At 39.9% G+C, this 72,089-nt stretch overlaps 1 protein-coding gene and 1 long non-coding RNA gene across 3 annotated transcripts in view; both read right to left on the bottom strand.

The window, feature by feature from the left end:
• Positions 1–21,771, bottom strand: part of LOC308081304 (NLR family CARD domain-containing protein 3-like) — a gene marked incomplete at its 3' end in the record, with an annotated part of 43,505 nt that extends 21,734 nt beyond the window's left edge. The window contains exons 1-4 of the mRNA XM_080457687.1: positions 21,734–21,771; positions 10,802–10,884; positions 7,003–7,338; positions 3,672–3,947 (exon numbers count right to left, since the gene is read on the bottom strand). Coding sequence (XP_080313813.1) covers positions 3,672–3,947; positions 7,003–7,309 — 583 coding nt within the window. The remainder of the gene's footprint in view (positions 1–3,671; positions 3,948–7,002; positions 7,339–10,801; positions 10,885–21,733) is intronic.
• A 24,459-nt stretch (positions 21,772–46,230) lies between these two features.
• Positions 46,231–64,886, bottom strand: LOC308081305. Of its 2 annotated transcripts, XR_013932822.1 has the most exons (4): positions 64,775–64,886; positions 56,515–56,651; positions 56,131–56,228; positions 46,231–46,454 (listed from the first exon to the last, which is right to left on the bottom strand). It is a non-coding gene; the product is annotated as an uncharacterized lncRNA (long non-coding RNA). The 2 variants fall into 2 exon arrangements; XR_013932823.1 differs by lacking the exon at positions 46,231–46,454 and having other exon boundaries at positions 56,027–56,228.
• Positions 64,887–72,089: the final 7,203 nt, after the last annotated feature.

Raw genomic sequence — 72,089 nt, 5'->3', positions numbered from 1 at the left:
CTCCAATAACACTGTCTAAAACCTCTTTGAGAAACGGGGTGGGTACTACATCCAGTGAGCAAGATGATGATGTCATCTGTGATATAGTTTTACGGAGTTCCTCTTCATTAATTGCGCAGAATGATATTAGGCTTCCTCTGGAGGGATCTACATTTTTGCACCATGCACCATTTGCCGCATTTGCAGTGCTAGCAGCAGCATTTATAATACCAGCTCGAATGCTAAAAATTTTGTTTTCAAAAAAGGATGCGAACTCATCACACTTAGCTTTAGAAGCAGGGAGCGACTCCTTGTAAGCCTGGGGGGGGTTTAAGAGATGTTCAATGGTAGAGAATAAGACTCTGGCATTTTGCTTGTTGTCATTGATAATGCGTGAAAAATATGCCTGCCTTGCCAAGCGCAGTGCTTTGTTATAGGCCACTGTTGACTTCTTAAAGATCTCTAGGTGGACAGTGAGTTTGTTTTTTCTCCAAATTCGCTCAGCTTAGAGTTAAAGGTAGAGTCTCCTCTGGCTCTGAGGCGTCTGTATCTCCGGCGCCATTTTGGAGAAGGCAAGCTTCCTGACTACTGGCCAATCACAGCGCGTCTTTTCCGGGACTTCCGGGTCAGAATCTAGTTATATCTAGATATTTTTTATACAACTAGATGTATGTTTCTATATCTATGAATGCACTGTGCAGTATCTAGGTTTCTATATCTATGAATGCACTGTGCAGTATCTAGGTTTCTATATCTATGAATGCACTGTGCAGTATCTAGGTTTCTATATCTATGAATTCATTGAGCAGTATCTAGGTTTCTATATCTATGAATGCACTGTGCAGTATCTAGGTTTCTATATCTATGAATGCACTGTGCAGTATCTAGGTTTCTATATCTATGAATGCACTGAGCAGTATCTAGGTTTCTATATCTATGAATGCAGCTTGTTGTCTACAATTACTAAAGAGACGTTTATGTTTTGTTCGCTTAAATGAGCCGTTGATCATAGAGGCTTGATCAGTGAATATTTCAAGTCAAACGCTCTCCCTCTAAAACACACCAGAACAGAGGAGAGGCTCTACTCGTTAATAATAGATGAGTCATCAACAAAATGTAAATTCACTGAACAATCACCATGTCCATACATTCACACATTGAGCTAGGACATTACCTCGACTTCACACAAGGGAGCCACACACACACACACACACACACACACACACACACACACACACACACACACACACACACACACACACACACACACACACACACACACACACACACACACACACACACACACACACACACACACGGGCTGTACCCAAACGTTCGGACCTTCGTTCGTTATGTCGGCATTCGAATCTTAATTAATGAGTTCGAACCTCCGCTTTTTATATATATATATATATATATATATATATATATTTCTTTTTAAATCTTAAAATATATATCAGAATGTGAAATATATCAGAATATCACAGTACTATGTTGTGTTTACAATAATTTGAAAGTCACGAAAGTCACGCACGCACGCACGCACGCACGCACGCACAGTAGAGATGCACGGATGGCCTCTCACGTCACCCGAATGCGCATGTACAAATTAATTATCTGCCCGTTATCCAACCGCAATAATTATATTATCCAATTTAAATATCCGCACCAACCTTTTTTCCCGTATGTCAAAATATTATTATTTTCTGGTATTCCCCGTTAGTTTTATTATTAGTTGTGCGATGCGATCACAAAATGCATTGATTTAGCCTATGGAATGTCGGTGCGTCTTTTTTCTTTTTTTTAAAACCGGTGCTGCGCTGAACATACAGAGCTCACTGCTCTGCTGCGCTGAACATATATGACTCTGTGCGGCATCCAACATACAGGCATCCAACATACATGCGGCATCCAACATACAGAGCGCACTGCTCTGCTGCCAGCGGCACCGGTTAAAAAAAAAAGAAAAAAGACGCACCGACATTCCATAGGCTAAATCAATGCATTTTTTGATCGCATCGCACAGAGGCTGCTCTACACACTCACACAGACACAAGCACGCAGAGATTTAGCTATTTTATGGATAGATATATTAGATGTCATTAATTTATTTACCGCAATATTTCACCCGCGGTTTATCCGATATTAATTAATAATGATATTTGATTGACCCGAATCCACCCTAACTGCGGCAAGCCGGCAACCGCGGCTAAAACTAGTGTTCTTGGCACACAACATGAAGAGAGTACAGCAGAGGTGAGGGCCGACTCGGTCGGCAAGACTTTTTTTTTTGGTTCGTCACGAGACGAGAGTGACGAGAGTGAGACATTTTATTTTAAAAGTCGTTGTTTGTTAACTGTTTCAAGCTGCCACGCCCTGCCATACTTATGTTTTATAGTTGTTGTTTAATGTAACTAACAGCCCTGTGCAGAATATTGTCTGTCGTATTGTTAGATATTGGCCAAAAAGAGAGCGAGTTGTCTCGAGAGAAAAAAAAAGACACTGTGACAATTAATGCGCCTGTTTTATTTTTCTGTTACATGAATGAAGGCTTTTAAGGGAGGCTATTGATCTGCATTGCTTGTACTGTCTGGTAACGAACGACTTCAGCAATAAATCCTAAACTTTAGGAAATATCTTGTCTTGTTTGATCCTTAAATCCTTTCAATACATTATGGGCATTATGAAACAACTTTTTTTTAAAACCAATAGACTATGCAATGTCGGCTCTATAATGAATTGCAGCTTGGTTAAAGGCACGTTCTTTTAATTAATTAAATAAACACGATCGTTCGAACGAACGTCCTTCGATGGTTCAAAAGTCGAACCATCGTTGTATTCATTAATTAATAAATAAAACAATGGTTCGACTTTCGAACCATCGTTTTGTTAATGAATTGATTAAAAACTATGGTTCGATGTTCGAACCACCGTTTCATTAATTAAATAATTAAATACGATGGTTCGAACGTCCGTTCGAAATTCCTCGCCGAAGTTCAAATCCTAAAAACAGGGTTTGGGTACAGCCCTAACACACACACACACACACACACACACACACACACACACACACACACACACACACACAAACACATACACACACACACACACACACACACACACACACACGCACACGCACGCGCACAAACACAGCAAAATGTGTTAATAGCATCAAGATCAGCTACTTAAAATCTATGTAAATGGACTTTTTGAAAATAGCCAATAAGCAGACTTGGCAACACTGTGGTTCACAAGCAGGGGGCGGGGCTACCCTTTTCTACCATTTCCCGAACAAGAGGGAAGTATGGACTTTTGATTATATTTTATAAACCTTATAGTTATTATTTTATCATACAACACAACAAGTGTGTGTGTGTGTGTGTGTGTGTGTGTGTGTGTGTGTGTGTGTGTGTGTGTGTGTGTGTGTGTGTGTGCTAAATGCCTGAATAGGACAAAATAATACAAAAATGGGTGAAGAAATACAGAAATAAATACATTAAAACGTTTTTTCTATTTCTGTGCATATTTATTATTTTCTAATTAACCTGCACTTTTATTTCTACTATTTCTTTCTTTAGTATTTCATTTATTCATGTATTTATTTTTAAATATGTCAGCTCTGGCCCTCCATACTGACAGAGGTGTTTACAGAGGTTCTTCAAGGTGTTAAACAGAGATTAAACATTCATTACCTGAGATGTAATGGTGTGTGTCAGCAGTGTGGTTGATGTGTGGCAGGTGAACTCTACAGGTCACATGACCTGGTGGTGTCACTGTCACATTCCTCTGGACATCATAACAGTGTGGAGAAGGTTTGTCTGTCACTGAGGGTCCAGCAGGGAGGAGGGTTCCATCACCGTCCAGCCAAGACATCTCAGGTTGTGGATACCAGCACCCAGAGTCACATGACAAAGATACACCACCGTCTGTTGGTCCATTTGAAGAGATCACTGGATGAGACCCTGACCCTGTAAAAACACATTTATAGAGATCACTGACCCTGTAAAAACACATTTATAGAGATCACTGACCCTGTAAAAACACATTTATAGAGATCACTGACCCTGGAAAAACACATTTATAGAGATCACTGAGCCTGTAAAAACACATTTATAGAGATCACTGACCCTGTAAAAACACATTTATAGAGATCACTGAGCCTGTAAAAACACATTTATAGAGATCACTGAGCCTGTAAAAACACATTTATAGAGATCACTGACCCTGTAAAAACACATTTATAGAGATCACTGAGCCTGTAAAAACACATTTATAGAGATCACTGAGCCTGTAAAAACACATTTATAGAGATCACTGACCCTGTAAAAACACATTAACATGATTAAGTGTATTCTGTGAATGCTGGCACTACACACTGTTCTCTGTTATTATCTACTGACAGTATGGACTGAATTAGATACTGCACACTGTGCTCTTTGTACTAACAGTATACACTACATCTAACCATAAACACTGTTTATGGTTAAGCTCTGCACCATGGGAGCCTTCAGCTCAGCTGCTCCTGGGCTGTGGAACAGCGCCCTCTCTGACCATCTGAGAGAACCACAGTCTGTTGACTCTTTTTAAAGGAGACAAAAGCCTTTCTTTTTAACAAGGCATTTTCCTAGATGGACTTATTGATGCCTTTGGGCGCGCTCCCACCGCACTTTTATTTTACCTCTGGGGCGGAATCTGCCAATGCTTTGTCAATGCAAATGCGTGGATTCCTGTTCTTGCAGATTTTTTCCAAGAATCCACGCATTTGCTGCTGCTATAAATCCTGCTAATTCTGTGGGCACCACCATCGTACAGCGAGGCATGACTGCATAACAGTGTTTTAATGGCAATTTAAAATTTCGTCGGCTTCAAATAAATCAACAGAACCCACTGATGCACCCAGACTCATAGTTCTACTCAGGCATACAGACAGAGCCGTAGGAAGCCATTCCCAGTTGGGGGGGATATATTTGTACCGGCCCACGTTCGGGACATGCGCGCGCGTAGCGCGCAAAAAAATTGGCTCGGGGTCGCGGCCCACGCGAGGCCCCCCCCGTCCCCCACGGCCCTGCATACAGAACACATTGTCCACACAGTAACTTAAAGTTTTAGCTTGCAGGTTTACTTATCCCAGAAATGTGCATAGAAACAGATTATTCCATGGCATGGCATTGCTTTCTGGCGTGTGGCTCTGGCACTAAAGTGTCTGTCCACCCAGGTGCAGCCCTTTACCAATCACCAGGCCTACATATGCCCTTTCTGTCAATCAATTAGTTAGGCCTGGAGAGGCGTGCCCTTGGTGATCACAAATCATCTACATAACCAATAATCTAACTAATAATGCCAAATAATAACTACTGTCATGATAATAATAATAATAATAATAATAATAATAATAATAATAATAATAATAATAATAATAATAATAAACTAGAACAGTGAAATGTCTTCTACAAGTGTGACTAATCCTTTACCATGGAAGTCTTTCCTTGTCTATATACCATTATTTTTATTTGACATGGCATAAGGTATAAAATTATTGTTCAAACAAATCAAACACATGTTCAATAGAGTTACTGTATGATTTGGTTGTTAGAATGACATTTCTACAGTAAAGCTCTGAATAACCTATGAATAACCTATGATAACCTATGATAACCTATGATGATTACTTTTATTTGTACTTGAAATAAAATATCAACTTTGAATATAACTATTGAAACTAGACAAGATTGTCAATAGTCACAAATGTCCTTATGTGTACTTATTTAATTGATGTTAAATTAATACAGTATATAAAGTTTATCATCATGGTGTTCTTTAGTGTTTTTGATATTTCAGAAAGCAGAATGATCAGGTCTAGGTTTGGACCCGTTCCCAGGGATGAGAATACTTTTTTTGACAGATTTTCTTTTTTTTTATAATAATAATGTGTCAGTCCTTGTCCCTTTATGCCCATATATGGAGATCCCTGATGTCATCAGTGTGCCCATGTATGGGCATGCTGATATGCCCATATATGTAGATCTCTGTCAGTCCTTGTCCCTTTAAGCTCATATACTGTATGGAGATCCCTGATGTCATCAGTATATGTCCATATATGGGCATGCCCCCTTTAGGGCCCATATATGGAGGTGAGTGATTTGTTAGGGCCTGATGCCATGATGACGCATTGAGGTTAGACACACTCCATATTTGGGCGTAGCTGCCTTGGGAACTCCTTATATGGTTATGGCTGTCATGGTGACATGAGCATGATGCCAGAGGTCTGTAACTCGGTGCCGCGTTATGAGCTTGTATATCTGCAATTTTTGAATAGCCAAATAAATCTTAAAATGACAGATGCGTTCACGGTCGTAATGGATTAAGCCAATTGTAATATAGGAAGGATACATATCATTTATTGTATTTAAATATATATACGTATATATGTTACAGTACATGTGAGAAAAACAGAACGGGGAGCGCCCGTTTTTCCGGCGCGGGAGGCCGGGCCGCGGCCCTTTGAGGTCGCCCCCCCCCCGAGGGAAACAAAACGGCACCCAGCCGCCGGGGCAAAACGCATCCTCAGGACCGGGGCAGTGATTGCCGGGCCCGGTCGGTCCCTCTGCCTCCCGTCCTCTCGTCCGGTGCCACGGCCTTTTGCCCCCCCTCCCCCCCCCCCTCCCCCGGCCTGAGGCCAAAAACGGGCGCTCCCCGCTCCGTTTTTCTCACATGTACTGTATCACAAGGGTTCCCAAACCTTTCAGGCCGCGACCCCCCACAATAATCATATTTGAACTGGGGACCCCCAAAATAATCATATTTGAACTAGGGACCCCCAAAATAATCATATTTGAACTAGGGACCCCCAAAATAATCATATTTGAACTAGGGACCTCCCAATATATATATATATATATTATACATATATATATATATATATATATATATATATATATATATATATATATATATATAATCGTATTTATATAATTAAAATTTATTTTAATGAGCCCAACAATGGTTTTGACCATTAAATCTTACCAACAAGGAGCTGGATCAAACTGCTGCTTCTCAGTGTTGGAGCAGAACACGTGTAGGTTCCCTCATCTGAGAGGTTCACCCTGGTCAGCTTCAGTGAGATGTTACCATGCTGCAGCTCCTGAGCAAACAGGGACGTCCTCCGTTGGTACGAGGGGTTCACAGCTTCAGTGATGTGACGTCCATCTTGGAGGAGATACACATACTGTGGCTTCAGGTCAGCTCTGGTCCACTCCACTGTACTTCTCTCCATGTTGACAGCAGGTTTAATGTGACATGGAAGGATCACATCATCTCCCTCTCTGACCATCACAGGCTGAGACCCAATCACCTGTTGTCCTTAAAACAAAAACAAATAAAACTGCTTTAGTGGTGATAATAATCTTAAAATATTCATCTTTATTTAGATAGATTTAGATAGATGTATGTATGCTGTTAAAATGTCATCAATACTATCTTAGTATGTTGTTCACACCAGTGATGCTCAACCTTTTCAGGCCGTGACCCCCAAAATAATCATATTTGAACTGGGGACCCCTCAACCTGAAAAGAACTTGGAATTGTAAGAGTTGAGGCATTACATTTAGTTAGACTCTGTTCCACAAATGCAAATAGTGGAAATAGCAGATCTACAAGCCCACAACGCCTCGCGGCATGTAGATCGGCTATTTTCAAAATGTTTACCTTTTTCTTAGGTCATATTTGACAATTTGGCAACATTTTATACAATAGTTTGTATTTTTGATGCAGTAATGGTCTTATTTTCTTTTTTTCATTATTATTATTTTAGCGCTATTAAAAAGGTCTTTGAAAGTAATTACATTGTCACTTTATAAATGTGCAGATACCCTGTATATACACTTATACTGTATGTTGGTTTGTTTACTGATTAAAGTAAGAAAACAAAGCTAATCTTCTGGGGACCCCCAAAATAATTTGGGGAGACTGGTTTAGACAGATTGAAGGTTTAATGTTACCTGCTATCCTACTTTGTAGCACTTAAATGTTTTCTTAGAACTACCTGACCGCCTGCCTTGTTATTTCAATAGAGTTTATGTTGTTTACTCTGTTCTTGTAAGCCACAGTAGATAAGATCACCTAATGCATCTAAACAACAACTAAATAAAATCCAGCTAATACCCACAATAGAGCTGTGAGACTAGCTCTGCATTGCTCATTTAGGACCGGTATTAAAATAATGCTTAATTAATTGTCATCGATGAGAGTTGGTGATAGACTTGCTTGTAGCTTCATTCTGTTTTTTTAAAACATCTATACATAACATAAACCTGCTAATCTCTCTTTTAGCCTCAGTTATTTTGGCAAATAAACTCTTATATTGTACTTTGTCTTTTTTTGTGTTTGGGGCTTTAAAGAACAGTTGGTTAAATATCACCAACAACAAAGCAGCATGCTATGTTAAGTAAAAAAAAACACTTGCGGACACGAATCCTAATTCAGGTGCCCACATGTTCCTAGTGCCCACTCGTCCAGGTGCCCATATGTGCCTAGTGCCCACTCTTCCAGGTGCCCACATGTGCCTAGTGCCACTCTTCCTAGTGCCCAGTCATCACAAAAATATGGTTCCCAGATGTCCCTAGTGCCCACCTATCCTGCCGATCGGTTATTCTAGGGACTATACAGCCCGGAGCGGAGTCTGACTGAAGTTTTTATTGTCTTTGAGCCTAGTTTACCAAAACAAACTTTAATTTTCCTTGTCTTACTTCAGCATCAAATACACATTACATTTAATGAGGGGAAAAAAAACATGTATAAACAATAGGGTTGCCAACTTTCAGAAATGGAAAAACGGGACACATGCATGCGCGCGCAGCGCGCGTGCATGCGGACCCCTTGCGCGCGCGCGAATTTTTTTTGCGGTTCTGGGCGGATTGGGTTCGTTTTTTCCGCGGTTCTGGGCGGTTTCAAGTTTTTGGTTTCTTTATTTTGGTTTTAGGGTTAGGATTAGGAGTTAGGTTAGGGTTATGTTATTTAATTCATATTTTTGCCTGATTTTACCAATTTATTATCACAAAAAACAATTTCTGCCTAATAAAATTTTCAAACAAAACGGGTTTATACTAATGTATTTTGTGGATTATATTAGACAACAACTAACAACTACATAAGAGTTATTCTTTAAATGTGCACACTATTTAATTATATTGATTAATATATATAAGAGTTATTCTTTAAATGGGTACACTATTTAATTATATTGATTAATATATATAAGAGTTATTCTTTAAATGGGCACACTATTTAATTATATTGATTAATATATATAAGAGTTATTCTTTAAATGGGCACACTATTTAATTATATTGATTAATTTATATAAGAGTTATTCTTTAAATGGGCACACTATTTAATTATATTGATTAATATATATAAGAGTTATTCTTTAAATGGGCACACTATTTAATTATATTGATTAATATATATAAGAGTTATTCTTTAAATGGGCACACTATTTAATTATATTGATTAATTTATATAAGAGTTATTCTTTAAATGGGCACACTATTTAATTATATTGATTAATATATATTAAATAAATGTTTATTTATTAGACTTGAAAAACTCAACATTAATAAACAATCAACCATATTAGTCTACTGAAATAGCCTAGACTATGCCCACATCAGCCGCCAATATGTAGGCTGCCAGGGCAGGTAAATAGAAATACTGAAATCTTGCTAAAAAACGTTCTCCTGAGGCATGCTGTCTGTTGTCAGCCAGTCCACCGTGCGCGCCGCTGAACCATGTTGTCACAGGCAGGTAGCGCAGGGCAGAACGTATCCTAGCAACGTGAAAGCGCTAACTCTCATTGGGCTTGTTATGAGTAATGAGCCAATGAGCTGCTGATCACACTCCCAGACAATGGCTTCATAGCCAGCGTTGCCAAGTCTGCTTATTTCCAAGCCCCCAGAGTTGCTGAGAAACATTGAAGCTGCCACCCCAGTGGCCAAAGCTGGAACTGCAGGCGGGGAGAAATACATGCACGCGCAAAACATGCTGAGAGATATTTATATATATAGATATAAATATGTAAACATATTATACATAAACACATATGCATTTAGTTATACATAGGCATCTCGAGTGTATTTAATAAATATATCGCGTTCAAACCTTGACACACGGGCTGCCGTAGAACGCAAAAAGGACACTAGTGCGCATGCTCATAACTCTATGGGGGTACAAAATCAAACCAATAATTCTACTTCCGGCAGGTTTCCGGGTGCTTCAAAACGCCACTGAGCACATTCATTGAAATGATAGCTGGGGGCGGGGCAATCCACCCTCTAGTTATATTATACCTCTATGCTTATTTCCCACAACTTCCCTGGAACAAAATTTGGCTTGTTTTTGCCTTGTTTTTGTGGGTCGGCCTGGCTCATTTCTCTCACTATACTTGGCAACACTGAGCTCTCAGTCACACAGAGAAGAGACAGGACGCAGCTCCGCTGCTCCGTCTCGTTTGTGTGTGGGTGTGAGTGAGAAATACTCTCTCTCATATAAAAATCGCGCCGTCATTCCACGACCCCAAAATACGGAACATAGTGCGTCCCGTAACAGTTCAATACGGAACACGTCTTTTAGTTTCCAAATACGGAACGATTCCGTATTTTACGGGACGGTTGGAAACCCTAAAACAATGAAGGAAGAAAAGGAGAAGTGGAGAACAGTTAGTAGGCCTACCGTAGTTTAACACAACTTCTACAACCCCGCCCTTGTTGTTATCCTATAAAATATAGTATAACTCCATAACTCACTCTGTAAATAACCATAAAGTTACCTGTGACAGATGTGTTGTAACAGCTGCTCCATATGATCAGGATCAGTTTGACATAAATCCCTGTCCATGGTTTAACACAAACACTGAGTAGAGAGAAAACAAAGGACTTCAAGTGAGACGCCATTTTATTAAAGAATAAAATACTTTCGGTTTCAATGATAAAGCACTATATATCATATTATATACCAATGTGTACCAGTAGAGGCAGTGGTGAGCTGTGGATTTTTTAACTAAGGGGGCTATATTTTATGACGTCACGTGCGCGCGCACGTGCACGCGCGCGGGCACATGCGCGCGCAGCCATGTGCACATAGCAACATGCCTGCATATCCAACATAGCAACATTATTTTCCTTTTTTTTAAATATAAAAGCCCTTTACATATATTCACCCACACATAAGTACTTAAAATAATCAATCAACTTGTCTTTACTTGAATAACTTTTTTTTTAAGACTTACATTGCTTTTAAAACAGTGTTTTTTAAAACAAGTAAAAAATACCCTTTTGCTACTCACCAAAACAAAGACGGTTTTGTGGAGTTGAAAGCCTACTTTACTAAATGGGAACACTGTGAGTCCCCACCTCACGTCTAAAATACACTTTTTGGCCAGAAAAGAAAATATTTCACCGGAATTAAAACCTTTTTCGTTACTCCACAGTGCCCTCTACAGATATGGTCAATGGAATTTTCCTATTGACCAGATTCTTCCTTCCGGTGAAATATTTTCTTTTCTGGCCAAAAAGTGTATTTTAGACGTGAGGTGGGGGCTCACAGTGTTCCCACTTAGTAGAATAGGCTTTCAACTCCATTAAACCGTCTTTGTTTTGGTGAGTACCAAAAGTGTATTTTTTATTTTTACTACAGACGAGAGGCTGCGCTACCGCGGTGCGAGGGGAAAGAATCGAAAGTACCATAACGTTAAGGAGAACTCCTTCTAACGCCATGGACCAGAGCTAGACAGGGATAAGTTTGTGAGTGTCTGGCAGGCTACTAGCTCTTGTCCTCTGCTAAGCGATTAACCCTTTCAATTCAATTCAATTTCAATTCAAAGGGCTTTATTGGCATGAGAAAACATACGTTTACATTGCCAAAGCAGAAAGCATAATACAACAATACAGCAATACAATCAAAACAAAAAATATGTACATTTGAAAGTCAGAATCTTCAATAGATCAATTTCTATGTACCAAGATCACTGGGTGCAGTTATAGTGCCGGAATATACCCAATGATTAGTCTTTAGGGTGGTTGTGTTCCGTTTGATATCCTTTTCCTATCACAGCAACTCACGAATCTTGCTGCTGTGTTTGCACATTGTTGTACTTCGCCCAGCAGATATGGGAGTTTTTTGTCATTGGTCATGTTTTCAAAATCTCCGCGTGTGGTTGTAATCTGTGGGAAGTATGTGTCTCTGATGTCTTGGTACAATGGACAGACGGTTAGGAAGTGTAGCTCGGTTTCCACTTCATTTTGTGTGCAGTGGGTGCATAGTCTGTCTTCTCTCGGGATACAGGTCTGCCTGTGACGACCTTTCTCGATCGCAAGACTGTGCTCACTGAGTCTGTACCTAGTTAAGATTTTTCTTTGTTTTGGGTCAGTCACGGTGCTCAGGTATTCTGCCACTGCGTATTCTCTGTTTATATTCACACTCCATGGCTTTAATGTTATGCAAAGCAGCCAGGTTGAGGCCATTGTTAAAGGTGTTAAAGACGGCTCGCCCCTGACGGTGCGTTGTTGTGTTAATGATTGACGGCTCGCGGGCGGCTGACGGTGAGGGCTCGCGCGTGCATGTGGAGCACGCGCGAGCCCCCAGCCTGGGAACTAAGGGGTCGACGACCCCCCGTAGCACCCCCTTCAGCTCAACCCTGAGTAGAGGTCATTGTTGCTCTAATGTTTATTGTGCACATATGGGCCCAGGAGAAAACTGGGCACTAAAATAACACTGGGCACTAAAACAAAGTGGACACGGTAAACCTGGCACGTGAAGTCATATAATAAACCATTCAATTCAATGAAGTCATTCAATAAACATCTTTGCTGTCACAGCCTGGTAGTGAATTTTGTTAAAAAGTAATAATAAATTATAATGGGCTCAGTGAAAAGAAAAGAGAAAACAGCTGATTATTACAGCTAAATAATAATTAATAATATTATTATTATTCAACTGTCTGTCTGTCTGTCTGTCTGTCTGTCTGTCTGTCTGTCTGTCTGTCTGTCTGTCTGTCTGTCTGTCTGTCTGTCTGTCTGTCTGTCCAATGTACTGTACCTCATTTGGTCAGTCTGTCCAAAACTAAAAAAAAAAAAAAAACAGTGCCCACATAAATTGATTGATTGATTGATTGATTGATTGATTGATTGAATACTTTATTTAGAAGTTTGCAGAAAAAAAGCACATGAAAGTACAGTTTAAATACAAGGTCAACTAGGATTGAAAAGCCCATGAAAGCCTAATTATCACTCACTATTATCAATTATCACACACTCACAATTAAATAGTGAGTGAGTGTGAGTGTGAGTGTGAGTGTGTGTGTGTGTGTGTGTGTGTGTGTGTGTGTGTGTGTGTGCGCGTGCGTGCGTGCGTACGTACGTGCGTGCGTGCGCCAGGGGCGTCAATTGGGTATGGCAAGGTATGGCAGGTGCCATAAGTTTGTACGGCTTCGCCGCGCGCCCAGGATAGGTGTCCATTATTTTAATCTCTGGGAGTTGGCAACCCTAACCTTGCCATACCTAGCTTTGCTGAACTGACGCCACTGGCGTGCGCACGTGTAGAGCATCTTCCACAAAGGAAATGGACTGTTCATCCATAGAGACACACAGGGACTACAAAATTCACACCCACAATTGAGACAGTGCACCCAGGCAAGGTCCGTTAGAACAATGTACTGCAGCTGTCAATGCAATCCCTATGAGAGGCATCGTAAAATACCGTAATTTCACTGGTTGACTACTGAGGCTGTAGCGATTTGTTTTGTGTTCTAATAAAGTGTCCCATTTGTTTGATTTTTCCTTTTTAATGTGACATACCGGCCACCTCAATATACAACCCACAATATACTATAATATACTCCATCAGTGTGTCAAAAGTTCTAGCATCTGAAATCTAAAGTTTAAGTGGTCGCATGGTATACGTCACGGACGCATCCCTTGAGGTTTTCAATACCCATATACGTTTGTGTCTCTCATGTATAGTTTTTATAGGCTATTTATTTTTGGACAATTATCCAAACAGCATCTTGCACGACTATTTGTATTTTAATACTATCCTGGAGAATTCACTAAGGGATATGTCACTCCTCCATTTAATTGGGTTATTTCCCCAACTTACATTCAGGCAAGTTCATACAACAACGGTAAACCCACACGTTTTAATTTTTCATTTAGGCCTACCGTCGGAGCACGGTAGGTAGAAAATGTGTATAAGCCTCATAATATAGACATGAACAAAGTCAGTCGGGATTGGGATGAGAATTCTCCTTTTCAAAGTCGGTGCTCGATCGTAAAGACAGTGATGTCACTGAAATGCGACTAGGCCTACTTGTCTGTCTGCCGTCTCCCCTCTGCTGTGTTAACATTATGGGTAACCCATTCAAGCGGCAAATTAAATGTGAAACACAACAACTATTGAGAAAACAAGAAGATATGTTGATAAAGACACTCTATACATTTGGAGACATATTTTTATTCAACTTTATATCGTCTCCAGTTCATGTAGGATCATTTTAAAAGTAGGCTAACTCTCATATCCTCTCATAGGGAATGCAGTGACAGCTGCAGTACATTGTTCTAACGGACCTCGAGTAGGGGCGCTGTCTCAATTGTGGTCGTGAATTTTGTAGTCCCCGTGTCTCTCTATCCAGCAGCAGAGTCTATAAACCACACTGCTCTGCTCTCACTCACTGTCAGTCAGTCAGTTTGACAAGATGACATTTACATCATCCTACATAACATCATGTAAGTACTTTATTTATCTTATTTCAGTTCACTTCAACTATTAAACTTTATTTAACCGAGGCAGAGCATCAGAGAACTTTACTTTGCACTCAGATATATTTAAATGTATTTAATGAAACACAAATCAGTTATTTATTTATTTATTTAGTTATGCTTTTGTTATTAAAGTGCTGGAGTGAGTGTGGAGCAAATGGAAGCTCAGGCTGATGTTCTGAGGTAGATTAATTAACTTGAATTAACCTGAGATTCTCAAACTTCTCTTTATCAGGAGTTTATGTTCCAGTTACATAAAATGTGCTTTAAGTGTTTGGGTCTGTGTGATAGATCAGTGGAACTAGATGGTAGATGTGTATGATAGACAGAGCAGTGGATCTCAAAGTGGGGACCCCCAGGGGTCGAATATAGCATCAAAATCAGTTTAACCCTTTAAGAACGGGAACGCATCTGTGTGTCATTTTAAGATTTCTTTGGCTATTCAAACGCGGCACAGAGTGCCGCGTTATGAGCTTGTAGATCTGCTATTTTTGAAAAATGTTGAACATTTGTGCAAATATTTTTTTAAGCGAAATGTGTAAAATATATTGTTCCATGGACCCCCAAGCAAATATTTGAGTTACCAATGTTCCCTTAAAAATACATATATAAAAAAATGTGCACAAATGTTCACGATTAAAAAAGAATAGCAGATCTACCAGCTCATAGTGCAGCACTCTGTGCCGCGCTATGAGCTTGTAGCCAAAGAAATCTAAAATGACAGAGATGCGTTCCCGGAGTGAATGGGTTAACCACTTTAACCCTATTTTATACTCTGGCTAGTTTAGAATATTCTGGAAGAATCTTGAAAATGTTGACGTTTTTAAACATTTTAACAACAAATATTCTCTCATGTGGTCCCTGGCACAAAAGCTTTTCAGATGGGGGTCCGTGGCCAAATACTGATGTATCAATTTGCGGTCCTTGACATGAAATAGTTTGAGAAGTAGTCTGTCATAGAAGGTCCTCACAGCTAACATGTCCTCTCATCCTTCTGGGGAGAGATCACATTTATACCAGCCTGTCAGGACAGGAGTTTAAAGGTTGACATGATTGAGGGTTAATAACATTAGGATAGCCTACATGTTGAAGGACAGATTATAGATAAAACAAGACATGACTCGGTCATGTATACCAGCTTGCTTTCTGTTTTCTCTGATTTGTCTCGCAGAATCTGGCCACACTGCTAGTGGCTCCCCATTGGCTTAGACCTGTTGCTTATTTCTCTCGCAGAATCAGGCAACACTGCCGTAGAGGCGAAAAAACAGCTTAGACCAGCCTAAGCTGGACCAGCTGGTTTTAGCTGGTCTTAGCTGGTGGCGAAAACTCACCTTAAAGGGATATTTCACTTTTGGTCATTTTATCATCTACTCAGGCCTTTGTGAACCCCCCAGACAGTTTTTAAGTTGCTTGATTAATTATTTAGATATTTGATATTCATTTTATCAGACACGCCCCCTTCCTATACAAACCCATTGTAACTTCAAACTTCATTTGAACCATGTTAGATTCATCAAAAACACCCGTCCTTGGTTCTGGTGACTCATCCTGCCCTCCTAATGCGTGAGGGGGCCGTGTTTTTTCAATTACTTTTTTCATTTATTTTTAATATTTTTTTGGGAAAATGAAAAAAATAAAATACAATAAAAAATTTAAATAAAATAAATGAAAAAAGTAATCGGAAAAACACGGCCCCCTCACGCATTAGGAGGGCAGGGTGAGTCACCAGAACCAAGGACGGGTGTTTTTGATGAATCTAACATGGTTAAAATGGAGTTTGAAGTTACAATGGGTTTGTATAGGAAGGGGGCGTGTCTGATAAAAATGAATATCAAATATCTAAATAATTAATCAAGCAACTTAAAAACTGTCTGGGGGGTTCACAAAGGCCTGAGTAGATGATAAAATGACCAAAAGTTTTTTTGAAAGTGAAATATCCCTTTAAGGTGTGTTTTCGCCACTTTTTAGCTGGTCTTAGCTGGTGACCACCTTAAGGTGTGTTTTTGCCATTTTTTTTGCTGGTCTTGGTGGTTGACCAGCTTATGCTTGTAGGTTTTGCTGGTTTAAGGTGGTAGCTGGTATTTATGATGATTTTGCTGGTCTAGGCTGGTTTAAGCTGGTAGCTGGTTTTCATGATGGTTTAGCTGGTTTAAGCTGCTATCTGGTATTTATGTGTATTCAGGTGTATTCTGGTATGCAGTGAACAGCTTTGCTGGAGAGGATGCATTATCATGATGAATTTCAGCCAGGTGCCCAGTACAGAACATGGTATATTAACTCATTCACTGCCTGAATTATTTCTGGCCCCGTTTGCCCACTGCCAGAGATTTTTCATTGAAAAAAAAAAAGTACTCAATTTGAAAAAAATAAAATTATGTTTTTTACGTCCTTGGCAGAATTGGTAATTGGAAATAATTACGTTTTTTACGTCCTAGGCAGGGAATGAGTTAAAAAAAACAGTAGTCTACAGTAGCCTATATAGAAGTGAGCAAAATCCACAAAGGAATAAATAATCATGTATCAATTTCATACATAACAATAATTTATTAAACACTTATAAAAACCTAAAAAAGTGTTCAAATGACTGGAAAATAGTGAGAATATGAAAAATCGGACAGATCCGTCTTGATCACATGACTATGGAGATACTGTATACCGATTTGTGTGATGTTTGGAAAACATCTGCAAGAGTTGTAGCCAAAAATGTTTTTGCAAAAATCGGCCTGCTGGTGGCGCTATAACACATTACCCCCCCATACACAGACACACAATTTCTTGTCCTTTCTATTAGAGATGCACCGATTAATCGGCCGCCGATTAAAAAAGCCGGTTTTAGGTCACACCGGCTGGATCGGTGCTCGGCCGGTTACTGTCATAAATTCCGATTTTATGCCGGTCAAATGTAAACTGCGTTGGCACTGCGCAGCAACAGCATGATGATCAAAGTCGTGTGAGTCGACTCAGTAAACATTAGCAAGAGAAGCCCACAGAATGATGGTGCTGATTACCATTGAAATATAAGGATACATATATTGAATATCTATACAATATGGAATATATTATATTCCATAATGTTGTGCGCAGTTCTAGCCTAGTCAATGTAGTGACTGTCGGTTCGTCAATCACGGGGAATTTAAAGGCAGTAAGTGCGTCACCAGGCTTCTCATACAGTCCATGCAAAAAATAGCCTTTAAACATCCCTTTTATTGTAGCCAGTTGCAAAGAAAAATCACCCCCTGACTCTCGTTGCATATGCTGTTGAAAAGACAACTTTGGCACGGACGGGTGGTGGTGTGTGTGTGTGTGTGTGTGTGTGTGTGTGTGTGTGTGTGTGTGTGGCCCGGGGGTGCATGCGATGCGATGCGTGTGCGCGCACTTCTCTCATACAGACAGTGGCTGGCTGCTCCTCCTACCTGCAGGGTTGCCTCTTATTCCAAATAAATTACTAGGCGCCATCTGAAAAGTCCTTAATGCTGTAAACAGCTTCCAACAACAACTCTAAAAGACGTTGTGATGTGATCATGATATCAGCCATCGACACCGCTGGTTTAATTGTGTGCCTACTACAGACGTCTTCTCATCTATCCAGCTATTAAAGCTCGTTAAGACTCGTCTGAAAGTTTAACAAAGTCCACTGAGCAACAGAGTAGTGTCACATTTTTAGTCAGAGGTTAAAACAAGCCAAAACAGTGACATAAGGTGAGCTGAGAGAGATGAAGCAGGGACCCCCTTCTATATTGTATGAAATGTTTACTTGGTCTGCTCTTTTTTCCCCTCTACACCTATATACCTCTCTGCCAAAAATAGCAGATCTACAAGCTTGTGAGCTTGTAGATCTGCTACTTTTGGCTTTAGTCCTCCTCAGAAATGGGATGCTAGTGGTTAATGTAAAAAATATCATATCACACAAAGATTTGGCGGCCCCCCCTGTAGTAACTCTGGGGACCCCCTAGGGGTCCCGGACCCCCTGTTGAAGACCCCTGGACTTCAACAGGGGAATTTCTTTCACCTTGAAAACAATTAAATGCAGACATGTCCTGCTATGTGTCTGAATGGGAAAACCTTATTTCTTTATCTTAGCTTTTAGTTCAAATAAGAAAATAATTTTGCATTAAGATAAGATTTTGTTAGTTAAAAAAGATTACCATTTTAATAAATAATAATTTCAATAACTGATCTCAATATGGACCCATAATAAGTTTTGCCAAAATCATGCAGCTCTATAACAGTGACAGCCATAACAGCAATGGTACAAATAAAAATGATGATATGGCATAAGTGCTCTTTTCCTGGTTTATTATTGGTACTCTGTATTGGCAAATACACAAAATTAAGTACTTGTACTTAGCCTGAAAAAAATCTAGTTAGAAAATAGAATATCGGTATCGGTAAAACCGGTATCGGCAGGTCAGACTTTTAAAAAAACGGTAATCGGTATCGGCCAAGGATTTTGCAATCGGTGCATCTCTACTTTCTATTGATGTCCTGGATTTTTTCTGAAATGTATCTCCCCGTGGCCTTCTTCCTCTTTGTGAGATCTTCCCCATTAATGTTCTGCCCCTCCAGCCACCAATGGAAACAGTCTGAAAGAAAACAAACAAGAACCCCCCACCAATAAAATAAATATAATTAGCTTAGACATGCATGGGGTGAGTTGTAGGAATTGTGATGTTTTGAGAATAACTTAAAGTAACTTAAACTTCACCTTTTTTCAACCTCATCTTCATATAACTGGTCCTCGCTAATGTTCATTATACAATGGCACCATTTCTGTCTACTCGTTCTGCCACTCATTGGTGGAATGTGGACAGTTCAGAAACCTGCCTACCAGTGACATCACAAATGGAAATTCCAAGCTAATAGATTCAGGAAACACTACCCTTCCTCTTTGCCTGGCCTACTTGTTGTTAACTAGTTGTACGAACTCGTTTTATTGTTGTATTGTTTTATTGGATCTTGTTTTAGCTCGTGCTCGTTTGATTTTGCTATTTTGTCTCATCTGTTTGAAGAAAGTAGGTAGCTGATATCAGAGGCGTTCCCAGGAATTACATTTAAGGCAGGCGAGATTTTTTTTTGCCGAATTTAGTTTTGAGCAGCACATAGGCAAGCAGTAGGCTAGTAGCCTATATTATAAATTATATTGTGCTAGCCAACACTTGCTAGCCGACATGCTAGCCAACACTTGTTATCAATAGTCTACAGTAACAGTAGTAGGCTAAAAAGCCTACATAAATAGTATTTCTGTGTGTCAACACTCACCTAAAATGTCTGCTTCTTCTTCTTTCTTTTATCTTCTCTGAAAACGGTTTATATAAGTATTTTAATGAAACCAAAGTAACGCAATTGGTCTAACTTTATTTAGAAGTGAGAGCGCAGCTCGAGTCGCTCAAGCGTTTCATTCTCCCCGCTCTCAGTCACTGTTGCCAGATTCTGTGAGATAAATAAGCAGCCAGGTCTATGAAAATAAGCCTTAAACCTACATTGGCTATTTGAAAATAGCCGATCTACAAGCTCACAGTGCGTCGCATTTGCGACACGTTGTGAGCTTGTAGGTCTGCTATTTTCAAAAAGAAACGGTGAAATGTATTTTTAATATTATTTGAAACAGATGGGGGTCTGCGGAAAAATGCATTCATTTGGGCATCCTTGACATGCAAATGTTTGAGAACGGGTTTAAACAATAAATAAAAAATGGAAGCAAGCCCAAATAACTACACTTTAGAAACAAGGCCCCAAAAAGCAACCCACAACTACCAATATTTACAAGCAACTTTACAGAGAAACAAGCCCAAAGTCGATTATAATAAGCAGATATGGCAACACTATTCACGACCCAGAATGCATTACTTGTAAAAAAAAAGAAAAAAGATCTACAAGCTCACAATGCGTAGAATTGCTACCAGATGTAGATCTGTTCATTTTGGTAACCCTGTGGCCGATAGTTGTGAGTTTCGTTTCTTAGCCGTTGGCATAGCCCTCTACCATATTGCCGAGTTTCGTAAAAAGCGACCACGCGGTTGGGCCAGAACTGAAATATCTCTCTCTCTCTCTCTCTCTCTCTCTCTCTCTCTCTCTCCTCTCTCTCTCTCTCTCTCTCTCTCTCTCTCTCTCTCTCTCTCTCTCTCTCTCTCTCTCTCTCTCTCTCTCTCTCTCTCTCTCTCTCTCTCTCTCTCTCTCTACACAGTGGTGTATCTCATCATCAGTTGTGGACCTGCTCAACCAGATGGTGAGACAATTTCAAGCATTCGCTCTCCATAGCGTCCAATTTCTGTGAAACATTGGACACACATTCCCTCTACAGCTACGCCAAGGAATAAATGCCACCCTAGATTTAAACCGGCCTCATGGTGGCCTTCTAACAGGCCAATACACGTTTTGGCCCATAACTCTTGAACCGTAGGTCATACAATACAGATTTTGTCCAAACCTCACCCAAATTGGTACGCCATATCTCTAGTCATGTGATCAAGACGTATCTGACACATTTCTCATATTCAATTCTGATTTTTTTTTACATACACACAGTATACTGTAACTATACCCACCTCTGAATATCAATGTTGTTATTTATAGTATCAGATAGCACCATAGATCTGATGAACAGAAGTTTACAGGTAGAATGTACTGTATCTCTCCCTCATTCCTGTGCCCCCCCCCCCCCTCCCTCTTTTCCAGTGTTTCTCAGAGTCAGTCCTAAGAAATCTCAGTTCTTTCAACGTGAGTCCATCTCACTGAGCTGTGAGGAACAAGAGAAGACGGGCTGGTCTGTGAGAAGACAGAGCAGTATGAGGAATGGAACCTGTGGCAGTGAATGGGGAGAAACTAAAGGTATGTATGTATGTACGTACGTACATACAGACAGACAGACAGACAGACAGACAGACTGAACTTTTAACTGATATCACTTTTTCTTTTCATTGTGATTCTGTATAGGGAGCATCCTGTACTTTAACAATCCCGCTTCTTCATGACACTGGAGTTTACTGGTGTCCAGTCCACATCAGGAGGACAAAGCCAGTCCATCAACATCACCATCTCTGGTACAATCAACATAATTAGATCAATGTTATCTATACATTGTAGAAGGTAGACACGCAACATTCACATTCTATCATTCTTAACACAGATTTAGGTTCATTTTCATTCATTATTGTGTTAACCGACGTCAGTTCTCTTGATAAACAATAACGTTTTAAGTTTGAAACATGGATTATCTCTCCCAGGTTATCTAACCTCAGACTGATATGACAGGCAATCATTATTTACTTACTTATTCACAAAGTCAAAGATAATAGAGTTTGATCAACACTAACAACTTCCTCCCATTATATATTATCATGTGACAAAGAGTGAAAATAGCTGATCAATCACTTGTAGATCAGCTATTTCTGTATTGAAAACATTTAAATGTTTTGAATTGCTATGGAGAGCGAATGCATACAAATTTTCTGCCACCATCCCATTTCCTCCTTGATAAAGATCCTTTTTAGATTATATTTTTAAGTGTACATTTATGTATTAAAAACCTGCATTTCTGTGGAAACATCCAACAATGTATTAAAAATGAATATCTACATATGAACAATGTAGATGTTCATAACTCAACGTGTTGGTTCTATAGATGTTCATAACTCAACGTGTTGGTTCTATAGATGTTCATAACTCAACATGTTGGTTCTATAATGTTCATAACTCAACATGTTGGTTCTATAGATGTTCATAACTCAACATGTTGGTTCTATAGATGTTCATAACTCAACATGTTGGTTCTATAGATGTTCATAACTCAACATGTTGGTTCTATAGATGTTCATAACTCAACCTGATGTTGGTTCTAGATGTGATCCTAGAGAGTCCTGTACTTCCTGTACCAGAGGGAGGAAACGCCACATTCCGCTGCCTGTACAAAGACAAGACAACTGGTAAACCATCCTCTGACCTCCCAGCTGGTTTCTATCTAAACGGATCCCTCATCAGAGCAGAGTCTACAGGACAGATGACCATCCACCATGTTAACAAGTCTGATGAAGGATTCTACAAGTGTAACATCAACAACAACACTGACCTTGGAGAGTCCCCAGAGAGCTGGATGGAAGTGACAAGTGAGTCTTTGTCTTGAATCTTTGATAATGTCACAATTATCACCAGGAGAAGATAAACCAGTGTTTGGAAACTTAAAGCCATTGTTCTCTTTACAGATTCATCTTCCTCCTCCAGCCCCCCTGAACCCCCCCCTCATCACTCGTAACCAACTGATCATTAAGATACTGGTGGCCACGCCTTATGTGATTTCAACCTTCCTCTACTTCTCTATACTGAGAGACAGAGCTAGAGCTAGAGGTGAGTTATATAAACACACCTTATATAAACACTTTAACATGTGTCCATCATATGATACTCATATAGAGACATATTAACATGTGTCCATCATATGATACTCATATAGACATATTAACATGTGTCCATCATACTGATACTCATATAGAGACATATTAACATGTGTCCATCATAATGATACTCATATAGAGACATATTAACATGTGTCCATCATATGATACTCATATAGAGACATATTAACATGTGTCCATCATATGATACTCATATAGACATATTAACATGTGTCCATCATACTGATACTCATATAGAGACATATTAACATGTGTCCATCATAATGATACTCATATAGAGACATATTAACATGTGTCCATCATATGATACTCATATAGAGACATATTAACATGTGTCCATCATATGATACTCATATAGAGACATATTAACATGTGTCCATCATATGATACTCATATAGAGACATATTAACATGTGTCCATCATATGATACTCATATAGCGACATATTAACATGTGTCCATCATATGATACTCATATAGAGACATATTAACATGTGTCCATCATATGATACTCATATAGAGACATATTAACATGTGTCCATCATATGATACTCATATAGAGACATATTAACATGTGTCCATCATATGATACTCATATAGAGACATATTAACATGTGTCCATCATACTGATACTCATATAGAGACATATTAACATGTGTCCATCATACTGATACTCATATAGAGACATATTAACATGTGTCCATCATATGATACTCATATAGAGACATATTAACATGTGTCCATCATACTGATACTCATATAGAGACATATTAACATGTGTCCATCATACTGATACTCATATAGAGACATATTAACATGTGTCCGTCATACTGATACTCATATAGAGACATATTAACATGTGTCCATCATACTGATACTCATATAGAGACATATTAACATCATAATGATACTTATGTACAGAAACACACAGAGGTGAGACTGAGACAAACATGTTATAAAACACACCTTAGCGTGTGGCCTTCTTAACAGGCCTTTTATGGCCACAGGACCAGAGGACAGGCTGAGGCAGAGCAGGTCAAGTGTCAAAGGAATTATTCACCCAATAAACTAGGAACCCAAGGAGCATGAGGAAGATACACTGAGGACTGTAGGAATGGACTAGGAAATAATAACCCCATAATAATAATATAAGTCTAACAGAACACTGTAGCAACATCTACAGACAGTCAGAGAACACAAGGGACTGAGGGTTTATAACCAAAGAGTTCAATGGATAATGAACACAGGATAGAACAATACAGTCACAGGACAGGTGAGACAGGACAGGTAACGTAAGAGCAACTAAGGAGAACAGGAAACACTACGACATCACTACAAAATAAAGGTAAACAATTATAACGTAAAAACCTAATTCAAACTAAGAAACAAGACACATTTCTTCACAATTAAAGGAACACAACTGTAACATAAAACGTTAACTATGACTAATATAAGAAACATGAACACAACAAGAAAACACAGCAGGGAGACACAACATGACACAGATTGTGACACACTGTCCCTCTGAGGATCTCTAACTGTTATAATCTTGTTTATAATCTTTTGTTTATAATCTACATACTTGGTGAATAAATTGACTTTAACTCTGAAAATAATGCATACAAATAATAAAGTGTTCCATATGAACTTTACTGTCTGTCTGTCTGTCTGTGTCTCTCTCTCTCAGAGGCAGCAGCCAATGCGAGGAGGAGAAGAGCCAATGATGTCATCATGCAGGTAGCTGAGTAGCCAATCAGAAGTATTGAAGGTGATGGCTCAGCAAAGCACTGCCTGTCAGTCACGTGGATCGATCTCGATCTCGATCTCTCTCTCTCTCTCTCTCTCTCTCTCTCTCTCTCTCTCTCTCTCTCTCTCTCTCTCTCCTCTCTCTCTCTCTCTCTCTCTCTCTCTCTCTCTCTCTCTCTCTCTCTCTCTCTCTCTCTCTCTCTCTGCTTACATTAGCAGCAGTGTGTTAAGTCAGTGATACTGTACAGTATGTGGTTTGTCTTTTTTTTTTGGTCTCATTCCTAAGCCAATAGTTTGATGACAGGCAGCGGTTCCAGTAGGAGAGACAAAGAGTCTCCTTTGTGTCTCCTACCGGAACCGCTGCCTATACCGGTCCGCAGGTCATCAAATAATTGTTTTAGGAATGAGACAAAAACTAAAAAATATCCATTAATTCAAGTCTCCATGGGGTGAGTGATACATAGAAAAAAAGGAATTTCATTAGGTGAACTATCCCTTTAAGTGTAAAGTCAGGGATTCATGTAAATAGTGTAAATAATTTGGGCCTGATTCACTAAGCTGTTTACGCCCATATTTTGAACATACCGGCATTTACAAAATATCTTACCTTAGATGTCTGATTCATCAATCTATTATTGTCTGTGATTTTTTACGGGAGGGCCGCTCTTTCTCACGTCTGCTCAGAGGCATGACTTATGGGACCAAAGCTTATGTACAGTATATGTCATTAGAATGTATTATTATTCATACAAAATCAATTACAATCTTGCCAAACCTCAAATAAAATATTTATGTGCCCAACATTTGTCACGTATTAAAAAGAAAGAAAACACGTCAAACGGTCTTTGTTTGCATATTATAGACATGATGCAAAATCTCAAATTCAACCGATTTTTTTTTCTTTTCAGTTGACGCATTTAGAGCTGAATTAATTTAGAGCTGAATTATTAGGCGTGTTTGCAAATGTTATTAGGAACCTTAACCCTCCACCCTGAACCTCTTCCAAATAAAATGTAATGTCATGTAAATATCATATATTATGTATATACTATACATCCTTGACGATAACATGTCTACAGGTCAGGTGTTTTCTTGATTTTATTTTTCTTTTTGATTAGGTAAGTTTAGGTTGTTCATATTTGGTTTATTTTTGTTCATTGTTTTGTCTGTTAGCCCACCCTGAAGCGTGCGTGCGTGCGTGCATGCGTGCGTGTAAAGCTGTACAGGCAATCTTAAAAGTTTAAATTTTCCGTCTATTTTCAATTCTTTAATTTTTATGTCTGTACATCTGGAAATATTAATCATTATTAATCATTATAAACTATTGTAATTGTTCTATTCCTTTTATGATGTAAAGTGCATTCTAATAAAGATTTGAAAGCGTCCTGCTTCTGTCTATGAAAGACATAATTAATTGAACGTACAAGGAGAATCATAATTATCTATCACATCAATTGAGTTCATAATGAGGGTCTACTTTATAACTAGTAACAGAGTCTAGACTACAAGAAAGTATAATGAAATTGTTTTGGACTCTCAGCTAAGGTTTGATGAGCATTAAAAAAATAGGTTTGGTAAAACTGTTAGGGTCAATGTTCAAACCTTTAGGTAAATCAGACACTGCTTAACATTTAGTACAGCTCTAACAATGTATTCTCATCTTTAATATTACATAACCTCCTAGTATCACCAGCCCCTTTAAACCACTAACATCACTTTACAAATAAGGTATCACTAAGATTTTGTCATTGTAATATCCTTAGTTTGGACTTAATTAATTATTCCAAGGGACTGAACAGTATCTTCAGCATGTGTTTGCCACACTCTGCTTCTGCTACTAGCAGTGTTTAATAAAACTATAAGTGAAATGATATGTATATTTTTAAAGATCACATCCCTGGACTAAACAGAGTCAGTGGATTCATGTGTAGATGGATGGATGCAGAGTTAAACATTCACATTATCAACAAAACACAGCGTTGTTTAAAACAGTTTGGCCCCCTCGTACAGTACAGTACAGTACTGTACAGTACAGTACTGTACTGTACTGTACAGGGGGCCTCATGGACAGATGATGATAATTCACCATGGGCTCTTTAAGAGAGGGGGGGGGGGGGGGGGGGGTTTGATTAGAGACAATAAGGAACAGGTGTGTGTGTTGTGTTGTCAGTATGAGTGCAGTGTGTGAAATAAATGGGACACGTTGCTCTGTGTGCCCAAAGAGAGAAGTTGCAATACGTTCATTCTTGCAATTCCTACAGTATAAATAAAGGCTAGATATATATACATCAATAAATTAATAAATACAAATAAATCAGTTCCAACCATTCTGTCAACACAAGCTCAGTGCTAAGTGGTAAACACAAGTCTAAGCTTTAGTCTTATTTTACAGGACATTTATACTTCTCCTTCATCAAATAACATAGATTTTTAAAAGTTTGGGGTTTTCTGACTGTCCTACAGCTGTCTTGATCACGCCGGTCGCGCTCCCAGTGATGTCATCGCCCGTCGACCCTGTAGTCTTTCTTGCAGAACACAATCACACCACACTGACCACTTCAGATCCATTACATTCAATCACCACAAGTGATAAGATTGAGATCATTAAGAATTATGCTTCTCTGAAAACATCTGACCCTCATCTGTCCTAAAAAGTGAAAAAACACATGAAAAGTTTAAAACAATAGCATGTGTGTTCATGACAATCTATAGTCCCACCACCACACCACAACCCCCCCCCCCATCCTGTCTCTTATAGCTGTAGTTTCCATATTACTCAGAGTCAGAAGTGTGATAAAAAACATCCTCTCATCATGCAGACACAAGCCACAGGACTCTGTCAGGCTTTTAGTACGAGGGTCTGACTGTCACGTGATCCATGAAGCAGATACACAGAAAAACCACAACAACACACCACCTCTACACATAGACACACACATCACACATGTACACACACACACGCATACACAGTTCCAAGAAGTCAGTGATATGGGCTTGGGTGAATGTGTGTGTGTGATGTGTGTGTGTGTGTGTGTGTGTGTGTGTGTGTGTGTGTGTGTGTGTGTGTGTGTGTGTGTGTGTGTGTGTGTGTGTGTGTGTGTGTGTGTGTGTGTGTGTGTGTGTGTGTGTGTCCTCAACTGCCCTGTAGGCCTATCAGACATCATAATGTGTCCTGTTGACTTCTTTGATGTTTTGATCTTCCTTCATTGTGTTTTATAACTATTTAGTATCATTTATTACTATTACTTTACTATAGACAATTCATTGTTTTGTTCATTTGCATTTACAGTAATGTACTTAACCTCATCCAGTTAGAAAAAAATTGAAGGCTATCAGAAATAATGAGTTCAGAAGCTAAATGATATGATATGACACACATGTAGATACACTGGAAAACATCAAATACAATATTTATTTGCCCAACATATGTCATCACATATAAAAGAATATCTATGTCTTTTAAAGGATCTATTTATTGGATGCATATTATAGACATGATGCAAATACAAACTGATTTGTATTTATTTTTTCAGTAAGATGAATTAGTAGGAACCTCAACGTCTGACGTTTCTGCAAATGTGGCCTCAAAATTTTCATATTTATACTATCAAGCCTTATGTCTCAGGAGGCAACAGATGAACCTCCTTATTTACATCAATACATGAAACTGTGGCCAAACTGGCAACCACACTGAGACCTAATTCAGCTCTATGTGTGTAACTGAAAATAAATACAAATCAGTTTGTATTTGCATCATGTCTACAATATGCATCCAAGTGATAGATCGTTTAACAGACATCTTTTTTTATTTTATTTTATATGTGATGACACATGTTGGGCACATACATATTTTATTTGAGGTTTGCCACTATTGTAATTTATTTTTCATGAAGAATAAGGCATTCTAATAACAGATACGTATGGTTTGAAGCATATACTGTAAGTCTGCCCACAGCCAACAAAAAGAGGAAAAAATAAGTAAAGAGAATCAGGCCCATTGTACATACTATAACTATAGCCTACTGTTACTGTATGCTTTTATAAAGATTCAGGGCTCACTCATCAGCCTGGTTTACATAAAGGAGAACAGTGTGTTCAGCTTAATGCTTTAAAAAACAATAATAAAAGTTAAGTGTATTTAACTGGTAGTCAGTGCAGAGAGGTCAGAGGTCAGAGTAGAGGAAACATGCTTCCTGTTCATAGCATCAGTCAGTCTATCAGCTGCTTTATGAACTAACTGCTCTGTGTGTGTGTGTGTGTGTGTGTGTGTGTGTGTGTGTGTGTGTGTGTGTGTGTGTGTGTGTGTGTGTGTGTGTGTGTGTGTGTGTGTGTGTGTGTGTGTGTGTGTGTGTGTCAACGTTAGACTCTAGTCTAAACCTGTCTGAAGCAGCAGAACATACAGTTAGATGACAGCATCAATGTGTTGATATTAATGTCATTTCTAATACAAACATAATTGTAGGCTCACAATTAATGTCACAATAAACTATAAATGTAGTTTTTGAAACACAGTGGCTCTTCTAACTGTGTCAGAGTAAACATGTCGTCCCTTCATAACTGGTACTGTTGACAAGAACACACATACCCCCCCCTATAAGTGCAACATGTAAAGGCTATTTCTATATAAGGAAACTAAATGTTAACCACAGATGTTCATGTGTTTCTGAGAACAAGGTCTCTCTGCCAGTAAGTTGCCTGCTCTCTAGGTAGGTGTTGCATTGTGGGTTTAATGTGTTAAAAAAAACACACAGTTTGTGTCTCTGCTGCAGACCTCACCATGTTAACTGTTTGATGTCTGGATGTACATACAGGACATAATGAAAGACCTGATATTATATTATATTATATTATATGAACATAATATACTTTATATAAACTTTATCCAGGCATTAGTGGAGTCTGATGAATCTGTGATCAGACTCATCTGAAAGACACAGCATTTCACTGAGTGAGAGAGAGCGAGAGAGAGAGCGAGAGAGAGAGAGCGAGAGAGAGAGAGCGAGAGAGAGAGAGAGAGAGAGAGAGAGAGAGAGAGAGAGAGAGAGAGAGAGAGAGAGCGAGAGAGAGAGAGAGTCTCATTGTATATAACATCAAATAACACATGGCTGTATGTTCTGCTCATTTAAAAGTGTTCTAGTGTTACACCTCATCCTGACTGACAACCAGCCAGAGGCCATTATGAAGTTCTACTGTTCTAAAGCAAACAAGACAAAGTTATACATGTGTTCTGTCTGTCTGTCTGTCTGGGCAGGCAGTCCTCTGCTCCATTAAACATTGTACAGTGGGCCACGCGCGCGCACGCACGCACGCACGCACACACACACACGCACACGCACACGCACACGCACACGCACACACACGTGTGTATAGTTTCAATATACAGATTATTTTGATATTATACTGTTTGTTAGACTGATAACAGGTTATTTATTGGTTTACCTATGATCCTATAGATGACTATTTCTATACATGTGATGCATTACCTCGTGTTTACCTGCTTACTGTAAATTCTGCATTAAGAGTGTCTGATAAATGACTACGTTATAAATAATGTATTTTCCGTGCATCTACTTTCTCACAGACCCCCCCCCCCCCCCCTCGTCTGTGTCTGAACAAACAGTAGTTCTGTGTAAGTGTTTGTTTCTATAGTGATGACAACAAAGTGTTAACCACAGCACTTCTATGAGAACAACTGCCAACCTGTGGTGGAAAAATTACTCAAATGTTTTACTTAAGTAAAAGTATCAATACTGCAATGAAGAAATACTCTGATACAAGTAAAAGTCCGGAATTCAAAATTTACTTGAGTGAAAGTACAAAAGTATTGGAATCAAAATGCACTTAAATTACCAAAAGAAAAAGTACTAAAATGTTTGAAAATAGCAGATCTACAAGCTCTGATGCGACGCGTTGTGAGCTTGTAGATCTGCTATTTTCAAATAGCCAGGTATAAAATAGGTTAAGTGGTTAATGTATGTTTTATAATGTAATAATTTATATCTGCAAAGTAACTAAAGTTGTCAAATAATTGTAGTGGAGTAAAAGTACAATATTTGCCTCTGAGATGTAGTGGAGTAGAAGTAAAAGTATTGAAAATTGGAAATACTCCAGTACAGTAAAACTACCTCAAAATTATACTTAAGTACAGTACTTGAGTAAATGTATTTAGTTACTTTACGCCACTGATACTACTCGTATTCATTCTAAACTGAGCTGTGTGATCCGGTTTAGAAAAAAAACAAAAAAAACAATGGTGTTCAGGTTGGTGTCACATTGTTTTTGTTCCTCATATAATGAGAATCAATGAGTTTAGTCTCACATTCCCTTTCTGTTAAAACATGTAAACTATGTTTTCTGAATGTTTTAGGGTTGAATGTGGATGCACTCATGCATGCTGTAGAAAAGGTCAAAATGTGCTTACATTTGTAAGTTGTCATCATAAGCCTGTATATAATATGTAATCATTGTGGAGTCATATTATTATTATCATTAGTGTGGTTGCCCTAACAGGGCAACCAGACTTTAGTAATCTACCTACTTTATTTCTTTCTTTCTTTATTATAGATAAACTTTATTTTGGAATGGATCTCCTCCCACAGTTTTTTCCCCCCAATTTTGTGCTATATGTCAAAATGACATATAGCACAGGCTTCACCGGGCTTCACCGGGAATCGTGCGCTTGTACTTTGCTAAGACATTGGTTACATAGTTTAATTGATATTGATTTATTAGTGCATTAAATTTCCCCATCCACTTTAATGGAAAAATGGAAAAAACGCCCATTCAAGTATTTTTTTCTCAGAAACTGTAAGGGCTAGAGTTACAAGACTTGCAGGGGAGGTTCATAATTTGGTGCGAAATTATGATACAACATTTTACACCAGTCGGCCTCATGGTGGCGCTATAACAGCCCCCTTTACGTTTTGGCCTATAACTCTTGAACCGTAGGTCGTAAAATCTAAATGGATTCCTCCCTGGATTCCTTGGGTCACGAGGCGTCTCCCCATATAGGCCACGCCCATTTGCGTCAGGATAGATTTTCCGCCATTTAGAATTTTCTTCAAAACACACTTTTTGCACCTTTTTCTACAGATTTTTTCCAAATCTCACAAAAATCGGTACACGTGATCTATGGACCCATGCGATAAACCTATCCAAACGGCATTTTGATAGTCCTTACCGTTCGTCCGTAATTGGCTTCCAAAGTTAGTGGGAGGGGCCCGTTTTACCAAAAATGCCAAAAATCACGAACAAAACGTCCAATCAATCCCAAATTTGAATCACATGTCGAGGGTGGTTTACTCAACAAATCCCGAAAAGCATTTCCACTTTGATCCATAGGGATCAAATGCGCAAAACGTAACCGTTCGATGCAAAAACATGATTTTTTGGGGGGAAAGATCATTTCATATATATGATTAAATGATCATATATATATATATATATATGTATATATATATATATATATATATATATATATATATATATATATATATATACATATTTTACATTTCACAATGTGTCGCGATGCGACAAATTGTGAGCTTGTAGATCTGCTATTTTCAAAAGATTTTTCATACATTTGAAAAACGTGAAATGGGACATTCTGCATAATCAGTACTTTTACTTTTGTACTTTAAGTACATTCATACTTAAGTAAATTTCGGACTTTCACTTGTAGAGTATTTCTACATTGCACCACTGGTTGAACTCTATTCATACACAACTTCATCACATTTATACTTCATCATCACAACAGTGTTGCACACTGAGAATAGCAGAACTAATCTCACAACCCTATGCCACACATTGTGAGCTTGGAGGTCGGATATTCTATGTGTGCGATGTCAGAGCATAAATTATGCTTACAGCCTGGTGTGTAAATATTAGAGTTCAGAAGTGTTTCCCTGACAGGCTGAGGCGTAGCAGAGTTTCCTCTTTGGGTTTCCTTGGCATGGTGCCAGTTTCCTTGGCATGGTGCTGTTTAAGTGTTTCACTGCCTCTTTCTCTGCTCTCTAACATCCTGTGTGAGATGAACACAGACTGGAACAGAGGTACAAAGTATCGTGAGACTTGGGACGGGATTACAGTATGTGAATGTACGAGATCCAAGATGGCCGAATAATTATAGTGCTGAGACAAGACGGCTGGTGTGTGTGTGTGTGTGTGTGTGTGTGTGTGTGTGTGTGTGTGTGGTCTTTATTCTTCTTTTCTTCATTCTTCTATCTTTATATTCTATGACCTACAGTTTATTTAGTCTTTATTTATAATCTATGACCTACAGTTTATTTAGTCTTTATTTATATTCTATGACCTACAGTTTATTTAGTCTTTATTTATATTCTATGACCTACAGTTTATTTAGTCTTTATTTATATTCTATGACCTGCAGTTTTTACATGTTTTATTTCCATGCAAAATATAAATAAAACATTAAAATACTTGTCAGCTCTTCTAATACTAATAATTATAATAATATGACTAATACTATCCTGTTAGGACTTGTTTCACACATTTTACTATTTAAATAATGTAAATACATATAGCACCAGTCTTGAGAAGCGGGACAAAACCTTTAGCTTTTTTATATATTCTTCAATTATGCCGGGAAAGTATATTTTAAAAGATCAAAGTGACTATTAAACCATGTAATGGACCAACCTCCTAACTCCATAACATGATATATCTGACTGAGTTGACAAAATGTAATGTTTTTTTCATTCCACAGACGTAGTGAGTTGACAATTTATGTTTCAAAGTTCTTTAGGTTCTATTAATGCTAATAGAATTACACTTTTTTTTCTTCATTAATTTAGTTTGGATTTAGGACAGACAGAGTTGACATGTTATGGTTGGGACACCAGATGTTATCAATACTCATGGTTAGTTTTTAATGATTTTAACAAATACATTGTTGTGAATCCTTGTCTTAGACAAGAGTGTTTTCTGGCAGAGTGCAAGCAGACCACACTATTGTATGAATGTTATGTAATTCATATATATAAATAATTTAAGAATATTTTCAAACTTTTTTTTAAAATTAGTGTTAATAAATCATATGAAATGTTTTGGTAGAACATGATCTAAATAATGGTGATAGTTGTTGTCAGGCAGAAACCGCTTATATCTCCATATCTTAACTTTTTGTCCTACTTGATCAGCGTCACACAAAAGCATCAAAAGTAGCAGATCTACAAGCGACGTGTTTTGAGCTTTTTTGCATAACGACACATTGTGAGCTTGTAGATCTAGTTTTGAAAACATCTTGAAAATGTGTGTGGGGGGGGGGGGTTTGAATTACAAACATATATATATACACAAATCTTCTTAATAATAATAAAGTGTATTTGTAAAGCAGCTTTCATGACATGAAATGCAGCTCAAAGTGCTTTACAGAGCAAGAATACAATTACAGAAACAAGTACAACTACTTTAACAATAAATCAAGGGGTCCCTGGCACAAAATATGTATGTTCAGATGGGGGTCCAGCCAAATACATGTGATAGTAATTTATATAAATACATATTAATTTGATGTCCTTGACATGACAATGTTTGAGAACCACTGGCCTAAAGTGCCACCTAGTGGGCTCATCCAGTAAGACTCTCTGGACCACTTAGTATATTAAACTATCCTCAAGGACAAGGACCACCTGACCAGGCCCACCCATCCACCTACCTACCTACAACAGGGCGGTAAGAAGGAATGTAGCCAACTACACCACCTAGGAAACTGCACCCTAGGAAATGGTTCTAATGTAAATGTGGAAGTGCACCTGATTACACGGAATGACTCTGATTACACAGAATTACTCTGATTACACAGAATAACTCCCATGAGGTTGGTTGTACATGTAAAGATCTGAGGCAGAGGCGTGGCATAAAGTACACATTTACATTTTATTTATAGGCAACAGTAAAAGTTAGTATGAACTCACATGTTAAACAGTTATTATGAGCTCTGACGGGGTGACGGGGTGACAGCACATACTGACAATGAGCTGTAAATAACATCATATACTACATTAAATCATAATAGAACAGAACATGATACTAACCAATCATACCAGACCTGGGTTGGGGGTTTACCAGGACACTAGCCTCGATCTCCAGGCTTTTATTGTTTAGTTTTGCTAAAAAATAAAAGCCTGGCCCAGCGAGTCGGTGTACTCGGTATGAGGAAGTGTTTAATTTCCCAACCAACCAGAGTGCAGTGGGCACACACACACACACACACACAGGCCGCCATCACCACCAGGCAGCACCGCAGCCAGCCTGGGCCCACATCAAGTCCTAAACCAGAAACAAAACAGATTAACAATTAGATTAAAATTCAAAATTCAAAACATAATCATTACATTCCATTACATTACAGTCATTTAGCAGACGCTTTTATCCAAAGCGACTTACAATAAGTGCATTCAACATAGGTAGGGAAGGAAACTACTAATTACCAGAAGTCTGAAGTGCATTTTCTGCAAAAACAAGCAACCAAGAGTATACCTAGCGCTATGGTAAAAGTGCAATATATCAGCTACCTATTTCCTTAAACAGATGAGACAAATAGGAAAATCAAATGAGCAAGAGCTAAAACAAATAATTGTATCGACTAAACAAGATCCAATAAAACAATACAACAATAAAACAAGCGTTCGTACAACTAGTTAACAACAAGTAGGCCAGGCAAAGAGGAAGGGTAGTGTTTCCTGAAGAGGTGAGTTTTCAGCCTGTGGCGAAAGATGGGCAGTGACTCTGCTGTCCTGACATCAGTGGGAAGTCCATTCCACCACTGTGGGGCCAGAACAGAAAGAAGTCGTGACCGTGTGGATCGGCCAGAAGGACCCTTGAGTGATGAGGCAGTCAGTCGCCCCGAGGTGGCAGACCGAAGTGGTCGGGCAGGGGTGTAGGCATCGACCATAGCCCGGAGGTAAGTCAAAGTGAGACAACACAACACAATTATAATTTCAGACCAATATGACCATGCAGGCCACAGATGCAAAGCATTAAGACCAAGTAGTGTCTGTAGTAAAGGCCACAATGAGGGTTCTGGTTGATCTAGCTCATGTTTCAGCCCAAACAAAGCAGCAGCATCGTCAGTCACTGGTACACACTGCACTGTGGTAGGAGGTAGGTCACTACAACAACAAAACCATGCAGTTTACTGATTTACCTGATGCTACGGTGATCATTTATCATGCTATGAATTTGGGGGAGGATTGAAACCCTTATACTGCCAACGGGCGCCAATGGACGGTACTACCACCAACGTGCACGTGGGCCTGACGGTGAATGTCGACTGCACGGAAGGAAAAACTGGAGCCCAGGTGACGGAGGGGGAGACAAAAACGACAACGTAAGGAGCGCCGGCGCTCGTTGCGTATCCTTACGTCCGACTATAAATGATACTTTAGGCGGGCGGTAGCTGTTCAGTCGAGACTTAACAATCTCTCCCACCGTCAGGAGCAACCCCTGGCGCCTCGCATTTACACCAATCAAGCGAGGCTTATCACCGGTAGACTGCTGCTCCCCGTGTTGTGCCGTCGCGGTGAAGCGACGCCGGAGTGTCCTCTCCAGTGAGCAAGCCTGGGTTTCAAGGTATGGGAGACCAGCTAAGTGGGGAGACCCACTTAGCTGGTCTCCCCTTTCCACTGTGCTGGTAGGATCCAAGGGAGAGGCAGAAGCCAATACAGCTTGGCACCAACGTCGTCGCAGGAGTTGCCAGAACGTTGCTTAAGATAGCAGCGGACCACCTATAGGTCCTTGGGGTTGACTCCAGAAGCCCATCCCATATGTAGGGTATTGCCACAAGGAAGTGGAGGTTTCATGTTGGAGTCTCCCTTCTCCTGGGCGGGTTGCCTTCCCAGGCCTCTGAGCCCCACCTGCCCAGAACTTCACCGTAACCCTGGTTTGGGGGGCTGTCAGGTACTGAGCCTTTGCCAAAGGCCACCCGGAGGTATAACAGTGGTTAGGGGTACCCTCATTCTGTCCCCTAGGTCCAGGCCCCCCCACCGTCGGATGCAGTTTAACGTCATACCCAAGACTCACACACATATATACACACATATATACATATGTACACATATATACACATATACATACATACATACATACATACACATATATACATATGTATATACTGTTATGATTATGACGGGTAACTATGAAGAGGCTGAGTGTAGGCTAGGGTTCTCTCCTGTGTGTGTGTGCATGCGTGGTGTGATTGGATGATTATTAGGAGGGGGCGTGCCAGCAGCAGACGCATCCGTTCCTGATTGGTGGCCAGAGGGAGGCTCAACTTTAAAAGGCTGTCAGCGGGCCGGCGACAGTGAACCCGTTCCTTCTCGACTTCCAACCCGTCCGTCCTTCCTCTGTGTTCTGTAGTAGCCATTTTGTGCATGTGAAGCCGAACAGATATGTAGCACTCGATCTCTGCAAACACTTGATCTAATCTATAGATCCAGATGCTTACAGCTCGATCCTAAATCGGCCTCGGCTGATTACTGTGGCTGTCACTTTGTGATCTGTTGTCTCAGCTAAGAAGGGGGGGGGGGAATCTATTATTATTTGTTTGAGCTTTGTTTTATGATAGGGAGGTTAGTATTTGTATTTTGCTTTCTTTCGTGTGTAGGTAAGAGGTTTGTTTTCTAGTTTTGTTTTGTTGTAACCCTTCCTCCGCCCCTGGCGAGTTTTGTAACCACTTGTGAGAAATAAAAAGAAAAGATCGAAAAGCAAACTGTTTGGACGGCGGTTCTTGGGAGTTGGGAAGGGCGGTCTTCCACATCATATGTTGCGTCTCGGTTCCCCTAGGCCGGGGCGTAACATATATGGGGGCTTGTCTATTTTCTTTTGTCGGGTAAGTGCGTTTTTTCTTTTTTGTACTTTCGTATTTTTGATTGGCAGTTGTGAAAGGGTTAGGATGGAGGAAGAAGTTGTAGATGAGTTTAAGAAGGGTCCCTCACGAGAAAAATTAGAAAGGTGTACAAAAGACAATCTGTTATTGTTGGTAAAATTCTTTGGTGTGGAGGTGCCTATTAATGCTAACAAAGATGAACTGAAACAGCTACTAAGTGAGAGGTTGGAGGAGGGGGGTGTATTTACTGTGGCTGGGGGAGCCAAAGAGACGGATAGGGAGATATACGAAGGCGCGGAGGCGCCGCGTAATGTCATACCGCCTGCCTCTGTTTCACCCAACATTGCCTCACCGGACCACCATACTGCACCCAGTGAAATGATACAGGTAAAACCTGAAATATCACGGGATGATCTCTTGTTAACGTTGCGCATCAGAGAGACAGAGAATCGCAACAGAGAGCTAGAGCTAGAGGTGATGAAGTTACGGTTGAGAGCGTTGGAAGTGGAACGGTTACCACCCGGTGCTTCCAGTGATACACACTCCCAGCCATCCACTTCTACTAGTAAACCCAAGTTCGAGATAAACAAGCACATTGCACTGGTACCACCGTTTAGAGAGAGCGAGGTGGACTCTTATTTTAATGCGTTTGAACGCATTGCAACTGCTTTAAATTGGCCAAAAGAGATGTGGGCATTATTACTACAATGCAAATTGGTGGGGAGGGCGCAGGAGGTATGTGCTAGTTTGTCAATAGAAGAGGGTTTGAAATATGACGTTGTGAAAGCAACTGTGTTACGGGCCTACGAATTGGTGCCAGAAGCCTATAGGCAAAAATTTAGGAGTAGGGAGAAAACTGCCAGTCAGACATACGTGGAGTTTGCGCGTGAGAAGGAGGTATTGTTTGACAAGTGGTGTCAGGCGAGCAAAGTGAAAAATAAGGAAGAATTACGGGAATTATTTTTGTTGGAGGAGTTCAAAAAACCGTACACCCGATAACATAGTTGTTTATTTGAATGAACAAAAAGTCAGCTCGGCATCGGACGCGGCTGTGTTGGCTGACGAGTTTGTCTTAACACACAAAGGGGTGTTTTTTTCATCTGCACCCCGCGGCAATAATTCTTTCAGACAGCCGTCGGAAAATAGAGCACGGCCACCAAACAACCCGTGGCGCGCTAACACTAATCCGTCTCCGGGGGAGACGCGTGAGTGTTATTACTGTCATGAGTTTGGTCACCTCATTGCCGCTTGTCCTAGAAGGAGAGAGACAAGACAGGATAACAGGGGGCCAGCCACGATTACCTTAATCCATACCCAACCTATACCTCTGCCTGAGGGTGGGCCGGTAGTGGATAAGGATTTTGAACCTTTTTTGTCCACTGGGTTTGTCTCTCTCTCTGGCAGGGAGGATGATGAAATTCCTATCAGTATTTTGCGCGACACGGGGGCGAAACAATCTGTCGTTTTGGGCAGTGTTTTGCCTTTTTCGGATGAGACATACAGTGGTTTTGACGCGTTGGTGTGGGGGATAGAAATGAGTGTTTTTCGTATCCCCATGCACCATATGTACCTAAATTGCGGTTTTTTTTCTGGTCCCGTTAAAGTGGGAGTGCGACCCGAATTACCCGTGCCTGGAGTAACGCTAATTTTAGGTAATGATTTGGCTGGCGAAAAAGTTTTTCCTCCCCTCGAGGTCGTTGGAACCCTTTTGCAGGTTCCGTGCACTCCTACCCCAGTGGTGTGTGATCCGTCAATGGTGTTCCCTGTGTGCGCAATTACGCGCGCGCAGTCTCGAAAAAATGGTGAGGCGGTGGATCTCACCAATACATTTATGGGTTTGGTAGATAATGATGTATCACCCACTCAGCACTCAGGCGCAATTGTCAATTTGTTGCCTAGTGATGCAGAGTTATGTTTGTCAGTGGATAAACCACAATTCATTCAAGCACAACAGTCTGATGATACCTTGAGTACATGTTTGTCTAGTGTTGGGGCATCAAAAGAAATCCCACACTCTGCAATATACTTGTTAGATGATGGTGTACTTGTTCGCAGATGGTCTAAAACTGATTTTGATTCTGTGTATCAGGTAGTTGTGCCTAAGCCATTTCGTATTCAGGTTCTGAGTTTAGCTCATGATCATGTTTTCTCTGGACATTTAGGAATAAGAAAAACCCATAATCAAATTCTCCGTAATTTTTTTTGGCCTGGGTTAAAAACCGACGTAGTTCAGTTTTGTCGGTCATGTCACACATGTCAGGTTGTAGGCAAACCCAATCAGGTTATTCCCCCGGCTCCACTACAGCCCATCCCAGTGATTGGAGAACCATTTGAACATGTAATTATAGATTGTGTTGGGCCATTACCAAAAACAAAATCTGGGCATGAATTTATCTTTACCATTATGTGTGCCGCAACGCGTTTCCCTGAAGCTATCCCAATGCGTAAAATCAATGCACGGGCCATAGTAAAAGCACTGGTAAAGTTTTTTTCCACGTTTGGCCTACCCAAACGCATCCAAAGTGATCGTGGTTCTAATTTCATGTCTAAGGTGTTTGCTCAAGTGATGGTAGAGTTGTCTGTCACACATAATATATCCAGTGCTTATCATCCAGAGTCACAGGGTGCGCTGGAACGTTTCCATCAGACCCTAAAATCAATGATGCGTAAATATTGTTTGGAAAACAAACGAGAGTGGGATGAGGGGTTGCCTTTATTATTGTTTGCAGTGAGGGAGACTACTCAGGAGTCATTGGGGTTTAGCCCAGCCGATTTGGTTTTTGGCCACACAGTGCGTGGTCCCTTGCGGCTGTTGCAAGAGAAATGGTGTGCAGATAAACCTAGCCCCAGTCATAACATTCTGGACTATGTTAGCGCTTTTAAAGAACGGTTGAGTAATGCCTGTGAAACGGCTCGTGAGAACCTTGAGGGGGCTCAAGAAAAAATGAAAATAAAATATGACACTAACGCAATGAGCAGAACCTTCCAAACAGGCGAGCAGGTGCTAGTGTTGTTGCCAATGCCGGGCTCCTGTCTGCAAGCAAAATTTTGCGGACCTTATTTAGTGCAACGTAAAGTGAGTGATACCAACTATGTGATTAGCACTCCCGATCGAAGAAAGAAATCTCGGTTGTGTCACATTAACATGCTAAAAAGGTACATCAGACGGGAGGGGGATAATGTCCCGTGCCCACCTGTGGTGATGCCAGTGATGAGTGTTAATGTGGTGCCTGTTCCATATAGTCCTGAGGAGGACGGACTGCATACAGGCAGTGCGCCGGTGCCTTGCGCCAGATTAAAGAATTCCGAAATTTTGAAAAATGTAGATGCTCAGTTGTCTACTTTACCAGAGTTGGCTCGTAATGATATTAGTGAGCTAATTTATAGTCATTTAGAACTATTCGGGGATCACCCCACTCAAACTACTGTACTCCAACACGATGTTGACGTGGGGGAGCGGAGCCCAATAAAACAGCATGCCTACAGAGTTAATCCGACAAAAAGGGTTTTAATGCAGCAGGAGGTGGAATATCTTTTGGAACATGGTTATGCGGTCCCTAGTGCTAGTTCGTGGAGTTCGCCCTGTTTGTTGGTGCCCAAACCTGATCAGACCACTCGCTTTTGCACTGATTACAGAAAAGTAAATGCCATAACAAAACCAGATTCTTTTCTGCTGCCTCGTATGGAGGATTGCGTTGACCGGGTAGGATCTGCACAATATGTTACGAAGCTTGACCTTTTGAAGGGTTACTGGCAAGTACCGTTAACATCCCGTGCGTCGGAGATCTCCGCTTTTGTCACTCCCGATAATTTTTTGCAATATACCGTTATGCCGTTTGGATTAAGAAACGCTCCAGCTACGTTTCAAAGGCTAATGAATAAAACGTTAGCTGGTGTTAAAAACTGCGATGCCTATTTGGATGATGTGGTGGCATACTCGTCCACTTGGGAGGAACATATCCAAACCCTGTATGAAATTTTCGGCCGATTGCGTGAAGCTAATTTGACAGTTAATTTGGCAAAATGTGAATTTGGGAAGGCTACCGTTACCTATTTGGGGAAGGAGGTGGGTCAGGGGTATGTGCGCACGATTGCATCAAAAGTGCAGGCGATTCTGGATTTTCCAGTACCAAAAAGTAAACGCGATCTTCGCCGGTATTTGGGAATGGCCGGGTATTACCGCGGATTCTGCAGAAATTTTGCGGAGGTAGTAGCGCCGTTGACAAGTATGGTTAGTCCTAAGGTTCCATTTAACTGGTCACCTTCTTGTCAGATAGCATTTGAGTGTGCTAAGGCTCTTCTGTGCAGCGCGCCTGTCCTTGCAGCACCAGATTTTTCACGAGCATTCAAACTTGAGGTTGATGCGAGTGACCGGGGGGCAGGGGCAGTGCTGGTACAAGAAGATGAAAATGGTATAGATCATCCAGTTTGTTATTTTTCAAAAAAATTCTTGAGACATCAAGTGAATTATAGCACTATTGAGAAAGAGGCCCTTGCAATGCTGCTTGCGTTACAACATTTTGAGGTATACGTAGGTTCTAGCCCACTACCTATCGCAGTATATACAGATCACAACCCGTTAACATTTTTATCTCAGATGCGCAACAACAACCAACGCCTTATGAGGTGGTCCTTGTTGTTGCAAGATTTCTATATAGATATTCAGCACAAGAAAGGAAGTGAAAACATTATGGCCGATGCTCTGTCTCGGGCTCATTAGGAGGCTGTCCTGGGATCAAAAATTTTTTGGGGGAAAATGTTTGATTTTTGGGAAGGGGGGTGTTATGATTATGACGGGTAACTATGAAGAGGCTGAGTGTAGGCTAGGGTTCTCTCCTGTGTGTGTGTGCATGCGTGGTGTGATTGGATGATTATTAGGAGGGGGCGTGCCAGCAGCAGACGCATCCGTTCCTGATTGGTGGCCAGAGGGAGGCTCAACTTTAAAAGGCTGTCAGCGGGCCGGCGACAGTGAACCCGTTCCTTCTCGACTTCCAACCCGTCCGTCCTTCCTCTGTGTTCTGTAGTAGCCATTTTGTGCATGTGAAGCCGAACAGATATGTAGCACTCGATCTCTGCAAACACTTGATCTAATCTATAGATCCAGATGCTTACAGCTCGATCCTAAATCGGCCTCGGCTGATTACTGTGGCTGTCACTTTGTGATCTGTTGTCTCAGCTAAGAAGGGGGGGGGGGAATCTATTATTATTTGTTTGAGCTTTGTTTTATGATAGGGAGGTTAGTATTTGTATTTTGCTTTCTTTCGTGTGTAGGTAAGAGGTTTGTTTTCTAGTTTTGTTTTGTTGTAACCCTTCCTCCGCCCCTGGCGAGTTTTGTAACCACTTGTGAGAAAGAAAAAGAAAAGATCGAAAAGCAAACTGTTTGGACGGCGGTTCTTGGGAGTTGGGAAGGGCGGTCTTCCACATCATATGTTGCGTCTCGGTTCCCCTAGGCCGGGGCGTAACAATACATACATAGTCTTTGCTATGATGGTCAGATCTAATCTGTTATATTTACTGTTACATCTTGCTTTTTGCTCATCATAATCCTCTTGGTCATGGAAGTGACAATAATATAAGTATCACAAGTAATGATTATTTAAAGTTATTGTCATAATACAGTATAATGATTATTGGTCTATAGTAGGGTGGAGAGGGCCTCTATATATTTACACACTCACTCCAGAGGAACACATTGCATATGTTGTCGGGCAGAAACCTCTGATCTCTGTATTTTAACTTTTTTCGTAAATTAATGTCTACTTCGCCATTCTATGTCACTCCAAAGTAGCAAAAATAGCAGATCTACAAGCTCAAAACGTGCGTGTTTTGAGCTTGTAGCATTTAAAAAAAAATAGCCGATCTACAAGCTCAAAACGCTTGGGATTTGAGCATGGCATACATTCATATCTGCAATGCATTGTTGGATCTTATCTCTAAATCTAATGAGTGGATTCTCCACTGAATATAAAACAAATCACTATATTTCATGTTTATCTTAGTTATAGCAGTGATGGACACTAACTAACATTTACTTCAGTAATGCACTTATTACATGTAGGAGTTGTTGTTGTGTTGTAAGAACATGTCTTTTCACTGCTACATGTTAAACAGAAATAGTTCTCCATCTTCAGAGCCACTGACATGACATTTGTCCCATTTATATAACACATGAACTCATTACTAATTACAATACTATTATTTAATGGTTAAATGAACCATTCTGCATAAAGAGTACTTTTACATTTGATACTGTGAGTATACTTGTGATGATAGTTCAGATATTTTCAGATGTCTAAAAAGTCTATCAGTCTATGAAATGGTTTTCTGATGACACCTGCTGGTTATAATGAGCGACTGCAGCCTACAGGGAGTTTTATCATTTCTATTTCAAGGACCCATCAGTGCTCTGCAGAGATGGGAAAAGTACTGTCATTCTGTACTCGAGTAGAAGTACAATTACTTGTGTAAAAAACGACTTTGGTAAAAGTGGAAGTACTCATTCAAATAATTACTCAAGTAAAAGTAAAAAAGTACAGGCTCTGAAATGTACTTTAAGAGTAAAGGTGAAAAGTATTTTTACCGGATGTGCAAAGCCAACTGTAACCTCAAAAACACTTAATGTGTAGTAATTAAACTATTGTCTCTTAAAGGAGATGCAGTAAAGTGACGTATGGCTGTGCATTCTAGTCATAGAGAAACTTACTTCAAGCAGATAAAAGTGAACACTGCACAGTGAAGCTCAAACGTTCAACATAAGTACATGAACAAAAACATACTTCATGTGTAGTAAACTCCTCTCCTAAAAAGGAGATACAGTAAATAATAAAGTGCATTTTAAACGTTACCCCATCACCTTTCTTCCTCTTATTTTCCACCCATCTTCTCCTTTCCAATCCCTGTGCACCTCCTGTTTCATCTGTCTATCTTCTCCTCTGCTCATCCATTTATCAGCTTCAGGTTCTCTCCATCTCCACCAGCCCTTCTGCACCGTGCACCTCATAACTAACCAGTGATCAGTTTATTATTACAATGATTACTACAAACTTAGAGACAGTGGTGTGTTCTAGATTTTTTTGGAGGGTATACTATAACAATTCCCCCCCAGTTCCTCCCACATGCACGGCACGCATGCGCGTATAATTAATTAATGTAAAAAAATTGCGCACGTTTCTGCCCGCACAAACTCGGCCAGGCCCACTCAGGCCCAGTTTCACAGTAACACTGAGTACACTTACAATATGCTTTGTACTGATTTTCTACTGTTTCTAATGTTAATCACCCTGTAACTCAACCACTTCAGAGCTGCTTTTAGCCTTGGATGAATTTTTTAAAATATATATTACCATAGAAGTGCAAGGATTGTTATACATAAATGCTGGTTAGGCTTATCAGATATAATAGCAGTGTTAACAGCGAGCATTCCTCATTATGATTATGCATGCACTTCATGGTATCACAACACCTCCAAGGCCTTAAAAACAAGGCTCCAAACATCCCAAAACAAACTTGTAAGGCTACTTCTTGGCCTCAATCACAGAACCCATCTAACCCCTGCTCATTTTGCTAGGATTGGATGGCTTAGGGTTGAGGACAGAGTACAGCAACTTGCTATGGGCCTGGTCTTCAAGATACACCACAACATTGGGATCCCCCTGTATTTGTCAAAATACTTCCAAAATGTTAATGCAGTCCATGATCATAACACCAGAGGCAGCTCCACGGATCATGTTCAACCCAGATTTGGCTCAACTAAGGGTATGAACTCGTTCTCATGCTATTCATCAAAAATGTGGAATGCCCTACCAAAAGGAGTAAAGGAGTGTAAAACCCTACTCACTTTCAAAACTGCCCTAAAGATACACCTTCAGGAGGCTGCAATTCAAAAATGGCCCCTGTCTAAGTCTTAACCTACCCCCCCCCTACCCCCCCCTCCTTCATTTTCCTCTTTTGTATATATATATATATATATATATTTTTTTTCTCTCGTCATACCAGTAACCTGAAAGCTGATTGTATGACATTCTGTATAGTAGTGTGTATATCTGCCTGCCTCTTATATTTCATCATGATTTGTGTGCATGGGGTTCTCATCTTAAACAAGCTCAGTGCTTAATGAGGGTTTCCAGTTTAGTAGACCTTGTATTGTGAATTTGTACTTCCATGTACTGTTATGTACTGTCATGTACTATTCTCATGTCTTTCTAAATAAACTACATCAATCAATCAATCAATATCTATTACAGAATAGTATTAACTTGGCATTGAAGACACAAACTGTATTGAAGATTCAAGATTTTGCTGTGCTATGTAAATACATGGACCTCATTAGAAACAAGCCATTAGGCTTTCATGGGCTTTTCATTCCCATTGAGTTGACCTTGTATTTAAACTGTACTTTCATGGGCTTTTTTTCTGCATAAATAAAGTATTCAATCAATCAATCAATCCAGTGTGTTGAGCTTGAGAGACAGGTGTCACACTGATGTAAAGACTAGAGGACGTTCATGGTATCATCTGGACCGGTCAGGTAGGACTGCAGCTGCTTGTGTTTTCATGTGCATTATTTACCCTGCTTGATGGTGGAGAAGAAGTCATCCTCATCTGAAGACTGGGACCTGAATGCACCGTGGGTTGATCCTTCAGATGGCTTTGGATGTAGTCGAGGCCTATGGAATAACAAAACCAAAGGATTTAAGCTTTTCCCCAAAAAACACTGTTTTAATACCTAGATAAAAACAATACATCATGGAATTAGATATTTTAATGCTGAAATGTTTTGCTAAATGACTTTTCATACACATGAGGATTAGTAAAGGTTGTCATTTAGTTTTCACAAGTAAACATGACTTACATTGACAGAAACAATATCTCAGTACATTATGGACACTTCAAATGACAAAATGTCCTCATCATCAATAAAGTAAAGAGCATCAGCAGCATTTACCATGTTATAGGATGTCTTCATCACGTGTCCAGCAGGTCCTGAACCTCTGGATCACCAAGCATCCAAAACACCTTTCCAGTCCTGCCTGAAGAGCATCTACCAAAGACCCACGGTATGCAGAGCTGCTGGAGCTTAGCCTTGATTGGTTGATTGAATATTTTATTAGACATAAATACAAACATCACAGTACAGTCAAACACTTAGTCTAGAAGGAGAACACAACTTGTTTCCATTGAGGTCCTATATATTGAGAGAGAGATGAAGCAGGGACCCCCTCGCTGAGAGAGAGATGAAGCAGGGACCCCCTCGCTGAGAGAGAGATGAAGCAGGGACCCCCTCGCTGAGAGAGAGATGAAGCAGGGACCCCCTCGCTGAGAGAGAGATGAAGCAGGGACCCCCTCGCTGAGAGAGAGATGAAGCAGGGACCCCCTCGCTGAGAGAGAGATGAAGCAGGGACCCCCACCACTACATTGCATACAATTGTGTTGCAGAGTAAAAATGTTCATAGATTTCATACAATCATCAGTGTGTAAATTCAGTTTTTTTTCTTCATTTCACACACACACACACACACACACACACACACACCAAACCTCTTTGCCAAAAACAGCCGTTGTGAGCTTGTAGATCTGCTATTTGGGTTAATGTTCCCTTCAGAATAGGGATGCTAGGGTTCAAGTGGTTAATGCAATAAAAAAAAAAACTAAATCCTATCACACAAAGATTTGGCGGACCCCCTGTAGTAGCTCTGAGGACCCACTAGGGGTCCCGGACCCCCTGTTGACGACCCCTGAGCTACAGCATGGCAAACAGACTGGTACACTGATACAGCATGGAATACTAAGCTAACGTAACCTTAATGATGTGTGGATGATCCTCTGATTCATCCTGCATAGCGTTTTTGATTGATTGATTGATTGATTGATTGATTGATTGATTGAATACTTTATTAGAAGTTATCAGAAAAAAGCACATGAAGGTACAGTTCAATACAAGGTCAGCCATAGCGGTGGTGGAAAGTAACGAAGTACATGTACTTGAGTTATGCACTTAAGTACAATTTTGAGGTATTTGTACTTTACTTGAGTATTTCCAATACTTTTACATCTATACTCCACTACATGTCAAGAGGCAAATATTGTACTTTTACTTCACTACAATTATTTGAAAACTTTAGTTACGAGTTACTTGAATTATTACAACACATATACATTAACCACTTCAGTATTTAAACTTTGTCTATTTTCAAGAGATTTTTATACATTTTAGAGACATGATAACTTGTGAAACTGCATAATAGAGTACTTTTACTTTTGGTACTTTAAGTATATTTTGATGCCAATACTTTTGTACTTTTACTCAATTACATTTTGATTACAGACTTTTCCTTGTAACAGAGTATTTCTACATTGCAGTATTGATACTTTTACTTAAGTAAAACATTTCAGTACTTTTTCCACCACTATGGCTAATAGGAATTAAAAAACCCAAGAAAGCCATTGGCTTGTCATCATAGAGTACAGAAGTCCTGACGTCACTGGCTCATCCTCTGGGTCGTGGAAGTCATTTCTCTAGAGAGAATAACATCGGGTCTTCAAATCGTCTCATATATGAATTATGATCCATAAATAAACAAAGTGTCTCGGCGCTGTTGTCGATGAGGCTTTGTATTGTTTATGATAGTCAGTCACTCATATTTCATACAGTCTGTTTATGGAGAAAATTTAACTCATTTTGTCTGAAGTAACATTAATGTTTTCTCACCGTCAGTTGATGCTTCATATCCATAAGAGTCAAACCTCCGGGTTATTAGTTTATTTATGGAACACACTTCTTGTTATTACATTATAACACGTCTATGGGGATTCAGAACGGAGAACCGCGACCCAGTAGGATGCGTCACATAGGTTTAGGGAAATAAAGACCCACCATCTCCAGTTTACTTCCTGTTTCTGTGTGAAGTGGGCGGGACGCTTTTTTAACAGACCGGAAGCATGTTGGAGTCTATTCATTCTAAAGCTAATGGGAGAGTGAACGTGAACACAGCTTCTGAACCATTCTTTATTATTATTATTATTATTATTATTATTATTATTACAGCTTCTGAACCATTCTTTATTATTATTATTATTATTATTATTATTATTATTATTATTATTATTATTACAGCTTCTGAACCATTCTTTATTATTATTATTATTATTATTATTATTATTATTACAGCTTCTGAACCATTCTTTATTATTATTATTATTATTATTATTATTATTATTATTATTACAGCTTCTGAACCATTCTTTATTATTATTATTATTATTATTATTATTATTATTACAGCTTCTGAACCATTCTTTATTATTATTATTATTATTATTATTATTATTACAGCTTCTAAACCATTCTTTATTATTATTATTATTATTATTATTATTATTATTATTATTATTATTATTACAGCTTCTAAACCATTCTATAGCTCCATGGTCACTGAACTAAATATTGGACCAGATCGTCACAAGACACATAATATGTACAACATTTTTCACACTAAAATGTATTTTTTCAGAGAGACTGAATCAGGAGAAAATCTACCTTATTATCGACATGTCTCTGTCCCAGCAACACACTCTCGCGGGATCTAGCACCAGTAAACAGAGAAACATTAGACGTTCGCGAGATTTGCCGTCAGACGCCGGCGCCCACTAGGAGACCATGTGTAGGGTTTATGTACCATGTCGCCTCTAGTGGCTCCAGTCGGGATGGTGGATCTTCATAAATTAACAATCTTTGGTGGTGGTCTGTGTTTCCGGGTTTACAGCCAATGACATTTCACAACATTGACAGAGAGCCAATCACAAGCTGGGATGTAGGGGACCGCGAGTAATGCTTCATACGATTGGCGGAGCCTGGAACCAGCTATTCTGGTCGAAAAAGATATATATTAATATTATTTTAAATCATTTTAATGCATTAAAATTACAGTAACGAGCCTGTTTTGAAAATGTACGGAGTGGAAAATACAGATACTTGTGTTAAAATGTAACGAGTAAATACAATGAACACATTAAGTCAAAAATAAAGTACATTCCATTGTTTTTATGTACTATGTGCCATACAGATACAGTCATAGTAAATCAGTGTCATACATAAATTATGTATTATGTAACATAATATGAAGAAAACCTGGAGACTGACATTCAATCATTTAATTGGTGTTAGGTCTTATGATCAAAATAATAATAGACTTCTGTTTGGGAGTGATAAAGAAGCAGATCTGTTTTTTCCAACTAAAGTCTCTCCAGGTCAGAGAATTAGTGGACATGGATTGTGTTTTCCACACGTCTTCACTTATATAAACGTCCAGCTCTTTTTCCCATCGTTGTTTCATATATTGTGGAGTCCTTATTCAATGATACAATTCTATTATATAGCTTACTTACAAGACCTCTATTACTTCCTGAGTTATAAGCATCAGTAAATATATTAATAATTGGTGTGGCCCCTGGATTAGACTCTTTTATCTTTTTGCAAAAAATAATAATCCCTTAACTGTAAATATCTATAAAGGTCCTGCCTAGCCAATCCATATGCCTGACATACATTTTCGAAACTGTCAATATCCCCATTTTAACTATTATTGTTTTTGTTTTCTTTTTCAAATGTAACCTTATATACATGATGTATATAAAGTTAAAGTGGTTAAACTGATTTAGATTCTACTTGTATGTTAGCATGTTTAGCTTTGATTGATTGATTGAATACTTTATTTAGAAATACATGGTAAAAGTACATGAAAGTACAATTCACAATACAGGGTCCTCTAAACTGGATCGCTCATAAGCACTTGGCTTATTTAAAATGAGATCCCTGTGCACTGAAATCATGATGACATTTAAGACATACAAATATATACTACTATGCAGAACGCCATACAACCAGCTTACAGGTTACTGGTATGAAAAACAAGAAAATATGTACAATAGACAGTTTTAGGAGGAGGGGAGGGGGGGAGGGGGGTAGCTGGGTCAGAGTTACAGACCTGTATTGTTCCATTTGGACCACCTTCAAGGACGCCGAAGGTCCCTCAACCCACTTTGAGGACCACAGCTTTAGTATACAGGTCTGTTTCTGCTCAGATTTGTATCACCATGGCAACAATATAATTTTGACAAAAATGTCCACCATGAACTCTGCCTGTAATTCAACCTTTCTGGGAGGAAGTATCAACACTTATTTAAAACATTCTGGGTTTCAGTATCAGCTACATTTGTATCCTTGTATCTTTGGGACAAATCCCAGATGGACTGAGTCAGGATGATTCATATCTGATTAAGATCCTACTGGCAACTATCACAAAGAACTGGTTGCAGAAAAACTGAATAACAGTTGCATCTTCTATAGCAGATGACCTATTCTTTAAGACTCCAATGAGAGTTGGTCGAAAAAGATGGGGGAAATAGTTAGAATACATATTATTTTATGAAAATAGATAATAATTTATATAAATACATATATAAATACATATTAAAGTCACAGGGGTCTCTCCAGCTCTTTAGTAAACAGAATATAGTACATTTTCAGGAAGGTGACAACATTTAAGCCAATCAGGAGAGAGCACTGAAAATGTATTTTCTGTTTAATAAAGAGCTGTAGAGACATGGAGACTCCTTTTACTGAACAAACACTCTATAGCAATGAGTACTATCACAATATAGAGCTATTTAACACTTATCTTAACCAAAGCAAATCACTTACCCTACCTTTAATTTATATACATACATATTAATTTATATAAATACATATTAATTTATTTAACCTAAATACATAATAATTTTGTAATGTCATAATAATAAAGTTTGAGAAGCACTGAAGTTGAAAGTCGATGCAAAAAAATCCTACAGGTGTCCCAACTTATTATTATTATTATTATTATTATTATTATCAACAGCTACAACATTTCCAGCGTGTTGATGACTTGTAAACTGTATAAAAACAACACACTGTCTATTGTATTTGTTCTATAGAGTACATTATGAGACGAAGAATAAAAAGGTAGTGTGTATATATGTGTATATATGATATTGACTCTACAATAACTACGTAGGAGACTTTTCACTGCTACATGTCAAACAGAAATAGTTCTTCATCTTCAGAGCCACTGACATGACATTTGTCCCTTTAAATACAATGAACACATTAACTCATTACTAATTACAATACAATCATTTAATTTTTTTAATGAACCATTCTGCACAAAGAGTACTTTTACATTAGATACTGTGAGTATACTTTTGATGATAGTTCAGATATCTTCAGATGTCTAAAAAGTCTATCAGTCTATGAAATGGTTTTCTGATGACACCTGCTGGTTATAATGAGCGACTGCAGCCTACAGGGAGTTTTATCATTTCTATTTCAAGGACCCATCAGTCCTCTGCAGAGATGGGAAAAGTACTGACATTCTGTACTTGAGTAGAAGTACAATTACTTGTGTGTAAAAACGACTTTGTAAAAGTAGAAGTACTCATTCCAATAATCACTCAACTAAAAGTAAAAAATACAGGCTCTGAAATGTAGAGTAAAAGTAAAAAGTATTTTAACCGAATGTGCAAAGCCAACTGTAACCTCATACGTCATATAATTTGAAGGAAAAGATCCTCACCAAACACACATTGGTTTCCAAACTGTGATGTGACGAATCATGTAAGTAGACCCACCTCTTGAAATCAATCGTTTTAATCAGCAGTCAAACAGTCATTGTGGAGAAACTTTACACTTCAAGTAGACGCACATGTGAACACTGTGCAGTGTTCACTGTGCAGTGAACACTGTGCAGTGAAGCTCAAACGTTAAACTGAAGTACAGAAACAAAAACACATAATGTTTAGTAATTAAACTATTGTGTCCTAAAGGAGATGCAGTAAAGTGACGTATGGCTGTGCATTCTAGTCATAGAGAAACTTACTTCAAGCAGATAAAAGTGAACACTGCACAGTGAAGCTCAAACGTTCAACATAAGTACATGAACACGATAGTTCTTCCACGATATGGAGACATTGGCGTAACAGCCTCTACGGACTTTGAAAAGCTGTAGTTGGACTGTTTTTATGTGTTTTTTTATTTCTTTTTATTTTTTTATTGCTTTTACTGTGTGATTGTCATGTTTTGCTATATGGACCCTGAGTCTGAAATAAAGATTGAATTGAATTGAACAAAAACATACTTCATTTGTAGTAAACTCCTCTCCTAAAAAGGAGATACAGTAAATAATAAAGTGACATATAGGGCTGTGCATTCTGTAGACAATAATAAAGTGCATTTTAAACGTTACTGCAAAAAGCTCTGCTTTGTATTTATTGCGTTTGTCATCGTTTGGGCCTGTTCAGACCTTCATCAGGACAGAATACAGATACAGTGGAAAAGGGAACACACATGTTTATATCTAGGGTACATCTACACACTGATAGGCTCACCCCAATAGGGTAAGTGAGGTCACAGTCAACTCAACAGGAGGTTGGCTTTGCATAAAGTAAACAATATATCTAGATATAAACAGTGTGCACCCATCCCACCATCCAAAATAGCAATATACAAATATACAAATATACATTTAAAAGTATCCCAAGATTAATGCATTTAATTATAAATATAACAGGTACTGGAAAAAGGGGGAACACAGTGACATGCTACAGTATAGGACATGAAGTGTTTTTTGTTTGAACAGGGTCTAAATAATAGGGAGATCGCCACTAGAATCCCTCCACATAATAATGTCATAATAGTCTCTTGGAAAAAAGCAAAACAACGTCAGCTCTAAGAGCGTACTCTATTACAGGTGTCCTGAAGGTGTATGTGTAGCAGGGCGGTATGCATTAATATATAATATAGCCAACTACGCCACCTGGGGAGTTGCACCCCAGGAAATAATTATAATGTAAACCAACCACCTGAACATAGATTACTCCTCACACAAGTTCGTTGTACCATTGATTATAAAAAGGCAGAAACCGTGTTTAGACAAAAGTACAAAAAGCTTTATTGTAACTATGACTATAATATCATCAATAATAAAAGCAAACATTTAATAGGCTAAAAACAAGGGAGCAATGCACATAATAATAAAACCTATTTGCCTATAGGGCCAGTGCTGGACAAATAGATGCATTTAACATTCAACTTGTATTAGGTGATATATATATATATAATATATATATATATATATATATATATATATATATATATATATATATATATATATATATATATATATATATATATATATTATCTTATATATTATAATAATGCCGTCTGTCGGCCTAGTCTCCCCAAAATAAACCAAACAAAATAAGCAATAACACAAACTAAACAATACTAAATAAACCAAAGGAATAAGCAAGGAGGCTGGCTGGGAGCCTGAGGTTGTGGACCGATGCGTCAGGAACGAGTACGTGAACCCGTATATGGGCATAAGCTCGGCTGAACCACACCGTTGCTCCACGACACCCGACCACTAGCCGTTTAGGAACGGGGGCAAGGGAGGGGAACCTCAAGTGGAGCATCAGTGAGAGAGCGTTGTTAATGCGTGGGGAATTCAAAAACAGCAAAGCAGCAGTTTGGTATCACGGTGCCTGAAACGACAAACGGCTGTGTCATTCTACCATTTATAATACTAATATTCATTAAGACAGGAGCAGAGAGAGACAAACAGTCACATACCGCGGTGCAGCAAAAGGCGGAAGCCACAATGGCCTGCCTGCAGCGGCGAACACCGGTAGGAGAAACTGTAGTAATAATAAAGGGCCATGTTATTATAGTGCCTGCCTGACATGAAATTAACTTGCTATACTGCGGAGAAGGAGGACCACCAACGTACCCTTTGTGCAGCGTGAAGCAGCACCGCACGTCCGGAGCGAAACACCAGTAGGTGGGAGACATGCACCGGGGCTACAGAGGGCAACAAACGGTCATGGTCAAGTTCACGACCATGTACCACGCAGCATAAAGCAAAGGGCATAAACAGCAAGATGGAGAGACATACCTGCGCTGATGCGCGACGACAACACAGGCGAGCCCCACAGGCCAGCCTGGACTGATAATAGACCGTGTGGAGAGACAGACAGCTAACTGTGTTTATAGGTGCGTTGCTTTAATACTGTTGTCAATCAGTCCACTGATGAGTGGGCGGAGGATGGGCCGTGGGTAGAATGGGAACCAACGCCCATCCTGCTACATATGGAACACTAATAGTCAGAAAACCAGTCAAAATGCCAGACAATTGCCAAACAAAACAAGAGAATAACTGATACAGGCCAGAGCTCAAGATAAACCTGACCTATAGAGCTCTGCATGGTCAGGCCCAGCCCCCAGAATACCTAACCGACCTGGTCCCACGTTATGTACCAGGGAGGGCCCTAAGGTCTGCTGAACAGGGTCTGGTAACAGTTCACACACTAATCTAAGAACTAAAGGAGACAGAGCCTTTCAGGCTGTAGCTCCCAGGCTTTAGAACGCTCTTCCACATGTCTGGAGAACTACAGCCTCTGTGGACATGTTTAAGAACAACCTTAAAACGCTGCTATTTCAACAAGCTTTTACACATGTTACATGATGTTATTTACACCTTTGTGTTATTTGCTGTCCTGATTGAGATGAATTGTACAGCTTCTTCTGTTCTACCTGCTTTAATACCTCGTTTTGTTTTTAATCTCTCTGTATGTGAAGCACTTTGTGAGTCCTCTCTGTGAGAAGTGCTATATAAATAAAATGTACTTACTTACAGTATCACATAACACATGAGGTTACTCTAGAGCCATGCTAGCTGCTCAATGAAATGAATGAAATAGTATTGAGACACTTTCTGAACACACACACACACACACACACACACACACACACACACACACACACACACACACACACACACACACACACACACACACACACACACACACACACACACACACACACACACACACACACACACACACACACACACACACACAGTTTCGGGCAGAAAATGTGGTGTTAAGAAGCCTCTCACACGCAGCTGAGGCAGGTAGTGGTGTTTTCACTATGAATTGAGTACATGGACCCCATTAGAAACAAGCCATTAGGCTTTCATGGGCTTTTCATTCCCATTTAAACTTTAATTTATTAATTTAATTAATGTAATTAATTAATTACATTAAATGTATTAATTAATTTAAACTGTACTTTCATGGGCTTTTTATCTGCATAAATAAAGTATTCAATCAATCAATCAATCAATCAATGAATCCAGTGTGTTGAGCTTGAGAGCCAGGTGTCACACTGATGTAAAGACTAGAGGACGTTCATGGTATCATCTGGACCGGTCAGGTAGGACTGCAGCTGCTTGTGTTTTCATGTGCATTATTTACCCTGCTTGATGGTGGAGAAGAAGTCATCCTCATCTGAAGACTGGGACCTGAATGCACCGTGGGTTGATCCTTCAGATGGCTTTGGATGTAGTCGAGGCCTATGGAATAACAAAACCACAAAACCAAAGGATTTAAGCTTTTCCCCAATAAACACTGTTTTAATACCTAGATAAAAACAATACATCATGGAATTAGACATTTTAATGCTGAAATGTTTTGCTAAATGACTTTTCATACACATGAGGATTAGTAAAGGTTGTCATTTAGTTTTCACAAGTAAACATGACTTACATTGACAGAAACAATATCTCAGTACATTATGGACACTTCAAATGACAAAATGTCCTCATCATCAATAAAGTAAAGAGCATCAGCAGCATTTACCATGTTATAGGATGTCTTCATCACGTGTCCAGCAGGTCCTGAACCTCTGGATCACCAAGCATCCAAAACACCTTTCCAGTCCTGCCTGAAGAGCATCTACCAAAGACCCACAGTATGCAGAGCTGCTGGAGCTTAGCCTTGATTGATTGAATGAATATTTTATTAGACATAAATACAAACATCACAGTACAGTCAAACACTTAGTCTAAAAGGAGAACACAACTTGTTTCCATTGAGGTCCTATATATTGAGAGAGAGATGAAGCAGGGACCCCCTCGCTGAGAGAGAGATGAAGCAGGGACCCCCTCGCTGAGAGAGAGATGAAGCAGGGACCCCCTCGCTGAGAGAGAGATGAAGCAGGGACCCCCTCACTGAGAGAGAGATGAAGCAGGGACCCCCACCACTACATTGCATACAATTGTGTTGCAGAGTAAAAATGTTCATAGATTTCATACAATCATCAGTGTGTAAATTCAGTTTTTTTCTTCATTTCAGCCCCCCCCCCCCCCCCCCACACACACACACACACACACACACACACACACCAAACCTCTTTGCCAAAAACAGCCGTTGTGAGCTTGTAGATCTGCTATTTGGGTTAATGTTCCCTTCAGATTAGGGATGCTAGGGTTCAAGTGGTTAATGCAAAAAAATAAACTAAATCCTATCACACAAAGATTTGGCGGACCCCCTGTAGTAGCTCTGAGGACCCACTAGGGGTCCCGGACCCCCTGTTGACGACCCCTGAGCTACAGCATGGCAAACAGACTGGTACACTGATACAGCATGGAATACTAAGCTAACGTAACCTTAATGATGTGTGGATGATCCTCTGATTCATCCTGCGTCGCGTTTTTCATTGATTGATTGATTGATTGATTGATTGATTGAATACTTTATTAGAAGTTTGCAGAAAAAAGCACATGAAGGTACAGTTCAATACAAGGTCAGCTATAGCGGTGGTGGAAAGTAACTAAGTACATGTACTTGAGTTATGTACTTAAGTACAATTTTGAGGTATTTGTACTTTACTTGAGTATTTCCAATACTTTTACATCTATACTCCACTACATCTCAAGAGACAAATATTGTACTTTTACTTCACTACAATTATTTGAAAACTTTAGTTACGAGTTACTTGAATTATTACAACACATATACATTAACCACTTCAGTATTTAAACTTTGGCTATTTTCAAGAGATTTTTACACATTTTAGAGACATGATAACTTGTGAAACTGCATAATAGAGTACTTTTACTTTTGGTACTTTAAGTATATTTTGATGCCAATACTTTTGTACTTTTACTCAAGTACATTTTGATTACACAGACTTTTACTTGTAACAGAGTATTTCTACATTGCAGTATTGATACTTTTACTTAAGTAAAACATTTCAGGACTTTTTCCACCACTATGGCTAATAGGAATTAAAAAACCCAAGAAAGCCATTGGCTTGTCATCATAGAGTACAGAAGTCCTGACGTCACTGGCTCATCCTCTGGGTCGTGGAAGTCATTTCTCTAGAGAGAATAACATAGCTCCGTTCCGGTAGCAAATATAACACATCCGGTTTCTGAGCTAGCAAATATAAGGTTTCCGGTTGCCTTCAAAGTAAGAGCATCGCATTTAATGTTTTATGAAAGACATACATGCATTTCGAAAAAGACATTTATACAGTGGTGGAAAGTAACTAAGTACATGTAATCAATTACTGTACTATGCATTTTGAAAAATACACGTATACAGTGGTGGAAAGTAACTAAGTACTACTCCACTACATTTCAGAGGCAGATATTATACTAGTTACTTGTTACTTTGTATATTTTTGATTATAATTACAAGACCACTTCAGCCCTATTTAAACTTTGGAAATTTGAAAATAGCCGATCTACAAGCAAAAGATTTTTATATTTATACAAGACCACTTCAGCCCTATTTAAACTTTGGCAATTTGAAAATAGCCGATCTACAAGCAAATATTTGTATATTTAATTACATTTTGATACCAGTACTTTTACTTAATTACATTTAGAATTCAGGACTTTTACTTTTGCAGAGTATTTCTACATTGCAGTATTGATACTTTTACTTAAGTAAAACATTTTAGTACTTTTTCCACCACTGCATTGATGGATGTATTTATAAGAATTAGCCTACGCCCTAACAGGTCGTTATTGAAATTGGCCTTTGATCCACATTCAATGGGCACTTAGCACATTTTCCATACACCCATGTTTAACCACTGTGATTAGACTGTAAACAGGTTTCAGATTTAAATTGGAATGCCAAAGATGGCAATCCCCTTTCTATAAATAATAATAGTAGCTTGTACAGGTGTAACATGTGGGGGGTTTATAAACATATTTAACAATACAATACAGTGTGTGTGTGTGTGTGTGTGTGTGTGTGTGTGTGTGTGTGTGTGTGTGTGTGTGTGTGTGTGTGTGTGTGTGTGTGTGTGTGTGTGTGTGTGTGTGTGTGTGTGTGTGTGTGTGTGTGTTTGTCATGGCATGGTGTTTTTTCCCCTCAATTTCTTTAGAGCACAAAGCCCAAATACCATTGAATATAATATATATGTATATATATATATATACGTATACGTATATGTATATGTATATGTATATGTATATGTATATGTATATGTATATGTGTGTGTGTGTGTGTGTGTGTGTGTGTGTGTGTGTGTGTGTGTGTGTGTGTGTGTGTGTGTGTGTGTGTCAATGCAACAACTACAGTTGTTAAAAAACAGTTTTGTCTGAATCCAGCCACTGTAGTCCACACACTAAACCTATATTTTCTACAGAGGTTGTGAATATTTGATTGTTAGGTTAGTGCATCAATGATCTTGTTGTACAGTATGTTAAAATGTTTTGTTGAAATGTATATACAAAAAATCTGTTATTTCTAATTATGCTGCCGGTATCGTGTCTGTGATTATAATGAGCAGGGGATTTGAGCAGGTCACAGCTGATTAGAAGGTTGTAAAGTAAGGGTTTTTTTTAGGCAAACTTTGCAGCATTGGGTAAAGAGTAAATAATATATATATATGTGTGTGTGTGTGTGTGTGTGTGTGTGTGTGTGTGTGTGTGTGTGTGTGTGTGTGTGTGTGTGTGTGTGTGTGTGTGCGCGCGTGTGTGCGTGCGTGCGTGTGTGTGTGTGTAAAAAATTAAGCACATTAAAATGGAAATGGTCATTTTCACTAAATGTCACTACATTTCAAAGTAAAAATGTTAAATTATAAAGAAAAACATTACTTAGTGATGTGGTATTAGTAATTAGGGCACATATATATGTTTCTTAAAACAAAAGATGACTAATATATTTCAAGTGTGTGTATGTATATATATATATATATATATATATATATATATATATATATATATATATATATATATATAGGCCTACACTGCTCAAAAAAATAAAGGGAACACTTTGATCCCTTAATTCCTTTGAGCAGTTTTTGTTAGCAGTATGTACTGTACAGTTCATGAAAACATTTCTTTGAGCAGTGTATAAGTGTGTGTGTGTGTGTGTGTGTGTGTGTGTGTGTGTGTGTGTGTGTGTGTGTGTGTGTGTGTATGTGTGTGTGTGTGTGTGTGTGTGTGGAAGAAGGCCCTTCTGAATGGAATGGAATGTCTTTGTCTCCACTGATTAACGAGCCATAATCAAATCCAGAATAAATTAGCAGGTGCTTCAGGAGATGATCAGGGAGCCATAAGCTCTTGCTTTCGAGTGTTGAAAGAAAAAAAAATGCATTTATTTGTCCCAGCACTTTTGTAAGCCAACAGTTACAGAGTTTTTGGTGTGATGACATCAGTGTCCTCCCAGATGTACCACGAGCATCACGCAATTGGTGGAACTACGAGTTGGTGATATTGCCCGTCAACGCAAATAAGTCCCATTGGGGAGCCATCGCGGTAGATTTCACCAAAAAGACAGTGAATGGTGATGTTATAGTATTAGATGTTGTGATAATGGATTCACTACGTGTGCATGAGCAAGACCTGGTTAAGGCATTTTTTCCACTGCAAAGGTACTTAGCATTACAGTACTTTGCATTGTATGGTAGAGGTATGGGTATTACATTTAGATATGAGTGTTATCACAGTTGTCCCAATTTCATAGAACAAACTGACGGCAGCAGCTGTGGTATTTTCACTTGTTTGTTTTCCAAAGCTGTTCTGTTTGATGTGAGCCTCAAGAGTGTGGCTGTGTAGAGGGGGTCTCCCCGAACGCGTGCGTACCTCAGAAGTTCCGGCACTAAGCACCGTCTCCTGTCCAGTGTCCAATTTGTATAGGCTATGCACTGAAAAGGGCCCTTTTCTGACCCTTGACCTCACTGGACGGCCCGCCACTTTTTTTTACACCTTAGTGCCGCTTAGCGGAGAGTGTGGCTGTGTAGAGGGGGTCTCCCCGAACGCGTGCGTACCTCAGAAGTTCCGGCACTAAGCACCGTCTCCTGTCCAGTGTCCAATTTGTATAGGCTATGCACTGAAAAGGGCCCTTTTCTGACCCTTGACCTCACTGGACGGCCCGCCACTTTTTTTTACACCTTAGTGCCGCTTAGCGGAGAGTGTGGCTGTGTAGAGGGGGTCTCCCCGAACGCGTGCGTACCTCAGAAGTTCCGGCACTAAGCACCGTCTCCTGTCCAGTGTCCAATTTGTATAGGCTATGCACTGAAAAGGGCCCTTTTCTGACCCTTGACCTCACTGGACGGCCCGCCACTTTTTTTTACACCTTAGTGCCGCTTAGCGGAGAGTGTGGCTGTGTAGAGGGGGTCTCCCCGAACGCGTGCGTACCTCAGAAGTTCCGGCACTAAGCACCGTCTCCTGTCCAGTGTCCAATTTGTATAGGCTATGCACTGAAAAGGGCCCTTTTCTGACCCTTGACCTCACTGGACGGCCCGCCACTTTTTTTTACACCTTAGTGCCGCTTAGCGGAGAGTGTGGCTGTGTAGAGGGGGTCTCCCCGAACGCGTGCGTACCTCAGAAGTTCCGGCACTAAGCACCGTCTCCTGTCCAGTGTCCAATTTGTATAGGCTATGCACTGAAAAGGGCCCTTTTCTGACCCTTGACCTCACTGGACGGCCCGCCACTTTTTTTTACACCTTAGTGCCGCTTAGCGGAGAGTGTGGCTGTGTAGAGGGGGTCTCCCCGAACGCGTGCGTACCTCAGAAGTTCCGGCACTAAGCACCGTCTCCTGTCCAGTGTCCAATTTGTATAGGCTATGCACTGAAAAGGGCCCTTTTCTGACCCTTGACCTCACTGGACGGCCCGCCACTTTTTTTTACACCTTAGTGCCGCTTAGCGGAGAGTGTGGCTGTGTAGAGGGGGTCTCCCCGAACGCGTGCGTACCTCAGAAGTTCCGGCACTAAGCACCGTCTCCTGTCCAGTGTCCAATTTGTATAGGCTATGCACTGAAAAGGGCCCTTTTCTGACCCTTGACCTCACTGGACGGCCCGCCACTTTTTTTTACACCTTAGTGCCGCTTAGCGGAGAGTGTGGCTGTGTAGAGGGGGTCTCCCCGAACGCGTGCGTACCTCAGAAGTTCCGGCACTAAGCACCGTCTCCTGTCCAGTGTCCAATTTGTATAGGCTATGCACTGAAAAGGGCCCTTTTCTGACCCTTGACCTCACTGGACGGCCCGCCACTTTTTTTTACACCTTAGTGCCGCTTAGCGGAGAGTGTGGCTGTGTAGAGGGGGTCTCCCCGAACGCGTGCGTACCTCAGAAGTTCCGGCACTAAGCACCGTCTCCTGTCCAGTGTCCAATTTGTATAGGCTATGCACTGAAAAGGGCCCTTTTCTGACCCTTGACCTCACTGGACGGCCCGCCACTTTTTTTTACACCTTAGTGCCGCTTAGCGGAGAGTGTGGCTGTGTAGAGGGGGTCTCCCCGAACGCGTGCGTACCTCAGAAGTTCCGGCACTAAGCACCGTCTCCTGTCCAGTGTCCAATTTGTATAGGCTATGCACTGAAAAGGGCCCTTTTCTGACCCTTGACCTCACTGGACGGCCCGCCACTTTTTTTTACACCTTAGTGCCGCTTAGCGGAGAGTGTGGCTGTGTAGAGGGGGTCTCCCCGAACGCGTGCGTACCTCAGAAGTTCCGGCACTAAGCACCGTCTCCTGTCCAGTGTCCAATTTGTATAGGCTATGCACTGAAAAGGGCCCTTTTCTGACCCTTGACCTCACTGGACGGCCCGCCACTTTTTTTTACACCTTAGTGCCGCTTAGCGGAGAGTGTGGCTGTGTAGAGGGGGTCTCCCCGAACGCGTGCGTACCTCAGAAGTTCCGGCACTAAGCACCGTCTCCTGTCCAGTGTCCAATTTGTATAGGCTATGCACTGAAAAGGGCCCTTTTCTGACCCTTGACCTCACTGGACGGCCCGCCACTTTTTTTTACACCTTAGTGCCGCTTAGCGGAGAGTGTGGCTGTGTAGAGGGGGTCTCCCCGAACGCGTGCGTACCTCAGAAGTTCCGGCACTAAGCACCGTCTCCTGTCCAGTGTCCAATTTGTATAGGCTATGCACTGAAAAGGGCCCTTTTCTGACCCTTGACCTCACTGGACGGCCCGCCACTTTTTTTTACACCTTAGTGCCGCTTAGCGGAGAGTGTGGCTGTGTAGAGGGGGTCTCCCCGAACGCGTGCGTACCTCAGAAGTTCCGGCACTAAGCACCGTCTCCTGTCCAGTGTCCAATTTGTATAGGCTATGCACTGAAAAGGGCCCTTTTCTGACCCTTGACCTCACTGGACGGCCCGCCACTTTTTTTTACACCTTAGTGCCGCTTAGCGGAGAGTGTGGCTGTGTAGAGGGGGTCTCCCCGAACGCGTGCGTACCTCAGAAGTTCCGGCACTAAGCACCGTCTCCTGTCCAGTGTCCAATTTGTATAGGCTATGCACTGAAAAGGGCCCTTTTCTGACCCTTGACCTCACTGGACGGCCCGCCACTTTTTTTTACACCTTAGTGCCGCTTAGCGGAGAGTGTGGCTGTGTAGAGGGGGTCTCCCCGAACGCGTGCGTACCTCAGAAGTTCCGGCACTAAGCACCGTCTCCTGTCCAGTGTCCAATTTGTATAGGCTATGCACTGAAAAGGGCCCTTTTCTGACCCTTGACCTCACTGGACGGCCCGCCACTTTTTTTTACACCTTAGTGCCGCTTAGCGGAGAGTGTGGCTGTGTAGAGGGGGTCTCCCCGAACGCGTGCGTACCTCAGAAGTTCCGGCACTAAGCACCGTCTCCTGTCCAGTGTCCAATTTGTATAGGCTATGCACTGAAAAGGGCCCTTTTCTGACCCTTGACCTCACTGGACGGCCCGCCACTTTTTTTTACACCTTAGTGCCGCTTAGCGGAGAGTGTGGCTGTGTAGAGGGGGTCTCCCCGAACGCGTGCGTACCTCAGAAGTTCCGGCACTAAGCACCGTCTCCTGTCCAGTGTCCAATTTGTATAGGCTATGCACTGAAAAGGGCCCTTTTCTGACCCTTGACCTCACTGGACGGCCCGCCACTTTTTTTTACACCTTAGTGCCGCTTAGCGGAGAGTGTGGCTGTGTAGAGGGGGTCTCCCCGAACGCGTGCGTACCTCAGAAGTTCCGGCACTAAGCACCGTCTCCTGTCCAGTGTCCAATTTGTATAGGCTATGCACTGAAAAGGGCCCTTTTCTGACCCTTGACCTCACTGGACGGCCCGCCACTTTTTTTTACACCTTAGTGCCGCTTAGCGGAGAGTGTGGCTGTGTAGAGGGGGTCTCCCCGAACGCGTGCGTACCTCAGAAGTTCCGGCACTAAGCACCGTCTCCTGTCCAGTGTCCAATTTGTATAGGCTATGCACTCCTTTGAACAGCATCTATCAATTTAGATAAATAATTAATGTTTTAAATCCGTTTTTGTTACACAGAAACATAATATGTGATATATAGCTTCGTTTAAATGCTTAATTTATAGTTTTAATGTGCAAATGAACCGTTTTTCAATGGTTTTCAATGGTTTCTTTTTACTCTAGAGGGTACTCTTATTCTGAAGAGATCGTCCACCGGAAGTCTTATATTTGCTCCGCTATATTTGCTGACTGAACACTGCTGAATAACATCGGGTCTTCAAATCGTCTCATATATGAATTATGATCCATAAATAAACAAAGTGTCTCGGCGCTGTTGTCGATGAGGCTTTGTATTGTTTATGATAGTCAGTCACTCATATTTCATACAGTCTGTTTATGGAGAAAATTTAACTCATTTTGTCTGAAGTAACATTAATGTTTTCTCACCGTCAGTTGATGCTTCATATCCATAAGAGTCAAACCTCCGGGTTATTAGTTTATTTATGGAACACACTTCTTGTTATTACATTATAACACGTCTATGGGGATTCAGAACGGGGGAAACCGCGACCCAGGTAGGATGAGTCAATGACGTCAGACTTCGGTGCTCTATAGGGGTCCAATTTGTACTCATTCATGGAGGTCTGCAGTGTTGACCGTTTAATGTGTCTCTAGTCTCCTCCTCAGTGTGTCTCATGGTCCTCTCTGACATGAATGGAAAATTTAAATGTTCTAACTATGCTCTGACCTCCTGCCTCCTGCTGCCATTTTTGTATGGAATGTAAACAGGAAGTGACGTGCTGGTGGGTTGTCATAAAGGGACCGGGTACTTCTTCCGTGTTTTTTGGCAGTTGGCAACCATTTAAGGAGCATTACCGCCACCAGCTGGACTGGATTGTGAACTGGACATGTACAGTAAACCAATAAATAAAAATAAAACTCTATATTCTATTGACTAACTGGGTTTCTCTTATGTATCTAATGATATTATCATATATTTTCCCTGCTGCTTTCCCTAAGAGACCTGACAGTGTTAAATCATGATGTTTCCCCTTTTCCAACTCCTGATATAATTGATTCCTCTCACTGTTGTACTTCCCACATTGGAGAAGTACATGTTCTACTGTTTCTTGTTCGTCACACTCTGTACATTTCCCTGTCGGGTGCTTCCCTATTCTATATAGTGAATCATTCAGCCCTGTATGTCCAATTCTCAACCTCGTGATGATACTCTCCTTCTTCCTCTTCCAGCCCACCGCCCTCTCAGTACCGACCTGCTTTTGAATATTGTACATGTGTCTTCCAACCTCCTCCTCATCCCAGTATTCCTGCCACACTGACTGTGTATAAGCCCTGATCATTGGTTTGATTTCACTCTTACTTAATGGTACCTTCATGTCTATCTGTCTAAATCTTAGTGTTTGTTTGGCCAGGCTGTCTGCATGCTCATTTCCCTCCACACCAACATGAGCTGGGACCCACAGGAATTGTGTTATTATTCCTTTCTTTTCTACTCTAAACAAAATCATATATATTTCATTTATAAGGTCCATTCGGCATGCAGATCTCCCTGATCTTATGTTCTCTAATGCTGAAAAGCTATCCGACGCTATGACCCATACAGTTTTAGGGATATTGGTGCTAGCTTACGTCTCTTTGACTCAAACCGGGTAGGAACACTTCTTTAAAGATAAGTACCTAGTGGCTAAACATCACTGGTTGACATATATAAACAACTGTGTGGAATTAGTGTTTCTGTTTAACTCCATCATTTAGTTGTTTTCCACAAAGAAAGAAGAACTTCTCTCTGTATTTTACTGCATCACCATCATTCTGTGACCCTAATGACCCTGTATGTGAGGACATGAAGCACATGTCTATAACTCCCTATAAATACTTATAATGAATTAGAATGAAAATGTGATCATAACACAGTAGAATTATATCTATAAACACTCATAAGTACTGATGCAATCATAACACATTGTAAAGCCTTTGGTAAGGCCACATTGATAAGGTCAAGTATCAAATTACTTCATAATAGCTGGTCACTCACAGACCTTTTCTTTTGACCAGGATCATAGTGTATTATAATTATCATAGTTGTACATTGTAATATATCATAGTTATTATAAGTGGTCATTGGGTGCTTTATGTTTTGAGTGAATACAAAATGAATTAAATCTATGAATAAATTGTTTCTACCTACACCTCCAGTATTGTCAGGAACTTACTTAAAGCACCCAATGACCATTTATATTAACTTATAACACACTAGAATGTTTTAAAACAGTGATTATTAATCCATAATAAAATTATAATATATTTCAGCTATAAGAATGATAAAACTATGCTCCTTCCAAAAATGTCATGATACGTAACCTTATAAATCCTTATAGAATGCTTTATGTCTAATAATTATTATTTTAAATCATGAATATTGAGGAGTGCTTATAGATTCAGATTATAATATACATATAAACATTGTATGTATGTTTATAATGCATCATAATTGTGTTTTTTTAGGAGAAACAAGGGTTTTATAATGTGTAGCAGACAGAGCTTCTGTCTGAAGACCAAAAGCCTAATATCTCTCATAGTTAGGGGGAGTTAGCTCGTTGTTTTTAGCCCTCTGCTAAATAAAGGCTTAGCTATAACTTTATTCTAAATGTGTTCATAAAATGTGTCTGCTAACACCTCTCAATTAGTTCCAACCCAACTCCTCTGGGTAACTTTGTGGGAGATGATCATAGTTGGGATACTGGCACTGGGCAAAAAACAGGAAAAACACAAATCAGCCAATATGAACTTGGATGTCTAACTAGGGTTTCTGTGGAAGCTGAATCCATTCCAGCCATTTGTTTTAATCCATTCAATCCGGAAACGCATCTCTGTCATTTTAAGATTTCTTTGGTTATTCAAAAATAGCAGATATACAAGCTCATAGCACGGCACCGAGTGCCGCACTATGAGCTTGTAGATCTGCTATTTTTGAAAATGTGTGCAAATCTTTAAATATATATATTTTTTAAAGCGAACATTTTTAACTGATATCTTTGCTTCTGGGGGGTCTCTGGAACAACATTTTTTGAGATGGGGTCAGTGGCCAAACACATATCATTTTGGGGGTCCTTGACGTGAAAAAAAGTTTGAGATCCACCGATTATAGAAACATAAGTTTAAAAAAAAAAACTGTTAGGATTTGAAGACATTTGTAGAATCCCCCCAAAAGCAAAGATTTGAGTTAAAAATGTTTGCTGTAAAAATGTATATATTCAAAGTTTTGCACACATTTTCAAGATTTTTCAAAAAATAGCAGATGTACAAGCTCATTGCGCGGCACTCAGTGTCACCCTATGAGCTTGTAGATCTGCTATTTTTGAATAGCCAAATAAATCTTAAAATGACACAGATACAGTACGTTCCCAGTCTAAATGGGTTAAGGACAAATGACTGCCTGGCCATAAAATCATTCACGCCTACTTTCTTCAAATATGATTCTAAATATAACTATTTTAATGTTTGTTTGTTTTTTCATTAAAAAAAACAATCAAATTTCAATCTGGATGCAAACAATGTGATTTGGGTTGCTAGTGTGAACACTGCTGTCTTATGTGAAATGAATGTAAAATTAAAGTCTCAGCTATAAGGTCATAGGTCAAAGTGGTTCAGGAGGCAGAGCTGCCACTTGAGAAACATAAGGTTCCCGGTTTGATCCCCGGCTCCTCCTGGGTCAGTGTTGAAGTGTCCTTGAGCAAAGCACTGAACCCCTAACTGTCCTGATGAGCAGGTTGTGCCTGCAACCTGTCCCTCAGACATCAAGGAAAAAGACTCATAAATGAATGAAGAGAATCAGAGAATCTTTATATCAAATATCATAAACTTTATAGAACAGTTAAGAAAGTAACAGACCATAACAGTGGCTGGCCTACAAGGGCCAATCATCACACTCTGAACCCCATTTAAAACATAATTACAAAGCTTAATTATAATCACCATTACATCGTATTCAAACAGGTTCACATGTGGCATGATATCAGTGCAGTGAACATATTTACATACATTACATTTTACACTTTAGAAAAGGTAGAAAGGTTCAGACAAACAGTGCCGGCTTAATGCAAGGGCTTTAGGTGCTGCAGCACAGGGCTAGCCTGGCATGGCCAGACTAATATCTCTGTGTAGATATTAGTCTGGAATCTCTGTGTGGAACCTGCATTTCCGAGGGGCAAATAAAAAAAATGCCTCTGGGGATAAACCCGCCCCATATTTGCATACTGGGCCCTGATTGGTCCCTCACAACTTCGGAGGGAGAGAAATACAATCTCTATTGAGAGGAGCCAGACCTAATCTGCAGAGGGCACATTTTTTTTTCAATGGCAAATTCGTCTGGAACCAGGCTAGCACAGGGCACCAAGCTTGGGGGGGGGGGCACCAAGCTTGGGGGGGGGGGGGCACCAAACGGCAGGGAGAAAGTCAAAGAAGACTCAACTTAGAAGCAAAGGCTGCTGAAGGAATATTCCTCGCAGCACCCCCCCAACCCCCCCCCATCTGAACCGTACAATTACAATGTAAGCTTTTAGCAACCCTGCATAAGCCTGCTTGTAATAACCTGCCACGAATCACACTTCATTTGTAAATCTAAATATAATCTCAACAAAAATCCACACAGTTTCAAGTAAAAAGTAGCTCTAATCAACAATGACATCATAGACTTCACCTAGTGCAGAAGAGAGAAGTTCAGCTGTTAATCATTAAAACCATATATATCCTTGACTGTGTGGTCCCATAGGGCTCCATACAAGGCCCCATCCTGTACATAATAAAGAGTGAAGTTTGTAGCAAAACTTTTCAAAATGTGTCAAAATCTTAGATCACAACGCATTGCAGCGCGACATGTGGTGAGCTTGTAGATCTGCTGTTTTCTTCTTTTTTTTTTTAAACCTTGAAAAATGTGGAGTACTTTTGAATATTTTAACACAAATCTTCTCTTACGGGGGTCCCTGGCACACTTTTCTTTTTTTCTTTTCAGATGGGGGTCCGCAGCCAAATACATATCAATTTAGGGGTCCTTGACATGAAAATGTTTGTGAAACTGTGTTTTGAAAAACAGAATAGGGGCTGTAGTCTGGAAGCATAAACATTTCATTTGCATAACTAGGTTCTACATTTTGATCTGTACTTTTGCACATGTAATTCAGTTAGACAGTCAATTAGGCGGGGCCTATATGGTGGCTATATCACATCACCTGTGACCTGTCCTTCAATCTGTCTGGATGATCAGGATACAGCTGGTCCTCTCCCACATCAGTCAGCTTCAAGTTCAACCGCACCTGATGAAGAAAACATGATACAATACAGTATAAGTTTACGATCAAATATAAATTCATAATAAATAAATATTGTGTATTAAAAGTAATTACATGAATAAGATGAAAATTCTAATACATTCTGATGTACTATTTCATAGCTTTGTGTCATGTATGTAAACTGATATCATTGATGTCCATGTTGGATGTCATATGTATTTCTAGATTCCTTCCTTAAACGTATGCGCTACTGTATCACATTGAATCATTACTAGCCCTGCATCGTTTGATATAACTAATAATTATGAATATCTATACAGTATATAACCTTTATATGAAAGGTACACTAAAGGTACCTCATTAGTCTGACTGCCACTGTGTATGTGTGTGTGTGTGTGTGTGTGTGTGTGTGTGTGTGTGTGTGTGTGTGTGTGTGTGTGTGTGTGTGTGTGTGTGTGTGTGTGTGTGTGTGTGTGCGCGCCAGGGGTGGCTAAAGCTGGATGTGTACAAAGGCCGTCTGACATTCACAAGGTCCCTAATTACATGAATTAACAGTGCAGTAAGTGATTTTTTGTTAAAATAATTGTGATAGTAATCATTACTATAGAGTGTTTGTTCAGTAACAGTGTTAAATAGCTCTATATTGTGATAGTAATCATTACTATAGTGTTTGTTCAGTAACAGTGTTAAATAGCTCTATATTGTGATAGTAATCATTGCTATAGAGTGTTTGTTCAGTAACAGTGTTAAATAGCTCTATATTGTGATAGTAATCATTACTATAGAGTGTTTGTTCAGTAACAGTGTTAAATAGCTCTATATTGTGATAGTAATCATTACTATAGAGTGTTTGTTCAGTAACAGTGTTAAATAGCTCTATATTGTGATAGTAATCATTACTATAGAGTGTTTGTTCAGTAACAGTGTTAAATAGCTCTATATTGTGACAGTAATCATTACTATAGAGTGTTTGTTCAGTAACAGTGTTAAATAGCTCTATATTGTGACAGTAATCATTACTATAGAGTGTTTGTTCAGTAACAGTGTTAAATAGCTCTATATTGTGAGACACGCTGCTCACGGCCCAGCCGGAGCATTCCTGACATCACCTCCTGTGCACATCCACGAGCCTCCTGAGCTTGTTGTAACAAGACACTGGCCACTTGGCCGAACATGGCCAATGGTTCAATAGGCAGCTTCATCGGACAAGCTCGGTCCTCCTGCCACAGCTTAGACTGGGACAGCCACAGATGGCGCCTCACCGACCAGAGAGCTGCCATAGCCTTGCCTGTTCCTCAAACAGCCTGGGGAGCCTGCAAGCCAGTTGCTCTTTGTTCTACCTTCTCCTGACTCACACCAGTTTGTTAAACAGTTGGTCTTGCCACATGTGTCTGGGTCACACACCTGCTGCTGACAGCACACCTGTCTGCATTAACCAGATGCAATGCATCCATGGTTTGCAGAAATGTGCAATGGCAATTATTTTTTCTTCTTTTTTTAAGATATTTTTTGGGGGGTTGTATGCCTTTATTGATAGGACAGTAGTTTGACAGGAAATGGGAGATGGGGGGTGACACGCAGCAAAGGCCGCCGAGATCAGGACTCGAACCTGCGACACGTTGTCAGGCTACACTGAGCCTAGGTGCCCGGACCGCTACGCCAACGGTTCGGGCTATGGCAACGCTTTTGATTGGGCTGTGACATACATTCACTCTATGGCGCTGCTGCTATAAATTATATTAAGGTTGTTGTGTGTGCCGGCCTTTTTTCTTTTAAATTAAAGTGATACCTTCTTTAAAACAACATAAAAAAGGTAATTTAATACAACATCTGATCTTACCAAGGCTCTCCAACAGGTGTGGTTCGTGTTGTTTAAGGGCATCGTAAAATGCTGCTCTGACACGTGTTCCATCTGTATCTAGCACCGTTGTATACAGCACCCTCATTTGGTCCAATGTTGACTTCTTAGCTTGAATCTCATTATAGAGCCCTGGATGAACCATGGCTCCTAGACTGTCTAGTATATCCATGACTGTGGAGGTGCGTCGAATCAACTGTGCCCTGTTCTTCATCACAAACTGTGCAGCTTGTACTGTAAGAGGAAAAAAGAGTGGTTGAGATAAATATGTAACAGAAAATAATGTCATTATATGAATGATAAATAAAGCTCTCATATGTACATCCCCACGTAAATAGTAGTGTAACAACTGGTACTGGAAGGAAATGATAGTGCTTTTAGAATTAAAGTCTTAGATGTATAGTGCTGTGTGACAGGATCTTTAGAAAACTGCATATTGTAGGAGATTAGAAGAGTAGATATCCTGTGAGTACATATATATACACTGATCTAAAAGTGTTATGAGTTTAGTATAAATGTGTCACTATAACCTTATATTCCAAAGACTGTGTTTATCAAGCATGAGATGAGATCATAGTTAAAGGCCCTCTTCCTC

Source organism: Gymnoscopelus braueri (assembly GCF_963280865.1).
Source record: "Gymnoscopelus braueri genome assembly, contig: SCAFFOLD_163, whole genome shotgun sequence".
Taxonomy (NCBI): domain Eukaryota; kingdom Metazoa; phylum Chordata; class Actinopteri; order Myctophiformes; family Myctophidae; genus Gymnoscopelus; species Gymnoscopelus braueri.
The sequence above is the reverse complement of the archived record's forward strand: the minus strand, read 5'-3'. Positions and strand labels throughout refer to the sequence as shown.